At 39.3% G+C, this 69,653-nt stretch overlaps 3 protein-coding genes across 5 annotated transcripts; 1 reads left to right on the top strand and 2 right to left on the bottom strand.

Moving 5' to 3' along the window:
* Positions 1–13,557: 13,557 nt before the first annotated feature.
* TOPORS (TOP1 binding arginine/serine rich protein, E3 ubiquitin ligase) lies at positions 13,558–21,996 on the bottom strand. Its single transcript, XM_065879881.1, has 3 exons — positions 21,984–21,996; positions 21,677–21,903; positions 13,558–16,494 (listed from the first exon to the last, which is right to left on the bottom strand). The coding sequence occupies exons 1-3, from the start codon at positions 21,994–21,996 to the stop codon at positions 13,558–13,560; spliced, it is 3,177 nt and encodes a 1,058-aa protein (XP_065735953.1).
* A 1,352-nt stretch (positions 21,997–23,348) lies between these two features.
* Positions 23,349–23,808, top strand: SMIM27 (small integral membrane protein 27). Its single transcript, XM_065879880.1, has 2 exons — positions 23,349–23,393; positions 23,704–23,808. The coding sequence occupies exons 1-2, from the start codon at positions 23,349–23,351 to the stop codon at positions 23,806–23,808; spliced, it is 150 nt and encodes a 49-aa protein (XP_065735952.1).
* A 555-nt stretch (positions 23,809–24,363) lies between these two features.
* On the bottom strand, positions 24,364–35,247 carry NDUFB6 (NADH:ubiquinone oxidoreductase subunit B6). Of its 3 annotated transcripts, XM_065879233.1 has the most exons (4): positions 34,962–35,247; positions 32,935–33,027; positions 27,958–28,002; positions 24,364–24,542 (listed from the first exon to the last, which is right to left on the bottom strand). In XM_065879233.1, exons 1-4 carry the CDS (start codon positions 35,139–35,141, stop codon positions 24,474–24,476), a joined length of 387 nt encoding a protein of 128 aa, XP_065735305.1. In that variant the 5' UTR covers positions 35,142–35,247; the 3' UTR covers positions 24,364–24,473. The 3 variants fall into 3 exon arrangements, with proteins under 3 accessions (XP_065735305.1, XP_065735306.1, XP_065735307.1); XM_065879234.1 differs by lacking the exon at positions 27,958–28,002 and having other exon boundaries at positions 34,962–35,204; XM_065879235.1 differs by lacking the exon at positions 32,935–33,027 and having other exon boundaries at positions 34,962–35,204.
* Positions 35,248–69,653: the final 34,406 nt, after the last annotated feature.

Here is a 69,653-nt window from a genome sequence, read left to right as displayed (position 1 = left end):
CCTGCATTGGCAGGTGGATTCTTAACCACTGCGCCACCAGGAAAGCACCATTGATTGATTTTTTTTTTTTTTTTTTTTTGGTGGTACGCGGGCCTCTCACTGTTGTGGCCTCTCCCGTTGCGGAGCACAGGCTCCGGACGCACAGGCTCAGCGGCCATGGCTCACGGGCCCAGCCGCTCCGCGGCATGTGGGATCTTCCCGGACCGGGGCACGAACCCATGTCCCCTGCATCGGCAGGCGGACTCTCAACCACTGTGCCACCAGGGAAGCCCTGATTGATTTTTGAATATTAAACCAACCTAGAACTCTTGGGATAAATCCCATCTGGTCATGATGTAGCACCCTTTTTAAAATTATTCTTTTCTCCTACTTCCTTTGGGTTTAATTTGCTCTTCTTTTACTAGCTTGTTAAGGTAGAAGTTTAGATCACTAATTTTATACATCTTTCTTTCCTAATATAAGTATTTAAGGTTATAAATTTCCCTTTTCTCATCTAAGTTCTAACATCCCATCAGTTTTGATACATTGTATTTTCAATGTCATTCCATTTGAAATAGTTTCTAATATCCCTGTGATTTCTTCTTTAACCTATGAGTTAATTAGAAGTGTGCTGTTTATTTTTCAAATATTGGGAATTTCCTAAACAGCTTGACGTTATTGACTTCTGATTTTAAACTGTTGTGATCCAAAAGCATACGTTGTAAGATTTCAGTCTTTTGAAATGTACTGAAACTTGCCTTATGGCCCAGCATATAACGACTATCTTGATATATCAAGTAGCTTCTAGATACACTTAAGAAGAATGTGTATTCTGCAGTTCTTGAGTATAATGTTTGATAAATTTCAATTATGTCAGGTTGGTTTATTAGTGTGGTTCTAGTATTCTATACCCTTACTAATTTTGTCTACTTGTTATATCAAGTAGTGAGAGGGGGTGTTAAAATCTCCAACTATGATTATTGATTTGTCCATGTGTCCCTTTTGTTCTATCAGTTTTTCCTTCATAAATTTTGTAGCTCTGTTATTAGATGCATACACATTTAGGATTGTTGTTTTCCTGATAAATTATGTCTTTATCATTATGAAATGTCTTTTTGATACTTGTTATATCAAAGTCTACATCATGTGTTATTACAAAACTCGTAACAGCTTTCTTAAGCTTACTGTTTGCATGGTATATCTTTTTCCATCCTATTGCTTTCAACCTCTCTGTTAATATTTAAAGTGCACCTCTAGTATATAGCTTATAGTTAGGTGTTCCTTTTTTATCCAGTCTGACAATCTCTGCCTTTTAACTGGAGCATTAAATTATTTCCATTTAATTATTATATGGGTTTAAAACTGCAATTTTGCTGTTACTTGCATCTGATTTTGTTCCTCTGCTTTATTCCTTTGGGTTAGTCAAATATATATTTTACTTTTATCTTTCTTAGCTATAAATTCTTTGTTTTCTTTTAGCTTTCTCTTCCTCCCCCCACCCATATATGTGTACACATAGTAGTTGCTCTGTTGTTTACAACATGCATCTTTAATTTATATCTATTTATTTTTTTTAAAAATAAATTTATTTTATTTTTGCGTTGGGTCTTCGTTGCTGTGCACACGCTTCCTCTAGTTGCGGCGAGCGGGGGCTACTCTTGGTTGCGGTGCGTGGGCTTCTCATTGCGGTGGCTTCTCTTGTTGCGGAGCACAGGCTCTAAGCGTGCGGGTTTCAGTAGTTGTGGCTCGCGGGCTCTAGAATGCAGGCTCAGTAGTTGTGGCACACGGGCTTAGTTGCTCCGTGGCATGTGGGATCTTCCCGGACCAGGGCTTGAACCTGTGTCCCCTGCATTGGCAAGCAGATTCTTAACCCCTGCGGCACCAGGAAAGCCCCTATATCAGTCTACTTATAATCAATATGATAAGATCAAGTAAATATAAAGTAAAAGATCCTTGCAACCATGTCATTCCATCCACCCCAGGCCATCATTTGTGCTATTGTCCTAACTTTTACTCTTCTATATATTATAAACCACATAATACAACATTATAAGCTTTATTGTAAAAAGTCAGTTGTCTTTTAAATAAAATAAGAAAATGAGAGTCTTTTCTATTTTCCTGTGCTTTTTACCATTTCTGATGCTATTCATTCCCACTTGTAGATACTGGTTTCTTTCCCTCTGATGTCACTTCCCTTCTCGCTCCTCCAATACGTTGTTTAGGCTTCCAGTGAATTTTTCATTTCAAGTATTATTCTGAAAAGTTCTAAGAGTTCTACTGGCTTTTTCTACTTTCAATTTCTCAGCTGAGAAACTCTGTGTTCATTATAGCTATCTTCTCTTTAAGTTCATGTATATATTTCTAATAGTGTCTTGAAAGTCTTTGTCTGCTAATTCCATCATGTGGATTATCTCACAGCATGTTTTTGTAACTGTTTTTTCTCTTGCCTATGGATTTCTTCACATGTCTAATAATTTTTTATTTTACACTGGACATTTACAGATATGCTGTAGAATCTCTGGATTCTATTATTTTCTCTGGAGAGTGTTGCTTTTTGTTCTAGCATGCTAACTTACCAGCTATTCATTTTGAAATTACAGAGGCCTTGTTTCACACATTGTGGTGGGTTTCACACATCTGTTAAAGTTTTGCCTTTAATGAAAGGTGACTCCCTTATTCAGGGGTATAGTCTTTTCTGCTAAGGCAGGGTCCTGAGGGGTTTCAAGTGAAAAGCCCTACATGTTTCCACTGCCTTTCCAAGTTGGTGGGACTCAGACTGCAAATTCTGCCTTCCCTTCCCAGCTGAGATATCTGTTGAGCTTTTCCAGCCTTCCAGCTATTGCTTACCTGGGCCCCTTGGATTCTCCCCTGCATGTATACATTGCAAGGACAGCTAAGGATTTAAGTGAAGGTTATATACAAATTCTAGGGGTCCCCCGTGTGTTTCCTTTCTTTCAGAATTTTCCCCTTCAGTATCATCACTTTGGCAGCCCCAGGGTTCATCTTCTAATTCAATGCCTGTGATTTTCTGCTTGTCTGCAAACCTCCATGTGGACTGGGCGGGGGAACCCTTAGAAGAAAAGCCAAATAAATGCAGTTCTCATGCAGTACAGTTCCTGTCTTTCAGTAGTCTAATTCCCTCTAGTTTCTGCCTTTTGATTTTTTTTTCAGTGCCTTCAAGTATTTGTTCTTTATATTTCGTCCATTTTTATCACTTATACAAGCTATTCTGCCACTAGTTGGGTTTAGATTTTTAACTGAGAAAAAGAAATCAGATCCAAAATTCCTTAAAAAAAAAAAAAAAAAGACATGCTTCCTTTTATGCTACCAGTAGGAAACAACAGAGCTTTGAATAAGTGGATTTATTAAACATCAACAATTATAGTGTAGAATCTCAAAGAACTGAAGTCCCAGAGATACAGTCATGTGATAGATCTGTACGTAAAATCTGACCAAGGTCGGGGAAGAAGGGAAGTGTCACAGAATGGTGAGAAGAAAGGATTCAGCAGACTCTCTACCTCACCTGGGCATTACTTCATCCAATACATTTACAGAGTATCTACTGTATGTCAGGTATTGTGAAAAGAACTGGGTATCTGGAGATATGTGAAAAACAGTCTCCCTCAGAAGCTTGGAGTCTGATTGGAGGAGGGAGCAGACAATAAAGATATAAAAGTGTAAACAATTAAGAAATTGCCAAATGTGAAGTAATACAAAGAAAGCAAGCAGAGTCATGAGATGGAAAATAATGGACATTGGAAAAAACTATTTTAATACAATGGTAGGAGAATATTTTTCTGAGTAGGTCACATTTCAGCTGAATCTTTAAGAATGAGAAGGAATCAACTATTCAAAAAAAGCCGGGACGGGGGATTCCATGCAGGAGGACAGAAACAGAAATAGGTCAAAAAGAAAAAGTGAAAGACACTTGTAGCTGGAACTTCAAGAACAAGGGGTAAATGGTAGGCAGTGCTGCTGAAGAGGTAAACGGGGCCTTGTAATACAAGGAATGAAGTGCACTGGAAACACCTTGCAGGGTTTTAAGCAAAAAATAACATAGTCTCATCACATTTTTTGAAAGAACTCTCTGGCTCCTACACAGAACGAGTAGTTCGGTTGGGAGGTGACTCAAGTAGGAGACGATGAGGGCTTAGATAAGGACAGTGGCAGTGGGAGTAGAAGAAGAGATATATTTTAGTGATAGGATTGCGTGAACGGCAGCAGAAAAGAAGAGGGAAAAGAATCAAGGCTACAGTCCAGGTATCTGGTTTGAATGACTGTGAAAATGGTGGCACCATGACTAAAATGGAGAAGTTAAGTTTAGAGCTTATGACATTCTAGTGTGGGAGTCGGATAAGAAAGTATTGGTAGATGCCAGGTAGTAGTAAGGGCAATGAGGAGAAATAAAGCAGAATAAGGGAATAAAGATTAACGGGGGGCTTCCCTGGTGGCGCAGTGGTTGAGAGTCCGCCTGCCGATGCAGGGGACGCGGGTTCGTGCCCCGGTCTGGGAGGATCCCACGTGCCGCGGAGCGGCTGGGCCCGTGAGCCATGGCCGCTGAGCCTGCGCGTCCGGAGACTGTCCTCCGCAATGGGAGAGGCCGCAACAGTGAGAGGCCCGCGTAACGCATTAAAAAAAAAAAAAAAAAAAAAAAAAAAGATTAACGGGGGCTACTTATACTACATGAGTTGATCAGGGAAGACACAAACGAAGTGAGGGCATGCCAACTGGGCGAAGAGCATTCCACTCAAAAAATAGAGAAGGTGCCAAGGTGGGAAGGCAGTAGTGAACTGGGTCCGCAAAGAAAAGGTGTGCAGGGTTGTGGGGTGGAATGGGTTGGGGAGAGGGAAGACAGAGGTGGCCAAGGCCGTTCACGTAAAGCCTGACAGACTTATCAAGATAAGGACAACGGTTTTGATCCTAAATATGCTGGGGTACCACCGCAGGATTTTGAGAGGGAGAACAGAAAACAAACTGCAAGGGGGAAGGGGGAAGCAGTGACCTGGTAAGAAGCTACAGCAGTAGTCCCAGTGCGAGACATGGCATATCGGACTAGGATCAAAGCAGTGGAAGTGGTGAAGTTGCTGGATATATAACCTTAAAATCCCACAAAACTTGCTGTTGAACTGGATGAAGGATATGCGAGAGAGGAGTCAAGGAGAGCTCCCATTTGTTTAACCTGAGGCGCTGCACGAATGGTGGTGCCAACTATTAACAGGGACACTGGAAGAGAGGCAAGCTTGGAGGAGGAAATCAAGAACATGCTCGCTTGCTTGCTGATGAAAACTACCCACAGGCGGTGCTTCTCAAACATTAATGCGCACACGAATGACCCACAGGTCTTGTTAAAGTGCAGATTCTGATCCAGTAGACCTGAGACTCTGCATTCCTACCAAGCTCTCAGGTGATGCTGACGTTGCTGGTCCACAGACCTCACTCTGAGTAGCAAAGTCACTGAAAAACAAGAGATAAAGGAGGAAGGAGGATAACTGAGACATCAAAATTGTGATTAAAGTGACGGTAAGTGAAATCCAGAGCACATAGGGAGGATTAGCCTCCATCAGTGGTTCTCAAACTGGTTTGCAGGGCAGCAGCAACAGAACCACCTGGAAACTTGTTAGAAAAACACATTCTTGGCATCCCATACCTTCTGAATCAGAAACTGTGGGGGTGGCACCCAGCAATCCATGTTTTAACAAACTCTCCAGATGCTTCTGATGTGTGTGAAAGTTTGAGAACAGAGGCCTAGAGCAAGAGGGCTTCATCCACTGAGTGGAGAGATGAACGTCATGGTAGGTCGAGAGCGAAAATTACAAGTCACTTTTCCCAATATTTACACCTTTTACAGTGTAACTCTGCAGTTCCTCTCATCAACAGTGGAGTCTCTTTTCCCTCCCCTTGCATCTGCCTGGAATTATGACTGCCATAGGCAACACAATGAGGGAATGACAGTGTGTTGATACTGAGCCCAGGTTTCAAAAGACTTTGCACACTTCTGCTCTCTCTTGGACCCCTGTGACCACGATAGAAACAAGCTCAGGCTAATGTGCTAGAAGACAAATGACCACATGGAAAGAGCCCCATAATCCCAGCTGAGGCCATGCTAGGTCAGCAGGCCCACCAGTTGATTGAACACATGAGAAAGCCAGTCGAGACCAAGTAAGCAGGCAGTGTCCCTAATAATGTGCTAGAGGTACTGTTTTTGATAAACAGGCTGAGTTTGTGTTTGCCTGACCTTGACACTGACCAGAACTGCCCAGCCAATATGGAAAGTTGTGTGGTAGAGAGAAATGGGAGATTTGAGGAGGAAAAGGTGTGAAATATTCATTATGTCAATGGGGAAGAATAATAAACTTGTACAGTAATGTATATCATAGGAAGCTGAGGCTGGTGATTGTGTTTTCACAGTGACACCAATCTATACAGTTACTGATTCCTTCAGGAACACTTCGCAGGACGCATGTAGGGACAAGAGCTGGGTTCATCCAGATTGAGGTCTTGCTAGGTAATGGGTTAGCAAACTATTGCTTGCGGGGAAATCTAGTATGTGGCTTGTTTTTTACAGGCTGCAAGCTAAAAAATGCTTTAACATTTTTGAAGTGTTATAGAGAAAGCAGACTATATACAACAGATTGCATATGGCCCATAAAAGTTGAAAATACTTACTATTTGGCCCTTTATAGGAAAAGGTTGACAACCCCTAAACTAGGTGAATGAGGACAGAAAGGCAAGAGAGTTGGAGGGTATTGCAAGGAAGTGATTTAAACCTAATCCAGAAAATCATAGCTGGGCATGAAGGAAAAGTGTTAACGAAAGAGGGTGACTGAGTAAGGTCAAAAGACTGTCATTCCTAGTGCTGTACTCTGTCTAGATCATATTAGATATCCTCGGAGGTGGCCTCACCTGCTCTACCCAGAGCAACGTTTCCTGATACAATGATCACACGAAGCTAACAGTGAGGTACTCTCAAGAACTTGAGTAAGTTCTTGGAAAATCCGCTTACGCCCTACTGTGCGCAGGACACTGCATTTAGCACAGGAGATACAAGACAAAACTGGAGGCCAAAAAAAAAAGTACATGGCATTAGAAGAAACACTTTTCAGTCTCTTTTGAAAGCATCTCTTCATCAGCCTCCTTAAGGTTGTGTTCCCTAGAATTCTCACCTATGTCTGCTTCTCTTCTTGCTCTACCTCCCCTCTCTGGGAGATCTCATCCATTCCCACCGCTTCATTACTACTCTATTCCCAGTGACTCTTAAATCATCTCTCTAACCCCAATTTTTTCTCCAAGATGCACACTCCTATTTCCAGCTACCCACTGGAAATCTTCATCTGCATGGTATGCTCTATTCCATGCTGTACAAAGAATTTTCTGAGGTGATAGAAATGCTTTCTACCTGTACTGGCCAATATGGTAGCCACAAGCTTCATGTGGCTACTAAATGTAAATAAAATTCCCAAGTTCCTCAGTTTCACTAGCCATATTTCAAGTGGTCAATACCCACATGTGGCCAGTGGCTACTATAGTGGACAGCACAGCTCTAGGCAACTCAAACAGTCTCAAACTGAACTTTTTCCTCCCCCAACTGTCCCTATTTCTGTACTTCCTACCTTGAATATTGTCACCATGTGCCTCTCACAGCCCATTCTCATCAAAATGGTGCCCAAATCTCATCTCATCTACCCCAGAAATCTACTCAATCTAGCGTCTCTTCTGGATCCCTATTTTCACTGTTCCACAGGCCCTTTTGATTTCTGGTTTGAACTACTGCAAAGGGCTTCTCAGTTTTTTACTGAGACTTTCCCCACTCCAAACCTTCTACATTATTTCTACTTGTTTCTTAAGAGCAAGACTAATTGTTCCATCCCCACTTTCTTTAAAATTCTTGTTGGTGCCCTCCTATTCATCCTTATAACCCTAGCATTTAGCATAATCTTGGTCCACAGGTACACAGCATCTGATGAATAAATGAATTTTACAGATAGAAAAGCAAAGAGATAGCTTCTTGCCTAGGAGAGAACTGTTCACCTATATGAAGTGCAGATGATCTTTCAGAGAAACAGAAGCCAGCCTACACCAGGCAAATACTAGATGCTTTAATTTTGCCCCATGTCTACAGAAAGCACACCACCTAATGTTCTGGCAAACATCGCAGTTGCGGCTCCTACTGGGATGAATTTAGACTCAGGCCTTGGCCTAAGTTGAATTCTATTTCCCTTACCTCTTGCTTTTCTCATGCACAGATCCAATGGTATTTACCATTCCCCAATATCCTTGCAAAGTAAAGTAGGAAAGAATTTACTTGCTTTTCTCAGGCACAGATCCAAAGGTATTTACCATCCAATATCCTTGCAAGTAAAGTAGGAAATAATTTACTAATTTCCATGACATTGTAACAAGCAACTGGACTTTTTTAAGTGGCCATATAACACTTACTGTTTTCCAATACCTAAGAGATTCAGGTATTGACTGAAAACTCAAAATGAGGAATTAATCATTTACCAAGCTTTGGTTCTCTTCTGTGCATGAGTCAGCTGCTGCTGCAGAGCATGAGTGTACAGGACAAGATATAACACCAGTGACACAACTACCATTTTCTTGTCCATCCTGTATCTCCCACCATCATCCAGAGTGTTCTTCCAAGTAGAGAATACTTGACTGCCTCATAGATCATTAACCTCAATTCCAATCACCTTCACCTCCACCCATTTTTGTTACTTCCAGTCATGGCTAGAATTCGGTGCTCTCTAAAATATTTTTTCAGTCTTGTTACTCCTATCCCCACTATGCCTACTTGAACCTCACTGGAAAATAAATCCCCTGATATCTCACTGTTCTCTAAGTATAATGGTCACCTCATAGCTTCACTTCCTTCCCTACACAGCCCAAACACCAGAATGCACCAATTCAACTACACTCACCAGTATCTCCCTCAACTCCCTTGCCCCTTTTTTGACTACTTACATTCAGCGATACGTCAACCGTACATCCATTTATTCATTCACTGTAGAAATACTGAATGCATACTAGATGTCCAACATTAGTTTCTGCTTCTATTTCCATATTGTTGAATGCTACCAGGGCAAAATCACAAATTTCAGGGTCCCATAAATTTAAACATCCCAGTATCTCAGGTGAGACCTCAAAACTCATCAGCAATTCTTAACTAAGCCTCTCTACACGACCCTCAAGGAACATTTTTCCACTCCTCTCCTCAAGCCCAATCCTACTCGGGATGCATCTTTCTCAGAAGATGGCATTGCTTCCTACTTCATGGAGAAAAGAGAGGCTTTAGAGAATGAACTACCTCACCTTAATCATCTACCCACCAGTGTCTCTCCGCATTTTTACTTCCTTCTGCCACTTTGGAATAAGACTCGCCTCTGCTTCTATAACCATTATTAATTCACATACCTGTTTTCTGGATCCCCTTTGCTACAGCACTTACTGTTCTCCTTTATTTTCAACTTCTCCCCATTCTAGGGCCTCCTTCCCCCAAATCTTCTCTCCCTCCCACCTGAAATTTTAAAAATAAAGCAAACTCTCCTTTCTTTGGTTTTATACCCTCACAAGCTTGCTTCTGAGCATGGAATCAAGAGTAGATTGTCTAGTGACTTCCGTTCTTTCTCATGGAGAAAGTGGCTTTAACAGTCACATGTTTGCCTTTGTGATTTTTTTCTCCCTTTTGCAGGATATACAAGGCTGATAACTCACTGACACATTCTCACATGCAGGCAACCTTGCAGGCCTAAAGAAGCACTTTTGAAACTATTTCAAACTTACATGAAAATTACAAGGAGTACAAAGGATTTCTGTATGTTTTACCCTCGTTCACCAATTTTTAAATTGTACCACAACTTATCATTACTCCTCTCCAACTATATACGCATCTTCTAGAACCATTTGAGAGTAGGTTACATAATGATTATGATTTACATGCCCACGTGGGTTTTCCTAAAAGCACCGATCACCAGACATGTCTATACAATTTCTGGTCTCTACATTATCATAGTAATTTAAAATGTCACCATTTCGATAGTACACAGGTCTAATGAGCTTAATGTTAGAAATGGATCCATGCTCAGGAATTCCCTGGTGGTCCAATGATTAGGGCTCCACGCTTCCACTGTCTTGGCCCGGGTTTGATCCGTGTCGGGGAACTAAGATTCCACATGACACGCAGTGTGGCCAAAAATAAATAAATGAATAAATTAAAAAAAAAAACCAAACAACAGAAATGGATCCATGCTCTGAATCCTGATGAAATCTGGTTTGTGTGGAGGAACCCCTTTCCATTTCTCATCCCCTGCCCCAATCCGTGGGGACAATGGGTGCTGGTGGTTTCCAGTACCCCAAAGCACCTTCTGAAAAAATTTTCCAAGTCCAGAGATGCATTACCGGCTGGCTCAGGTGTCCACAGCCTACGGTAGAGGGGACTGCAATTATTCCCCGTGGTGTAAAAATAATTCCCAGTAAGTACAGGACATCAGCTGACCTTGCATAAATTCTGCTCCTCTGTACACACCACCTATTGTTAGTACAGACTAGATGGGTTAGGGAAGCCCTTGGGTTGCCTCCCCCAAGAGGCAAGGCCAAATTTGACTATTTAGACAAGGAAGTAATACTAACAAGTTTTCCAGCTGTGAATCCGAGGATGAGACTGAGCAAGTGCTTGCCCAATGAATGAGCAAGTGCAAATGCCTAGTTGCATTTCCTTTACAGAAATAAGTCACAAAAACACTGAAAACCTGAGGTAAAATGAAATGTCTCATGGACAACAAATTTGGATGAATAGGCTAAACGAATGCAGAGTTAGGTTGAAAGTTTATAGAAAGTATAGCTCTGTGAAAGCAGAAAGCAGGTCTTAGCCAATTTAAAAAAATCTCTAGCACCTATACATCCACCCAATAAGCGCTTTAAGCATATCCTATGTGAAAGATAATAGAGAAGGGATATAGCAGAACACATACAATTGCCAAAGAACTTTCAGACTGGTGAGAGAGAAGACATTAGTAATCAACTGCAACTGGTGATGCATACCCTAAAGGAGTCCAGGGTTGTTAAGAGGAAGTAATTGAGAGGAAATAATGGAGTGGAGGGGCACACTTTAACATTAACCTAGTTTAGCCAGAGAATTCAGTTCCCAGCAGAAGAAAAATGCTATGCATGAAGGCTCTGAATTAGTAGGGAGCAGCACCTCCACAGACCTGAAGCTGGCTAGTGTGGCCAGAGCACAAATGAAGTGAGAGAGAAGCTAAAGATGGACTACAGTCTAATTAAGCAGAGATCTGTAATCCATATTATGTTGGACTTTTGTTTCCTTTTAATAAATATCCTAAGAATAATAGGAAGCTACTGAAGGATTTTAAGTAGAATGAAAGGGGGAAAAAATGTTTTTAAAGGTCTTTTGAAAGCTACATCAAGAATGGATGGAGGTAAACAGTGGATGCAGGCAGACCCATTATGGTAGTACAGGTGAGAGATCACGGCTGCCTAGACTGGATGATGGTACAGACACATTAGAAATATTAGAAAAATATCTAGTGACCAAGATTTAGTGACTGGATGACAGGGCTGAAGGAGAATGAAGAATCAAAGACTTGGAAATTTTTGGCTTGAACACCTAAGAGGATGATGTGATGGTGCCATGTATTAAGATGGGTATTCACTAAAATATCATGCAAAAGCAGAATGTGGAATACAACAGCATTCTTACATTTTTAATACTTAAGAAAAACTACAGTCATTTCATAATTTCAAAGTATATTCTTTGATCAGCTATATTCATCCCACAATGTCTCAACATCTGGGCTTACTAAGATTGTGTCAACTTTAGATTCTCATTACTTTATAAACCAGTTTCCTACTGCCCTTAGGATAAACACAAACTCTTAGCGGGGCCTACAAAGCTTGGTCCCTCACTCTCTGTCCTTTAGCTAAGCCTGCTTCTTTTAGTCCTTAGAATATGCCAGACTCCCTTTCTGCCTTTGGATCTCTGCACATCCCCTTTGCTGACAACTCTACTCCTAGTTAATATCTACTTGTTCTCTGGATTTCAGTTCAACCACTACTTCCACCTGAGATTAGGCCCCCACTGTATGCTCTTACAGGAAATTATACTTTGTCTCCAGAGAGCTTATAGTTTGTAATGTTTATATATATATATATATATATATATATATATATATATCTCCCATTAGGAAAGGGAGCATACCTGCTTTGTTCTGTCACTGAATCCCTAAAAACCTGCCACACACAGCAGACATTCCAATTTCTGTTGAACAATGAATGAACATGGGAGCAAGGCAAAGTGACGGCTAAATTTAGATCTCATCCAAGTTCTGCTGTTCACTGGCAATCCTACATCAGGCTATAGAGGTACAGCAGTTTTTATCATCTCTAAACCAGAATAAAACATAAACAAACACAGCCACTTTGTGTAAAAGAACTACCAATATAAAAGAAGTCAGGCAAGGGATTTTTTGTTTTTAGCAAGCTACATACTACATAACCGCATTTTGCTGAAGACAGCCAATTAAGATACTCTTCATAATCAGATTAAAGAACTAAAATAATCATTAAAACTGTGAGGTTAAATGTAGTTCACATTAAAACTGTGAAATTCAGTATTTATAACACAAGGATATCCTTAACTATTTACAAGAGTTTAGCTCCACTAAAATAATTTGATTTAAAAAACAATCAATACTGCAAAGGAAAATTTTTGGATTATTTTAAAGTGTTACTGTTTTATTTTTTCTTTTGTTGAATACACATTTGCTTTACTGGCAGTCCAGATAAACAAGTATATAAAGGAAATATTTAAAGTTTTCTTTTGGCAGATGTCAAGATAAACTGTGCAGATAAAATTCCTCAATTTAACCTGAAGAAATGGTTTGAATCATACAAATTTTTAAGAAGAAAAATAAAGACTGTCCAAAGGGATTCTCCTAGCTTATAACACATTTCCAGAATAACTCTCAAAAAAAAATTCAAAAATACTCATTGACTACTTTAAAAATATGTCAATACCATATGGCTTTATGAAATAACTTCTAAAATTTATATTTTTTATTTAAAAAGGATCCCAAGTTTTAAATAAACTGCTAGCAATATCATTTTCTTCACTTAAAAGTGCGTATCTCTGAGGGTGGGACATACATATTTTTTGAACAAATAATGATTTTTACAAATTTTTAACACACACACACACACAAAAAAAAAAAAAAATCACAAAATTTTTTTTTTTTTTTTTTGGCTGTACGTGGACCTCTCACTGTTATGGCCTCTCCCGTTGCAGAGCACAGGCTCCAGACGCACAGGCTCAGCGGCCATGGCTCACAGGCCCAGCCGCTCCGCGGCATGTGGGATCTTCCCAGACCGGGACACGAACCCATGTCCCCTGCGTCGGCAGGCGATCTCTCAACCACTGTGCCACCAGGGAAGCCCTACACAAAATATTTTTAAGGGGGAAAAGAGTTTTCACCAAGTGTCATCTTTAAACAGACTGCAGTAGATGACATTGTTCTTTTTTCCTTTTTATACCACCAGAATTCTCAATGAGACGCTTTGGCAGTTTTAAGACATATCATGGTCTCTACCAAGAGACACTGACATTAATGATATCCGTGGAGATGGCAATCGCCTTGATGACTCAGTTTGATAAGAGACATTACTGGGCTGGCTCTCCAAATCAGAGGCAAAGGTGCTCTCTTCTCTTACATCAAGAGTCTGTTCAATTGAAGCTGCCTGGGGTGAAATATTATCTACAGTTTTGTTGGCATTATTCAAGTTGTTATTAAGTGTGGTAATGTCACACTCCTTGCCCAGGACACCAAATTCATCTTCTATTGTAACTACATCTTTAGTTTCAAATGGTCCCAAGGAAGGAACCAAAAATTCGTTTTGTAGAGGGTCTTGAGGACCACTAAGGTCACATTCTGTATCCTCCTTTACTTCAGAATCCTTATCACTGTCACTGTCAATGGTAATCACAACTGGGGAACGTGAAGCATTATCGCCATGTTGTTTCTTATGCTTCCTCTTATGTTTTTTCTTTTTCTTTTTATGGTGTCTAGTTGTATCGGTAGCTTTCCCTTCATAAACTATCTCTACACTTAGGCTCCGGGTCCTTTTTCTTCTCTTGTGCTTTGTCTCTCTGTCTGATGATCGGCTATCTGAAAAGCTGTCACTCTCATTTTTGTAGCTTCCATCCAATTTTGATGAAGATTTTGAGTAATGACCTTCCTTTACTTTAGAAGCAAATTCCCGAGATGGTTGAGCCACATCGTTAGAACCCTCCAAATGCCGTGTTTTGTATTTTCGTTTCCCACCAGGCTTTTCATTTCTCACCCGGTCAGGCCCTGTAGATGCAGTCTTTGATCTAGTACTAGATAGGCTCCTTGATCTATGCCTTTCATAGTAGTAATATTTCCTTTCACTGTGATTATTTTTTTTTCTAGCATTTGTTCTTTCAGAAAAAGACTGAATTCTAAATTCTGGACTTGAAGATTGTCTGGAATAATGAGCTCTGGACAGAGTCCTCCTCCTGTAAGATGATTCATAGCCATCCCTGTCCTTGTTTCTACTATAGTAAGTATACTCCCACTTGTATCTGCTTCCATAATTATTTCTTAAATAGTAACGATCTCGATTTCTGCTCCGTGACCTTCTTTTACCACGATCACTGCTACGAGATCTTGATCTGCTTGTGCTTTCACTACTTAGAGATAGAGTTTGGCTTCTTCTTGACCAACTGCTATCTCTAGTTCTTGATCTCTTTTTGTCTCTTCTACCTCTAGGTCTGCTACTCTCCCTGCTTCTGGATCGTCTGCTTTTCATTCTTTTCTTCCCATGATGCTTCCTATGATTCTTCTGATCATGCCCATTCCTACTCTGGGAACATGAATCTGAACTTCTGGATCTTCCCCTCCTTCTGTGTCTGCGGGTATATGGGGAATATACTCTGTCTCCTCTGATGGATGAGCTCAGGTCTCTGGGAGAGGACAATGATACAGACTGTTTCTCTTCCTTCTTTGATTTGATTCTTGTACCAGAATCACAATGACCTTTATTTATTTGTTCATCCTTTCCAAGGACAGAGTGTGGAGATGAACATCTACTAACATCACTATCACCAGAACTGTAAGACTGCTCTTGTTCTTGCGCCTTCACGGTCTCCATTTTCTCATAGGAACCTAACTCCTCAGAATCAGAGGACAGTTCAACAAGTTCTGGGGTCCTCTCAGCTAGTGGTTTAACAAACCCAACAATGACACAATTATCTGAAGAAGAATCACTGTCATTATTTATGTCATCATTGGTTTGTACTGCTTGCATCTGAGATGTGGCTCTTCCTGTTACAAGTTCTTCATCTGAACTGTCGGAAGTATTTAAAAGGGAAGACATGGCAGCATGTACCTGCTCTGAGCTTGAATAAGATGGCCCTGGAGTTTCATCATCCCATGGTGCCTGACTAACAGTAGCTACACTAACATCCAGCTCTTGGGTCTCTGCTTCATCGGGAGATATTGTTATGACCGAAGAATCAGAATGGCTACCTTCTTCATATGAAGGAGCAGGACAATCATAATTTGCATGCTGGTCAAAGGCTGCCATGTTAAATGGAGATCGGGCAAAACTGATAAATTCGTGTATAAAATGCTCAGTCCGATTAAGTAAAAATGGCCTTAAATCAGACACAAACGCCTGACTCTCCAAGTCATAGCGAGTAACATTACTCATGATGATATGCTGGACAATATTCACTAATGATCCATGAGCTCCAAAGAGAACTGTGAGTTCACGTTTTAACCAGGGGACTAATCTGTGAAGGCAAGCCGGATTTCTACGGAAAAATTCAGCTGAAATATCCCTATAGCGGCCACCATCTTCAATATTTCTAACTCGAGCACCAGCACGATAGAGAGTTCGCCTAAAATTAATAATATCCTGTTCTTGAATTTTCCGCAAAGATCTTTCATCTGCAGTAGCTGGCCTCCGTATTGCAATCTGTCTCATAAATGGAGGAATTTCACCATCTCTAGGTCTTGCTGAAATGCCTAACCCTTCAAATATTACTCCACTATCTGGTGGAGTTGTTGTTCTTCCATTCATGGTACTATTAGGTGAATAAATAGAAGCACTTCGTTCCCTTGTCATAGTTGTACGATAGCGGAATCGTCGAACATCAGGGGTAGCAAAAGAACCATTGTATGAAGGCCTTAGGACATACTCCTTGAAGTCGTCTTCTGCCCTCACAGAATGGAAAATAGAATCAAAGGGCTGTTTACATAGTGGACATTCAGCTTTGTTTTTTGACCACTCCTGTACACAGCGAAAACAGAACTTATGTAAACAGCGATCTAAGTAAGACACATTATCAAACCTATCCAAGCATATAGGACACTTAGAATCAGGAGATGCATCAGCTGGTACTGTCTGTTGCAATTTGCTAGTGCCAGCTTTAGGTGAAAAGTTGTCCATTTTAAATTCCTTAGCGGCTGATGCCATTATCTGTAAAAGGGAAAAAAATACATCAGTAACCTGATAAAAAAGAAATGACTAAATCTGAAAAAAATGCAAATGACTGTGAAACATACTTTGGTAAAAATAGTTAAGTAGTTATTGTCTTTGTAACATAAAAGGGCAGTGTAGCATAGTAATACAGTACTTAAAGCACAAGCTCTAAAGTCAGATTTCCTGGGTTTGAATCCTGCTGCCACATTACCAGTGTGACTATGGATTAGTTACTAGTTACCGTCCTTATGCTTCAATTTCATCTGTAGCTCACTGATACTAGAATCTGTCTCACAAGATTTGTGAAGATGTTTAAAAAAAAAAAGCCCTTAGAAAAAGTGCCTGGTCCACAGTAAGCTCTCAAATGTTATATAATATCCTATTATTCTTTTTTAAAAAATAATTTGATATATACAAAAAAGTACAAAAGAAAATATACCAAGTACCCATGTATCCTCCACTCAGAGTTAGCAGCTAACATTTTCTCATGGTTTTTCCAGATTTTTTTAAATGTCCGTTTATGTGCTTCCCCGCCGCCCCTGCCATCCTTCTCTAGAAAACAAAAACCAAAAATATCATAATTCTCAGTTGGAGTTATTTCTACACATGGTTTTATATCTTGCATACATATGCCCCAAGCACTACAGACTACTCAATTGTTTTGTTTGTAGTATTATACATGTATCTTTAAAAATAGCTTTAGGGAGAAAATTTGCATACCAGAAAGTTCACCTATTTGAACCAATTCTGTGGTTTTTAGTGGAAGATTCTTTCACACAGAAAAAAGGATCTGTTAGTGAAGATTAAATGAAATAACAAAATATAAAAGCACTCATGGGCAGTGCCTGGCTTATAGCAACTGCTGAGTAAAAATGTTAGTTGCTGTTGTTATTACTACACTACTGTTATACTACACTATTCTTTTCAGTTCATCACGGACTCCTTTCAGCATCCCTAAGAAGCTTTTCTTTGCCTTTTTATTTAATCCAGTCAGTCACTAAGTACCTTGAAATCATGTTTTCAGCCTCCTTCCTTACCTTTTCTCACAAGGATCACTAGACTCTTAAAAATTAGTTCTGTTTGCTTTAAATTTGTCAGTTTTATAGACCCATAACTTACAAAATGAATTTTCCAGAGCTGAAATCTAGTTGCATTACATTTTGGCCTTGTTATCTTAAAAATCCCTCTTTAGATGCTTTCTATACTAATCATTTTATAGATGTTATATATTAGTTTCTTCCTTTATGTTTTCCTGGGCATATTACTGATCTTTCTCCAATATCACAGAAAGTCCCATCATGAGTCAACTGCTATCTAGTCAAATAATAGAATTGCAATTTTCTAAACAAGAAACTCACTGGCCATACCTAGGTCTAACAAAAACAAATAAAGCCCGCGATAAAAACCTATCAATATTATTGTAAAATATAAGTACTTCACCATAGACTTCAAATTAAACTTGCTCATCTAGGGCATCTTAGCTTTCTCAGAGCTATAACTTAATAGGAAACCAATTAATGCTGAACAAGTTTCTTCAGGGGGTTCCAAATACTTCCAGTCCTCTGTTTCTAGAGTGGAAATGTAAAAATTACCATTGTTCTTAAATAGAAGAGAATTATAAATATATTAATACTAATTGCATTTTTGCTAATATATTTAAAGTCTGGAACCTTAGTATTATATAAATTTCTCAGCATTTCCCCCTACTTCTAATATTTTTAAATTCTCCTACTCAGGAGAAAAAAAATCTTTATAATAAAAACCATTAGGATAAGAGACTGTGCATGTGCATTAGGGGAAGGAGTGAAGAGTGAACAGGGCACTGGAGAGATTATCAGATCTGGACTGAAGACCAGGTTTCACCTAAAACTAACTCCATCAACTGGAGAAATCCACATTAACTCTGGACTGTAGTTTGCTCTTCTATATAAAAAAGGGATAATTAGAATTTTAAAAAGACTGGTGAAATTCAAGTTAATACATTTTATCTTAATTTGTTTCTTTGGAATACAGAATTTTAGTGTTTACTAAACATTTCCAGTTCACATAAAAATTACAACCCAGAATGCATTCATTAAAAAAAATTATTTGGTAATAACTTGAAGTTCAAATAAAACAAAATCTCAACTAATTATAATTTTTTAAATGGAATTTTAGTCCTCCCTTCCCTAGTTTTATAAGTCTGTTAACCAAATTGACAGCAGCAGTCTAAAGAATGATGAGTAACATCATCTATAGTAGGTAAAAAAAGAACAAATTATTAGTCCTGTTTTGTATTTCTATACAGGAATATCTTTCGGTACAAAGAATGGTATTCATCGGAAACACCAAATAATGGTAATGAATATAAATCATCATATAAAGGATTTACTCTTTCAAAATCATCACTAAATACTAAAATTAAAATATTTACTAATTCAAATGAAGTAGAATTACCACATGACCCAGCAACTCCACACCTATCCATGCAAGAGAAACAAAAACATGCCCACACAAAAACTTGTAAGTGAAGAGTCATAGCAGTCTTTGTCCTAAGAGCTTAAAAGTGGAAATAACCCAAATGCCCATCAACTGATGAATATGGAATCTCCATACAATGGAATATTTGACAATAAAAAGGAATAAAGTACTGACACATGCTACAACATGGATGAGTTTTTGCATTATGCTAAATGAAAAAATATCAATCACAAAAGATCACATGTTGTATGCTATTTTATAGGAAATTTACAGAATAGGCAAATGGATAGAAAGCAGACTGGTGGTTGCGGGGGGCGGGGGTATGAGGTTTCTTTCTAGGATGATGAAAATGTTCAATTAGAGTTGCACAAATATACTCCATAAATACACTAAACACCACTGTATTTTATATTTTAAAGAAGTGAACTTTATGGATGAAATATAAATTACATCTCAACAAAACTGTTTCAAAAATACAAATTAAGGCATAGAACAGGGATGGCTAGCAGACAGATTTAAGATTTGAGGTCTGCGGGAGAGTTCCGGGTCAGGTAGCAAAAGTGGACCTGATGATAGATTTAGTGCTTCAGGTTCTAGAAGAAGCCTGTGATAAAAGTTTCTCTATCCCGGGCTTCCCTGGTGGCGCAGTGGTTGAGAGTCCGCCTGCCGATGCAGGGGACATGGGTTCGTGCCCCGGTCCAGGAAGATCCCACATGCCGCGGAGCGGCTAGGCCCGTGAGCCATGGCGACTGACCCTGCGCGTCCAGAGCCTGTGCTCCACAACGGGAAAGGCCACAACAGTGAGAAGCCCACGTACCGCAATAAAAAAAAAAAAGTTTCTCTATCCGAGCACTCTAGGAATTAGGACTTCAAATTAATTTCCCCATAGGGGATAAGTTAATCAGTTCTTCTGAACCCCTTTCCTTAACTGCCTCCCAAATTCTAAGTAAAGTCTACCATCTTTAGAATAAATTGATTAAGCAAAACCTTCCCTTCCCCAAATCTTCAAATGTGTTGGCCTTAACAGGGATAAGAACCCTCCATATCACATGTTGGGGGAAATTTCAGATAATCAATGAGCATACATATCTAGGGAAAAGGGATGGGGGTGGGGGTGGACAGGTGGAGGGTGATAAAGAGTCAGGAGGCTAGAATCTAAATTAGACCACAAACCGGACATTTAAAAAACTGCACAGGGATACAAAGTAGGAATGCTCTGCAGAATTAAATATTTAATAAAACCAGACTTCCTATAAAAGTCATCTTCTACGGCATTCCTTAAATTATCACCGTATATACAATTTAATCACTGGCTGATTACACTGACGGAGTGATGTTAATTCTAATGTAGAGCCAGGGCTGAGAATCAAAACCACTTACTAATGGCGTGATCTTGAGGAAGTTATTTTATTTCACAAAATCTTACATTTTCTCAATTCTAAAACAGGCTGAGTAACAGTACCCACCTGAAAAGGTGCCTGTGTGAAGGGATATATTCCACATAAACCCGTAGCAAAGTGCTTGGTGGGCAGTAAGAACTTAATACTGTTTTCCTATGTTATGTGAAAATAAAGTTAATTTTGATCATTTCCATCATCCATAACTGATTATAAAATGCCCAGAAAGATGACAGTCTATAACAACTAAATAATTTTCATATTAATATCAATATTGTACTTAATATATCCAAGCAAAGTGGCTAAAAAGGGTTCACAAGTGGATGAACTAGAAATATACCAAATATTAAAAACAGTTTGGGCCCAATCTTTTGTGACCTTATAGAAATCATGTACGTCTCTGAACTGCAATCTAATCACCAATTCCAAGAAATCCAACAAGTTATAGGATCTACTAACCAGACCCTACGATTTTAATTCCAGTTTCAGCAACAAAAAGAATTGCTTGGGAACCATTCCCCTCTAAAGCCACTCATTCCAGATAAGCATGACTGCTTTGGCTGACTCTGTAGCTTTCAAAGTCATTGACTAAAAACAAGCTAAAAAGCCCAACCCTCACCACTATTAACTTAAATCTTCGGTAACTCTTTCTGAATTTATCTTAAACAATCTTTAAAATTACCTATAAAAAATTCTATTCACTTTTCCTCTCAAATCACTATTTGCCTCATCTCTGTACTGCCCCCTTCCAGTCTACCAATCAGCAGCCCGTGAGGAAAGCGGCGCTGACTTGATGGATGAAGTCACAGGCTCACGGGGTGTAAACAGCGCACAAACTCCAACAGTCACGGCGACAGTCACTTCCTTTGGTTGAGAACTGCCACCTGCCAGGATCTAAGATAAGCACCGGGTGCCTTACATAATCACAACGAACTAAAATACCGTTACTCCCGTTTTACAGACATACTCAGAGAGGTTAGGGGCCCGCCCAAGGTCACATCTCTGACAGCGGCGATGCCACGACTCAGACTCTAACGTTTTGTGTTTTGTGTCGGCTTTTTCCCCCGGAGACCAATCTCCTTCCAGTACACGGCTGGGCTGGCGCCCTCGGGAGTGCTTCTCGGAAAGCAGCCCTCCCCCGCCCACCCGCACGGATCCACAGGTGCGCGGCGGGAGCCGCCGGGACGCCGGCCTGCCGGGCAACCACTGCGCCTCAGGCCCGGACCGCAGCTCCCTCGACCCTGGGCCTAGCTGCAGGCGGGGAGCTCCAGATCGCCCAGCCCTTCCGACCCCGGCGCCCCATTGTTCCCGATCTCACTCACCTCGGAGGATACCGGCGCAGGCCCGGCTGGGGAGCTCGTGGCAAGCTCCCGACGGCCCAGAAAGCTGGGTCGGTGACGGCAGGAGCCGCGAAGGCGAACCCGGCGACTTCTCCGCCGGCCCTCAGGAGCGGGAGTAGGCAGGGGCGCTTCACCCTCCTCGCGAGAGAGCGGAGACCCCGGCGGCTGCTGCGACCCCTGCGACGTAAAGAGCTCATCACCAATGGTTGCTTGGGGGTGGTGGCAGAAAGCGGTGGCAGAAAGCGAAACCCACTCCGCGACCCCCAGCAAGTCAAAACACAGCACCCGCCTGCGTAACGCATGCGCGGTAGAGGACGCCGGCACCGAAGGCGGGGCTTAGCGCGCTCGGCCCGAGGCCGGCCCTTCCCCCAACCCCCTCCGCTCCTAGAATGAGAGAGGCCTGACCCACCGAGGCAGAAATCGCTATTTTACCGTCACTCTGGTTGCTACTAATCTCTGGGGATTACAGGGGCACTAGTTTAAAGTTCGCTTCTAATTTACCCGGAAGACACGATAACTAGCTCACCAAACTCTGTGAGAAGTTTCTAAAGCTGTATCTGGTGTATAGATAAAGGAACCGAGTTACCCGGAGGTTAAGGGACTACCTCCGGCTGCAGAGTTAGGAAACAACACCGGGATTCGAATGGAATACCCAAATCAGAGGCCTACAGTTTTCAGAGACAGATCAACTCCAGTACAGGGGTAAACAGGGATTCAACCTAAGAGAATAGGGCCTTGAAATCTTCCCAAAACAGATAACGTCTTTACCCTTCCCCACTCTCCGAAATCTGCATTAAAACTCTGCTTAGGCGACAGCTGAGATTATAGAGACATAACGTCTGGCGCTTAAAGCGGCCCTCTGCCCCATTCTTCGCCTCAAATGTGAGTATCCCAAACATTCCAGGGCTGAACTTGGCTCCGCGTGCCAAACTCTGTCCTTCGGTTTAATATTTGATCGTGCTACCGTCCTAAGCATACAAACGTTCAATAAATACTTGTTGATTGGCAGCTACATTCTGCCGAGTAATTCATGCCACGTTATTTCTTCTTCAGAGTATCACTGACATCAACAAGCCATTGCATTCTCAAAGACTTGTTTCTTGAAGAAAAGCTCAATTAACAGGGATTCCCACAACGATTCGTCAGTTATATAAAAGCGGGTGGTATTCTTGTTTACATCAAAGATGAATACACGAACTACCTACATTGTGGGAACAGATCCGGGAGGAAACATTAATTCTTTGAGCACGAGGCGTCGGCGTAGCATTTAAAACGTGGATTATTTTTCCAAATAAACTTTTAAATGCACACGACGGTACCTTATCTCGTATTAATACTGCTCTGGAACTGAAGGAAGACCGGCTGACGCGTCAAGCCTATCCTTCTAAGTGGCAAAAAACACTTCCAACATACTTTCTCGTTTCTCTCACCTCCTTCCCGAAAGGCGGGCTTGGCCCAGGGTCACGTGACACCGCCCACAGCTCCGGGCGGAAGAGGCCGGCCCAGCCGAGGGGAAACGCACCGGAAGGCGAGTGGGCGGGCACTCGCGCCCGGCTGAAAGATGGCCGCCACCGCCCGGCAGCCACCGCCCCGGAGGTTACTCTAGGGCCTGCGGCTTCCGCCCGTGCCCGCGGACCACCGCCGTCTCCTTACCATGAAGCCAGTGAGTCGCCGCACCCTGGACCGGATTTATTCAGCGGTAGGTCCCGGGCCTGGAGGGGCTCCACGGAGTCGACTCCTGGGGCCCGCGGGTGAAAGCCCGCTATTTTTTCAGCGCCCAGAAACTCCAAAATCCATTGCTGAATTAAGCCTTTCACTCCCTCACCTCGACTCCGCCTCTTCCGGGAGGACACGCTCTTCCGCTTCTTACGTAAGAGCGGCTTGGTGTACTCGCTTCCGGAAGCACATTTATACGAGTTTGTCACTAAAATTCCCACCAACTTGATGGAGGGGAGGAGGAAGTGCCACTCACATGTTTTTGCTTTTACTCCTCCTCTTGCATTTCTTAGTTGCTCCTCGCGGTCGTATTGCTCTCCTGGGGATACGTCATCTATGCATCAACTGTAGCTGCACGACGACAGCTAAGGAAGAAATACCCAAAATCGTCGGGATGAATGAAAATTTGTAATTCCTCTGGATTTGATTCCATGCATATACAATTCTTTACCTCATGCTTATCTGACACGTGTCTCGATTTAAAGTAAAATCTTTAATAAAATGCTTCGAAATTCATTTTTGTATACTGTCCTTTATAATAACCACTAATATGCTATTTTTTCATATACTTAGAGATTTGTCTTTTATGTTCCCACATAACAAAGCAACCTACATCTAGGCCTTTTAATCTAAAGTTTCTAAAATACTTCTTTTCAAATGCTTCAGAAAGCCTTTAAAAGTGTGTGGAACTTCTGTTCTTTTGTTTATTGCAACATTTCATTACATTGTATACCTTCACATCACAGTAGATTAAGTACTGTTTAAGAAAAAACTATCATGTGACTAAATAATTTTCTACATGCTGTTTTCCAAATTAAAAATGGCCAGAAAAAGTAGGTGATTGCCCATACCATTTTTTTAGCATGTCCAGTTTTTACTTATTGTTAGATAAGTCATAGAGTCTCAAATTGTACAGAGGGAATCATACAGTTTGGGAAGAAACAGACAACACATATCTGAGTAAACTTTATTAAAGTTACTTTTCCAGAAAATATATTCAGTAAGTGTGGTAATGTAGCAACAAACTTGGGCTCAAACATCTTTGAAATTTTAAAAGTAATCTTCAGTGATGTTGATCAGGAAATTCTTTCATTGGTGGGATTACTTCTCCAGTTTCCAGAATTGTATCACCCTAGAAAAACAAAGATGCATTAGTGAAAAATCTTGTCTGCAGAGGTGATAGTTCCATTTGGTCAGTTCCATTTGGTCATCTGGAAAATCTAGTTCACTTCTGGCATTCACACTTTAAAGGGACAGAGGCAAAATAGAAGCTGTCTAAAGATGAGCAACCAGTATTCAAAATCTTAAGGTATAAGGGAGAGAATAGGGGAAGTTTCACTCAAAAATGACTAGAAAGGACATGAAAGTTGTCTTTACAAAGTGATAAAAGGATAATCTTTATTTGCTTGGCCCCAAGAAATAGAAGCCCTAGAAAGCTGCAGGTAAACATCTTCAATATAAGGCGGTAATGTATTCCCAGCAACTGAATGTGTTAGGTAGTCACCAGTTTACCATTTGGCTCAGAATGGATATTAGAAACAGAATGCAAACTTTCCTTGGGCAGCTGGTTCAGGTGTCTTTCCAAACCTAGATGCAGTGTGTATGGCAGAATGGGCATGGACTTTAAAGCCAGAACCAAGTAGTGTGAATCCTGAAACCCTCCACTGACAAGCTGTATAATCTTAGGCAAAGTACTTAGCTTTAATTTCAGCTCTCTGTTTAAGACAGCAGGTTCCATCAGCCTGATAGTCCATGAGTTGACTTAGTAGAGTAGAATTATCCCCATCACCACCTACCATTCCTTGACCTGGTATGGCTCAGGACTGTATAAATTTGTATTATGTTTAAGCCATTATATACTTGGGGGAAAACTTGTTACCACAGCTAGCATTACCCTAACACAGAAATTAATAACTTGAAGTGGTACTAATGCTGCTGTAATAAAAACTGAACCACATGGCACTGGCTTAGCAGTGGGGCTACAAGGACACTGGCATTGGAGGCTAAAAGATGGAAACAAAAGGCACTAATAACTTAGAAGCAGACTGTCTAATGAACTTGAGGTTCTAGGAGAAGTACCTGAAAAAACGTTATAGTATGTGTTTAACTACTAGTGGCTGCCTTAGTAATGTATTTTAAGAAACATAAGCTCAAGTAAGAAGTGGCTGATTTGAGAGGAGAAATAAGAATCTAAAAATTCGGGACATTGCAATATTAGAAAATCAGATTGATTGTTTCTGAATCTCTAAACAGTAACAACACTGAAAAGATTCTGAGAAACAGAAGCCCAATAAAACTCAGTAAACAGAGGGACCCAGCACCGTGGCAAAGATCAGACTGAAACAAAGGTAGCCCTTGAACTAGAGTGTGTTTCTGGTGGCTTCCACATAGCTGCCTCTCAACTGAGTTGAGAGAGGCAGTAGAATAAGGACAAAGAAATGAGACAACTTGATAACTATGTATAGAAACCACAGATACTGGCATGTGGGACTGACTAGAAGCAAAAAGATTAGACTCCTACCAAGTACTTTTCTTTCCATGCCTGCCAAATGTGAGAACTAGATGGTCAAAGAAACCAAACATACAATAAAAGCCTGTGACTGTTTCTGATTAAAACAACCTGTGGCCCTCAACCTTCTGTGAGCAGAAGGTAGATTTTAAAGGCTGTACAACCCTAAGGAGGGCATACTTCCCAGTACTCATTTTAGATGTGGTCTAGGTTGATAATGGAAAAGAAAGAATCCCCCTAGACTGAGCCAGGGGCCAGGAAGAACAATGAACAAAGGTGTTCCTTCCAGAAGCAAAATCAGTTCCTGTTCAAGTAACTTCCCACACACAGGGGTTAGGAGGCTTTACAGTGTTTGACCACTGGGGTTTCAGAGCCAAGTGACTGCTATGCTGCCCAAATTCCATCGTTGAATAATGGTCGTGGTTGGGAGGCAAGGGATACAGTTTACTTGCCATTGATCCTCAAATCTCCAAGAGAAGAATCTCCAAGAATAACCCTGACGGATATTACTATACATCATCTGAAGATCTTAGGTTGCAGTGATGTAATGGGACCTTGGGGTTTCTCTCTAGGAAAGGGAATTGTGTTACATGTGTGGGAAGAAGGAAGCAAAGAGCTATTTGTTGACTAGAAGGATACACTGTGGCAGAGACTCCAGGTATGGGAGGCTGAGAAACATAAAAAAGCACAAAGACATGTGGGATCATGAGAATGAGTTCTGGCCGACAGGACATGAAGAGAAGTGATGTAAGCTACTTCCAAGCTTAGACCTTAAAATCATCCCCTGAGACATCCAGCCCTCTCTTTCCCTGTGATCTTGGAGCCTCATAGTCCCAATGGCCTCACTATAATTGTCTGACCTATGCTAGTCTGTGATGTCAATAGAAAATAAACTTTTGTTAAACCACTGAGATTTGGGGGTTTGTTTGTTACTGTCTATCCTATTCTAAGGTATGTACAGATGAGCATTCTTCAGGTCTTCAAAGGGGCAGCTTCTCAATGGTACAGAAACAGGAAAGAACCACAGTGGCAAAAAATACGGAAGTAGGAGAGATGCTATGGAATCACTATATGGTCTTCTAAAGAGAGTCCTCCTTCTTTTCCTTTGAACAGTAATGGCAAAATAAACAAATGTATAAATGGAAGAATAAATAAATTACCTAACTTGTTGAAACCAACAAGATAATTGAGCCTACCTAGGCCCTGACACACATCAATTATACACAATGAAATACAGAAGAAATCCCCTACTATTTCCTAAAGCAGAATTCCAATTGGAAGAGTTAGCCAATTTTGGTAGTTCTCCCTAAAATTCCCTTCTGTTGCAGTCGTCAATGGATTACTGTGACCATGTCATTTGATAGAAGCAAGAATCTACATCAAGTTTTGTTTTCTAAAATTATATAACTTAGAGCTTGATGGTAGTTCATTATCTGTGACTAGAAATGGAACAAGAACATAACATGTATTTGACTCTGCTAAACAATAACCTCACAAACAGCTAGTAAGATACCAACGGACTAATAAGTAATCTTTTAATGATGAAGACTTATTTTAAATTAGGATAATAGCCTACATATTCATAACATAAAATTTAAAGCACACATTGACAGATTATAAATTTACAGATGGAGACGTTACGGTCAAACTGCCATAGGAAATGATAGTTTGGAAATAATAACAGATGAATATAGTTGCTGTTACAATGCTCAGGTGTCTGCTCAGGCTAGTGCCCTAAGTCTTTAACCCTACGTGAAATGGAACCAGTGAAAAACTGTTCGTACCTTCAATTCACTTTAGGACTACAAAGGTCGCACAAGCTTTACAGCCAGGGTGAAAAGAAATGTGCCCACATCCCAGGTTCAACTGTAATTGCTACCTCACATTATTTCCTCCTCTTTTTTTTTTTTAAGAATATACAAAACAGGCATTTAAACTTTCAGTGAGAAGAAAGGAAAATTTTAGTCTAATGATCAGTTGGGAAAGGAAAGAGAAATATAATAAACAGAAGAAAAACCAGAGATGTTTTAAGACTTACTGGGAATATTCTGGGCTTCCTTTCAACGATGGCATATGGTTTTGTCTGCAATAAAAGTAATGCTCTGTTAATTATAGTTTTAGAGTTTCTTCTAAAATAAAATAGATCATATCCCGATTTTTTTTTCAGTAGAAACGCTGGCACCAATTTTTTTTCCTTTTTTTTTCTCATATCCCAAATTTTTAACTTAAGCCCCAAACTTTCACTAAGCTCCAGACTCATACATCCTATTATTTACTCAAGATTTCTACTTGATCAAACAGGCATTGCAAACTTAATCAGGTCCAACACTTAATGTCCCTCAGTGCCAAACTGTTCCCTATCTCTGTAAATGGCATTTTCACTCTCCTACTTACGAAGGCCCAAAACCCTGACTCCTCAGCAGGAGGAGATTTTATCCTGAATCTAATTGCTTCTCACCACCTCTAGTACTACTACCCTTGTCCAAGCCTTTATCATTTTTTCACCTACTAGTCTCCCAGCTTCCGCTCATGCCCTCCCTAAAGTCTATTCTCCACACTGCAGGCAGAGTAGAGTGATTCTTTTAAGATGCATCACTCCTGTTCCTCCTCTCCACAAAGTTTCATAATGATTCCAAAAAAAAAGCCAAAGTCCTTGCTGTGATCTCTAAGAAACGATCTGGCCCTTGCCTACCTCTCTGATCCTCTCTCTCTCTCTCTCTCTCTCTCTGAACTGTAGCTGCAGTGGCTTCTTTGTATTAATACAATCAGTTAGGCCTGCTTGTGCCTCAGAGCCCTTATGCTTAATGATTCCTCTACGTGAAATGCTCTTCTCCTAAATACTTGTTTGGTCCAGATCCTCATTTCATTTGTGTTTTTCAAATAGCACTTCCTCAAAGAAGCTTAATAAAAATAGCAGTTCCTGTCACTCTCTAGTCTTTTACCCTTAGCTTTTCTTCTATAGACTTATCACCTCCTATAACATTATATACCTCTCTGCTTATCTGCTTATTGCCAGTCTCCCTAAACATTTCATGAAGACAGGAACTCAATCTGCCTTGTTCAGTGCTATATCCCTGTTCTGTGTTAAGAACAGTGCCTTGCACACAGGAGGTGCTAAATGTACTTATTAAGCATACACATCTGTACAAGATACCACACCAAAAAATTTAAAAGATTATTGGCATGATTTAAGACTCAGGCAAATTGGAGCCAAAAGCAGGAGAGAAACTCAGAATACAATGTGAGGACATTCAAATGTCTCTAAAAACTGTGGCCAGAGGCAAGAAGATACTGAAATGTCTTCAGAGAGAATGTTAAGTTCAATTAAGCATAAAGGTATTAGCTGAAGTAAACTGGGTACAACAGTAGAGGATGCAGGCCTAACCAAACCAAGACAAAGAATAAGGTAAAAGAGAGGCTTTGGGACATCTACTGACATAAAACCTTTAACTACATCATCTGTGGCTCAGGAAAAATCACCTAGAAGTATGAATCCCTCAGGTAAGCAGCCATATTAATGTCTAGAATTGTCAACCCAGTAACTTCAGCTTGTTAAATTTTCTTCTCTTAGGAGATAAGTGTTTTTTTAATCCTAGAAATATTTAGTTAAATACAGATATGACAAGGTAAATTAACCCAGGGTATAAACAGATGAATGTCAAATTTAATAAGTTCTGAAAACACTGGGACAATCCATATATTCTGATATAGAGTATCTGTAATGTTTAAGATAATCAGGCTATTAGAGATTCTAAAAGATTAGTTTTAGGATTCTAGTTAAAATGCATAATTGATTTAGATGTATGATTTTTAAGTTTAAAAAGATTTTCCTTTTTAGGGTCATTAATATGTCCTATAAATACTTAAAAATAAAACTTAACTTAATTTGAGTTATTTCTTCCTGAAAAAGTATCTTCTGGCTTCACTTTACTTTTTCATTCCTGTTATCTCTGCCCTAACCAGATTCTCATCAACTAATATCTACTAAACTGCAACAGCCTCCAGCTGATTTGCCTGATGTCAATACTTTCCTCCCTCCAATTCACCCTACATATCAATGTTTTTTATGTTTAAATATATTTTATGTTTAAATATATTTTATGTTTAAATATAAGTGATATATTTATATATATATCACTTTATCAACTCACTCCCCTATTTAAAAATGGAAAGCTTCCCACTGCCTACCATGCAAAGTTCAACCTCCTCTGCCTAGCTTTCAGGACCTTCCATTTATTGGTTCCACCCTACTAAGCCAAGAGACTCGCAGTTCCAGGCAATCCTATCTTCGGTAAACAAGACCATGCTAACTACTAACTCCTTGTTTTTCTAACTGGAACAGATTTTCTCCTCCATACTTTTACCCAAATCATACCTATCTTCCAACTTTATTATAAACTCCTTGAAGTCAGGAATTTCGTCTTATATATTCTTTCCACAGCAATAAAGGAAGACATACTAGGCATTCCACAGTTGATGATCAACAGAGGTAATCTTAGTGAAGAAAACAAAGGTGTTGTCAGCAATCAGAAATTTAAAGAACCCACACAGTCAACAGAGAACAAGTGACATAAGAGTGAATTTTCTGAGAACCCCACTTATTTGTTTCACTCTCCTTTCATCAGGCTACAGGAAAGCAAACCTCAACTGGATTAGCTACAATTTGTTAGGTAGTCCCAAACTTTTTTTTTACTGAATCACTTCATAGTGAATTGCTGACTGGTTTATTACTTTAGTGTGTACTTCCTACAAATAAGGACAATATTCTTAAAATAATCACAATACAGCCATCAGGATCAGAAAATTAACATTGATATATTAATACCTTCTATCTAGTCTGAAGAACCCATTCAAATTTTATCACTTGTCTCCATAACTGTTTGGAGTTATCAAAAAATCCCCCCCTTATAAAAAAAAATCCCCCCTTATATAACCAGTTCTCCATCCATCGTGTAGGCTGTTTAAAGTTCTGACTGCCAATGCCATCTCTTTTTTTTTTTTTTTGACGAAGCAGATTGTGCCCATGAATCAAGTTCACATTTAGTTGACAAGTCCCTTTAGTCTTCTTCAATCTGGAACAAATCTTCCACGGTTCTTTAACTTTCATGATCTTGACATTTTTGAAGGTAACAAGCCAATTATTATGCAGAAGAGTCCATCAATTAGATTCAGCTTATACATTTTTGGCAGGAACATCGCAAAACATATTGTTTTCTTCTTATTGCATCCTATCAAGTAGTACACAATTTCAGTCTGTCCCATTATTGGTAATGTAATTTAGATTTCTTGATTAAGATGATGTCTGCCAGGTTTCCTCCATTACAAAGTTACTCTTTTTCCCTTTGTAACAAATAAGTATGTTGAAGGTAGGAATTTGGGGATTAATGTTAGCAACTTTTGATGTTCCCTGGCTAAATAAAATATTACTATGATGATTCCCAAATGGTGACTTTTCTTGTCCATTTCTTATTTACTCTACTGTACAAAAAAAAAGCTTTCTCTTCTATTTATTAATTAATTAATTTATATGAGCATGGACTCATGGATTTGCATTTTATTTATCCAGCTGGCTCTCATCTATTACTATCATTTATTTTGCTGCTCAAATTTGTTCCAGTGGGAGTCTTTTCAAGCTGACTCTGTCCTTTTGATTCATCTCCATCATTCTTTGAACACAGTTCTTTACTTTCTGGCACAAGCTCATCTTTTACTTTCCCTGCCCCAGCCCTGGAATCAGCCATTTCTCCAAGGAGCTCTGGATCCTTTCAGTGGAAAACTATATTTAGAAAGTAAGCCCAGCTGCTAGATGTGCTAGTAATTGATACCATGGGGTAGCAATGCTCACAGGCCCTATCAATGGACAGAGCTAGGTAAATCTGCATTTACAGCTATATTTATTTCTATATTTATCAATACATACTAAAAATCATGAGTCACACCAATACTTCCAATTCCATTCCAGTACCACAAGGTTTTCTCCCTGTATTCCATATGCATAACTCCCTTTTCTGACAATGAGAATTCAGGGTTCCAGTATCATCAACATATGTTCTCATTTGATCGACCTTCCTGTATATAACCAATCTCCTGTCATCTCCACCACCACACTCCAGTATAAATAACCTCCTCACCTCATTCAGTTTCTGATACTTTACTTTGGGTTGCCAACTCCATCATTGCCCCAAACCACACTCCTTCCTGATGTCTTCCTCCCCTCACTCAGGTTCCAATATCTTACACCAGGTTGCTGACACTGCTGCCCTCCAAACAAGTACACTCACCAATTCCCTGCCCCCTTACCCACTCAGCAACCCACTCAGGATTTAAGCCTCCTCACTGGGTACAAGAATGCCCTCCTCACTCTTTGGGTTACAAAACTCCATGCTGGGCAACTACCACCACTCTCCCTTCTATGCCACTCCCCAAAATGCACTCCTTCCTCACCCTGCCTGGGATTTAACACCCTACACCAGGGTATCCCTAGCCTTTAAAATATGGCAACAGACTCAATTCAATGCAAGATCTTTCAGTGAAAAAAATTCAAGCTTTTGGACATGCTGAATTCTAAAGAAAGTAAGTTGTGAAAAACCAGACAGAGCAAAGGAAAAGGAAATGATGACAAAGATAACCTTTATCTATTGTGAATTTTATCTTATACCAGATCTGTGCTCAAAAAAAAGGAGCAGAAATTATTTTCTCCCTTCCAACTCAGGACGCCGAGTTTGCACCAGTATTATTAGGTCAACTACATTTCTGATCATTTAAACATTGTTTCATGAGGAAATGCAATTCAAGTTGTAAACAACTAATATAAAGATCAACTTTTTGAAAAACCATACATTACCTAAATTTCATTAAACCTTTTACCTAAAAGGATTCAAAGTAATTCAAAATCAGTTATAAGTGGCAGATTAGTTCCACTAAATAGAGCCGGGTAAGGCATTGCCACATAGGAAATAATTTTGTACAATATTAAAAATAAATTCTGAAAAATACATACTTAAAGCACACTTACATTCACATGATATTTCAGATAATAATGAATAATCCAGATAGGGATCAGTACATGAGTAAAAGCAAAGATACTGTGTCGGTACGTCTTATAGATCTGGGGGAAAAAAAACATACACAAAATAGATATCTTATTTTTTATACATTTGTGGCAGAAAAAAAAAGCATCAGTGATATAAAAAATCACGATTATTGTAAAATCTCTAAATGCTACGTATTTCCATATAGTCTGTAGCTAACCTCATACACCGAATATTTTTACTAAACATAGTGCCTGCTAGGTGACACCTACAGAGTTCAAAGCAAAGGAGGCTTAAGAGAAGCAGCATTTTGCAAAACTATAGTACTGTATTTATAAATATGTTTTTTAAAAGACTTCTAAAAATATCCTTATTATAAGTTTGTTTAAGATAAAACATGGCATAAATAATGAAATAATTCTAATCAATTTAACCAGAGTAATCAGAACTACAGAATTTTCAGGTAAAGTCATTTCCCTAATTTATCAATTTCAGATATCCATAATAAACACCACTTGTATCATTCTACCTGTAGGGCAGACAACCTTGAGTGCACTAATGCTGGAAAAAGAATGTTTTACATACTGGGATAAGGGTGTTCCAAGCTCACTTTGAGATGCCTTCAGACACAGTATTTTTAAAAAGAAAGGCAAAAGACATCTAAAAATGGGACTTTTCCATGGCAGCCAATTTGACTGAAACAGACCTATCCTGTCAGGGAAAAGACAATCTAGATTCTAAGTGTTGTAACAGATATGATTATGAAAGAAAAAGTTAACTCAAAGTAAGTTAAGACAGATTTCAACAAATGATTATTTACTTCCTTACATCACTGGCTGACGGGTGGGATGTCAACTTTCAACCAGTGGCTGCCAAATCAGTTAAGTAATGCCAGAGATACAAAGGGTGAGAAGAGAGGAGAGTTCAATTAGAGTTTAATTTTACCATCATAAATAAGTATCTAATACCACTTTCTTAGAAAAATTTGCACCAGACTTTGTAGCACAATAAAATACACATGGATTTCAAAGTGAACTTCTTCAATTCCTAGCCCTGGGACCACAGGTAAATCACTGAATTCCTGCAGGTCTCGGTTTCCACATAATTAAAACGAGGATTAGGAATGGTTTCTACCTTATGGAAGTAAAAAAATAAATAAAGTAACACGTGTAAAACCCTCAGCAAAGTGCCAGGCACAAAGTAAGCACCGAAGTGTTCCTTATATTATTACCATTATTATTAGCCAAAGTTGCAAGGAATTCTGAGATACAGCATTCATCATTCATAATTGATGTGATTTAATTAACGACCTCAAGAAAATGTCAGGAGACCCTGAAAATAAAGATAGCACTTGAGTGAGTGACTTTCTGCAAAGTCCAGGAAGGGCATTCTTAAATGAAAGCGTGTGTTCAACGTACGTAGTAGCGGTTAAGAAAGGGGGCTCTTGAATATGACTCACTCAGCATACCAATAGGACCCCTTCTTTAATGGTCATTACATAGAGCTGTATAACCAGTTAGAGGCTCATTGTGCCTTCTGGTAGTCGAGTGCAGTGTTAGTTGGTCTCTATAATCTCAACCTCAAAAATCAGACAAGTGTCTTCAAATACTAAAATCATTGAATTTTAACTCTGGTGAATCCTTGGCCATCATTCTGAGGGAAGGTCTCCACAGTCAAAAGAGAAACAAGTCTGCAGTGTCCTGTAAAACCCAAGCGAAGATTCGCCTCCTTCTCATCACATTTGACAGCCAAAGGACAAGACCATCCCGAAGCCATAGAAGCTCCGGACTCTGACTCCTGACTCCCGACACCCAGCCTATGATTCCTGGGACCAGTGAGCGTCCCAGCTAAACCTAAGTCTCGGTAGAATCTGATTCTCCCTCGGGAATCTTTCGGGGGTAGAGCGAGTCAGTCCCTAATGTGGCTACAGTGAGCAGGCGTCCCAGCAGCCAGGCCGGGGTCCGCGACGGGGCGGGAGTCAGGGTGGGAGTGGGGGAGGGCTGTCACTCACCACGTTCTTCCAGGAGGCCCCGTCCTGCAAAAACTTATTCCAGAATTGCTCCATAGGCCACACCCTCCGCGGGGGCAGCACCGGTTCCCGGGGGCTCAGCTCCTGATCCTTCAGCCATCGCCTTCTCAGCTCTCGCAGCTGCTGCATCCGCAGTTTCTCGTCGGACGTATACCCTGACATGTCGCCGCTGATACCAAGGCAGCAGGATACGGCGCGCCCCCGAACCAGGGTCTTGTCACCTACGCGCGCACTTGCACTGCAAAGCGACCTTGCTAGGACGCCACGGAGCGGCGCGCCGTTATGACGTAACTCTGGTCCTGCTTCCGAGTGGCTCCAATCTCGCGTAGTGGCTGGGCATGCGCAAAGCCCTCCACACACCTTCCGGGTTTATTGGCCCAGATTACCAGTGGCGGCAGTGATACCTCAGTTACCGGATGAGGAGGAAAGTGATGAATGAGAGAAAGTATGAGAGCTCAGAGGACTAGAGGTTCTGATAAGGAAGAACTGGTGCGCTGGGAGTTGGAAGCGTGAGAATATGTGATTCAGTGAATGTGACTTCCAAATGCAAAATTCTTCCTTTGCCTCTCCCATCTTGCAAATCCTCTTCCCGTGACCTACAGAGTCTGTGGAGACCCGTTACATCTAAGCTTAAACCCCAGACTTGTCAGTGACTGGTAAGGTGACCTTGAGCAGCTGTGTCAGTCTGTTCCTCCATCTGTACTGCAGAAGTAAAAAGAGTCTCAATATCTAGCAGAATTATACACATTCACACTTTGAGCCAGCAATCCCACTTCTAGAACTCTGTCCTAAAGATATCGTGGTAAAAGTATGTGCAAGACTATTCACTGCAGCACCATATGTAATAAAATACTGGAAATTGCTCCCAAAGTTCCTCAGTAAATGGCTACTTGAATAAATTATGGTAAAATAATGCAATGAAGTGCCCTATATACAACTGGAGTGAGCTCCTGAATACATATACTGTTAATTGAAAAAAGCTGTGGAAAGAAGTGTATATAGTATACTACCTTTCATCCGAAAAGGGGAGGGTGGTAGTAATACTAAATAAGTATATATATATACATATACTATATCTAGTAATACTATATATATATATATTTGCTTAAAGTTTAAAAATAACAGGAAAATTACTGATTTTTTTTAATGTTACTTGAGGAAGAGAGGAAGGCAGTAGGCTACAAGAGACAGAGATAGAACCTAAACTTCTCTGAATTTATAAAAAGCAGCCTTTAAAAATCAAAAGAAAAAATACATGGGTCTAACTGATCTGCTTGTTGGCATAATTTTAAAAAACACACACCATTTCAGGTAACTTTAAACTATCAAATTACTGTACATCCATAGAGAGATATACCTCAAAGAAAAAAGAACTAAAAAAAAAGAAAAGAAAGCAGTCAAACTGTTTTAAGTGATCATATTGTTGGTAGTGATGGTAGTGGTGCTATTGTTAATGTGACACTGAAAATAAACATTTATGCCGGGATTTTTTTTTTTTTTTTTTTTTGCGGTACGCGGGCCTCTCCCTGTTGTGGCCTCTCTCACTGCAGAGCACAGACTCCGGATGCGCAGGCTCAGCGGCCATGGCTCACGGGCCTAGCCACTCCGCGGCATGTGGGATCTTCCCGGACCGGGGCACGAACCCGTGTCCCCTGCATCGGCAGGCGGACTCTCAACCACTGCGCCCCCAGGGAAGCCCTATGCCGGGATTTTTGTTGTGGGAGAAAGGAGATACAAATGTAAATTGTATGAGTTTAAGTAAAAACTCTGTAGTCCTAAATTTGGACAGGAATAAACAGTATTAACTCATGATGTATTTTATCTTTAAATAAATATATAATTTTATCTTAACTCTGCCTATGAAATGGCCTAAAAACTATGGCCAACCCAGTAACCATGAACATCTTTAGCTCCTAGATTGTGATCTCTAAATACCATTTTCCATTAAAAGGAACCAAGACTCCTTGGAGCAGCAGTTCTCAAAACATTTTGCTCCCCAAATCTCTTTAAATTCTTAAAATTGTTGAGGGCCCAAAGACTTTTTATTTATGTGGGCTATATCTATTGATGTTGACTGAATTAGAAATCAAAACATTTCAAAATAACAAAGTATCTATTAACAAAAATTAGTGAGAAGAGTACAATTGTTTTACATTTTTGTAAATCTATTTAATGTCTGGCTTAATAAATGACAGCAGAATTCTTAGAACTGCTTTTGCATTCAATCATAATATCGCACATCATGTAACCTTTGGGAAACTCTGTATATATTTGTGAGAGAATGAAAGTTTAAAAGGGCAAATAGCCCTTAGTATTAATATGAAAATAATTTTGACCTCACAAACCCCATGAAAGGATCTCACACTGTGAGAACCATAACCTTGGAGAAATAGCTAATTTCAGGTTCGAGTTAAGAAATATAAAATAAGCCTGGAACAGCTTGTCTTAGAGGAAAGCAGGGAAGTTTTTAAAGACTAGTAGCGTCATGTCAAAAAGATTCAGGAGAGAACTTCAATAGACTTACGTTGGTCAATAAGTATAGTGACTTCAGTGGAATGAAAAATATCAAATACATTCACATACATAATTTCATGATTTTTAAAAAACTTATTGATCACTTCTTGATAGTATTAGGGAACCAACTCATTATTTTGAAAACTGATAAGTACAGGAAAAATCAAGCATTTTTCTGTCCTCTTTATATCTTAAAGTAACATCTTAAAGTAACAAAATAGTTGATGAGGGGAAATTTATTTAAAGGAACATAAAAACCTAATAAAAGAAGAATGGATGCAGTTAGAATATCACTGTTTTGCAACCGTTGGTTTATTAATCAATCAATGCCCCTGATTATCTGGAGGTTGACATCCCAAAAAGAGAGCAACTGCACCCCCTGGTGGAAGACTGCCTCACTGCCTTGTGAAGTAGCCTTGCCAAACAAAAAATTGAACTTGAATCTGATCAAGTTTCTCAATCTAACCACTCATTTAAAGGAAATATAGGGGAGAGAGAAACTCCTTATATGACACCAAAATGATACATTCAGACAAATCTATATTGTAGAAACTTTAGACACGCAGCTTAGTTTCTTAAACAAAAATATATGGAGAGGAAAGAAAGAGAGAGAACCTATAGATTAAGAGAAACAACTTAATAAGAAAACAAACAACCCAATTTAAAAATTGGCCAAAGACCTTAACAGACACCTCACCAAAGGAGATATACAGATGGCAAGTAGGCATATGAAAAGATGCTCCACGTCATATGTCATCAGGGAAATGCAAATTAAAACAATGAAATACCACTACACACCTATTAGAATGGCCAAAATTTGGAACACTGACAACATCAAATGCTGTGGGAGAGGGATGTGAAGGAACAGGAACTCTCATTCACTGCTGGTGGGAATGCAAAATGGCACAGCTACTTTGGAAGACTATTTGGAGGCTTCTTACAAAATGAAACATTCCCTTATCATAAAAGCCAACAATGTTGTGCTTTGGTATTTACCCAAAGGAGTTGAAAACTTACGTCAACACAAAAACCTGCACACAAATATTTACAGTAACTTTGTTCATAATTGCCAAACTTGAAAGCAACGAAGATGTCCTCCAGTAGGTGAATGGTTAAATAAACTGTGGTACATCCAGACAATGGCATATTATTTAGTGACAAAAAGAACTGAGCTCTCAAGCCTTGAAAATACACGGAGGACTCTTAATTTCATATAGCTAAGTGAAAGAAGCAAAGCTGAGAAGGCTACATACTGTATGATTCCAACTCTATGACATTCTCTAAAAAACAAAACTATGGAGACAATAAAACATTAGCGGTTGCCAAGGGGGTGGTGGGGACATCAACAAGCAGAGCACAGAGGATTTTTAGGGCAGTGAAAATATTCTGTATGATACTATTATAACAACGGATATGTTATTATACATTTGTCCAAACCCATGAATTCACAACACCAAGAGTGAACACTATGGACTTTGGGTGATTATGATGTGTCAACGTAGGTTCATCCTTGTTTAAAAAAAAAGTACTATTCTGGTGAGTGGTGTTGGTAATGGGGGAGGCTACACATGTGTGAGAACAGGGGATATGTGGGAAATCTCTATACATTTCTCTCAATTTTATTGTAAACCTAAAACTGCTCTAAAAAATTATTTTTTAAAAAAAGGAGACAATGAGAGAAATTTGAACACTACCTCAATCTTTTATGATATTAAGAAATTTCTGTTCATTTTTATGGGTGGTGATATTGTGGTTATATTTTTAAAGGGAAGTTCTTATCTGTTAGAGATACCTTCTAAAATACTTATGAATGAGAGGACATGATGCCTGCGATTTCTTCTAAATAATGGAAGAGGGAGGAAAGAAGTATGGCGAAAATAAAATTAGTAATGAGTGGTAATTCTTGAAGCTGACTGATAGGTAAGTAGGGGTTGATTATTCTCCTCTCATGTACTATTTTGTATATGTCTGAAATTCTTCCAAATAAAAGAATTTTAAAGATTTATGCAGCTGACTTAGGTTAGGCTCTCAACTCTGTCATGATGAGATCCCTACTGAATACACTGTAATGGCCTATATGGGAAAAGAATCTAAAAAGAGTGGATATATGTACATGTATAACAGATCCACTTTGCTGTACACCTGAAACTAACACAACATTGTAAATCAACTGTACCCCAATAAAAAAAATTTTTTAAAAAGAATTAAAGCCACAAACAACAACAGCAAAAAACAAGTGTAAGTCCCTGAGTGCTAATTATCTCCAGAAGGGCTGTGTTTAGGTCCGCAGTGAGGCATTTGAGAGCCCAAATAAGCGTTTCCTTTGTGAGTAGAGTTAAAAGACCCCTAGCAGTTTCTTGAATCTGGGGCCTTCATGCTGACTTGCTCTGGAGTCCTACCACACTTTCCCCTACTTTCCACCATCACCACATTTAAAAAGGAAAACAAAGAAATGAAATCAACATTGTTTTGGAAAATATATTCCTATACCACTGGCTACTGCCTAACATATTTCCACCCCTTCCCATTTACCTATGGCTGTGAAATCCATCAAGATGAGTTTAAGAAAAATAAAGCACAATTGGGGAGCATGTCCAGCTCAACACACCTAGGATATGGACTCACAAAATCAGACGGTTGGCAGCACCTGGATTAACTACTTGATATTCCCACAAGAGGGCACTCTAACTTTCTGAAAAATCATAAAATCAATTAAATTAGGTTTTATATAAGGTCTAATTAACCAGCGCATAAAACTTGGAAAGAGCTAAAGCATGGTGGACAGGGAAAAGAAGGGGCCAGGGGATAAAGCGAGAAGTTGTCTTCTGTCAGTAAACTTACCTCTTCAACATTGGATCTGTCTAATAAGGGTCTATACTTCCAGCTATGTTTTTATAAGCCAGTTCAGTTTGACCCCTGCAAGAGTGCACTAGGGGAAGACATGAGATTGAGGCCATGGATTTCAGGTGATGTGGGACAGAAGGCTGAACTGTGTGCAGGACCTCCCCTCCCTCCCAACACGTGCGCGCACGCGCACACACACACACACACACACACACACACGAGTCTGAGTCTGCCAGCAGGAATTGAGATGAGCGTTCCACATCAAAGTTCCCTTTCCTTCCTTCAGTCAAAATTTAAAAACCCTTGTGCTGTCTTCACTTTAAGTACTGCTTAAGGCTACTATTGAAAAAATATTTAATTTCCCTACAAATTCCTTTATCTCCCAGTAAGATTCTTTCATCTTGTACTTCTGCTTTAAAGAAAAACACTGTATCATCCTACCATACAAGGCATCATTATTTCCAAAACGGCAAAGGGGAAAAGGATGCTTGCTTATGTTGGTCAGAAAAATCTGTGAAGGTGCTTAAGAGGGGGCATTCTCCTACAAATCCCTATTCTGAAGCTTTTTTTTTTTAAACCAATGTTTCAGGGGTGTACAGAAACTAATATGATGAGCAACTTCATGGTGAAGTTCATTACTAACAGAGGCAGAATATCACACACCCTGTGCCACAGATAAAGCTTTGAGCTGAAACCTTAGTTTAACATTATAGTTTCCATCTATGGAGCATGGTTGGCATGACTACAGTGTCTTAATTTCCTTCTGAGACTGGTAGAGCAGACTAAGTTGTTTGATATCTTAAGCATTTAGTAGTCCACAACAATGTCCATTGCTCAAGTTTGTACTTCTATTTGGATGCCTGCACTTTCAGTGGCAAGTGATGCCAATCAGAAATCACCCTAGCGTTTCCCTGGTGGCACACTGGTTGAGAGTCCGCCTGCCGATGCAGGGGACACGGGTTCATGCCCTGGTCCGGGAAGATCCCACATGCCACGGAGCGGCTGGGCCCGTGAGCCATGGCCGCTGAGCCTGCGCGTCCGGAGCCTGTGCTCCGCAGCGAGAGAGGCCACAACAGTGAGAGGCCTGCGTACTGCAAGGAGAAAAAGGAAAAAAAAAATAGACTTTAAAATAAAGACTATTACAAGAGACAAAGAAGGACACTACATAATGATCAAGGGATCGATCCAAGAAGAAGATATAACAATTGTAAATATTTATGCACCCAACATAGGAGCACCTCAATACATAAGGCAAATGCTAACAGCCATAAAAGGGGAAATTGACAGTAACACGTTCATAGTAGGGGACTTTAACACCGCACTTTCACCAATGGACAGATCATCCAAAATGAAAATAAACAAGGAAACACAAGCTTTAAATGACACATTAGAAAAGATGGACTTAATTGATATTTATAGGACATTCCATCCAAAAACAACAGAATACAAATTTTTCTCAAGTGCTCATGGAACATTCTCCAGGATAGATCATATCTTGGGTCATAAATCAAGCCTTGGTAAATTTAAGAAAATTGAAATCGTATCAAGTATCTTTTCCGACCACAGCGCTATGCAACTAGATATCAATTACAGGAAAAGATCTGTAAAAAATACAAACACATGGAGGCTAAACAATACACTACTTAATAACCAAGAGATCACTGAAGAAATCAAAGAGGAAATAAAAAAATACCTAGAAACAAATGAAAATGAAAACACGACCCAAAACCTATGGGATGCAGCAAAAGCATTTCTAAGAGGGAAGTTTATAGCAATACAATCCTACCTTAAGAAACAGGAAACATCTCAAATAAACAACCTAACCTTACATCTAAAGCAATTAGAGAAAGAAGAACAAAAAAACCCCAAAGTTAGCATAAGGAAAGAAATCATAAACATCAGATCAGAAATAAATGAAAACAAAATGAAGGAAACAATAGCAAAGATCAATAAAACTAAAAGCTGGTTCTTTAAGAAGATAAACAAAATTGATAAACCATTAGCCAGACTCATCAAGAAAAAAAGGAAGAAGACTCAAATCAACAGAATTAAAAATGAAAAAGGAGAAGTAACAACCGACACTGCAGAAATACAAAAGATCATGAGAAATTACTGCAAGCAACTATATGGCAATAAAATGGACAACCTGGAAGAAATGGACAAATTCTTAGAAAAGCACAACCTTCTGAGACTGAACCAGGCAGAAATAGAAAATATGAACAGACCAATCACAAGCATTGAAATTGAAACTGTGATTTTAAATCTTCCAACAAACAAAAGCCCAGAACCAGATAGCTTCACCGGCAAACTCTATCAAACATTTAGAGAAGAGCTAACACCTATCCTTCTCAAACTCTTCCAAAATATAGCAGAGGGAGGAACACTCCCAAACTCATTCTATAAGGCCACCATCACTGTGATACCAAAATCAGACAAAGATGTCACACAAAAAAAGAAAACTACAGGCCAATATCACTGAGGAACATGGATGCAAAAATCCTCAACAAAATACTAGCAAACAGAATCCAACAGCACATTAAAAGGATCATACACCATGATCAAGTGGGGTTTATCCCGGAAATGAAGGATCCTTCAATATACGGAAATCAATCAATATGATGCACCATATTAACAAGTTGAAGGATAAAAACCATATGATCATCTCAATAGATGCAGAGAAAGCTTTTGACAAAATTCAACACCCATTTATGATAAAAACTCTCCAGAAAGTGGGCATAGAGGGAACCTACCTCAACATAATAAAGGCCATGTATGACAAATCCACAGCCAACATCATTCTCAATGGTGAAAAACTGAAACCATTTCCTCTAAGATCAGGAACAAGACAAGGTGTTCACTCTCATCACAATTATTCAACATAGTTTTGGAAGTTTTAGCCACAATAATCAGAGAAGAAAAAGAAATAAAAGGAATCCAAATCAGAAAAGGAGAAGTAAAACTGTCACTGTTTGTAGATGAGATGATACTATACATAGAGAATCCTAAAGATGCTACCAGAAAACTACTAGAGCTAATCAATGAATTTGGTAAAGTAGTAGGATACAAAATTAATGCACAGAAGTCTCTTGTATTCCTATTCACTAACAACAAACAATCTAAAAGTGAAATTAAGGAAACGCTCCCATTTAACATTGCCTCAAAAGGAATAAAATACCTAGGAATAAACCAACCTAAGGAGACAAAAGACCTGTATGCAGAAAACTATAAGACACTGATGAAAGAAATTAAAGATGATACAAACAGATGGAGAGATATACCATGTTCTTGGATCAGAAGAATCAACATTGTGAAAATGACTGTACTACTCAAAGCAATGTACAGATTCAATGCAATCCCTGTCAAACTACCAATGGCAATTTTTACAAAACTAGAACAAAAAATTTTACATTTTGTATGGAAACACAAAAGACGCCGAATTGCCAAAGCAATCTTGAGAAGGAAAAATGGAGCTGGAGGAATCAGGCTCCCTGACTTTAGACTATACTACAAAGCTACAATAATCAAGACAGTATGGTACTGGCACAAAAACAGAAATATAGATCAACGGAACAGGATAGAAAGCCCAGAGATAAACCCACACACATATGGTCACCTTATCTTTGACAAAGGGGGCAAGAATATACGATGGATAAAAACAGCCTCTTCAATAAGTGGTGCTGGGAAAAGTGGACAGCTACATGTAAAAGAATGAAATTAGAACACTTCCTAAAACCTAAACTTAAAGTGGATTAAAGACCTAAATGTAAGGCCAGACACTATAAAAATATTATAGGAAAACACAGGCAGAACACTCTATGACATAAATCACAGGAAGATCATTTTTGACCCACCTCCTAGAGAAATGGAAATGAAAACAAAAATAAATGAATGGGACCTAATGAAACTTAAAAGCTTTTTCACAGCAAAGGAAACGATAAACAAGAGGAAAGGACAAACCTGAGAATATGAGAAAATATTTGCAAATGAAGCAAATGACAAAGGATTAATCTCCAAACTATACAAGCAGCTCATGCAGCTCAATATCAAAAAAACAAACAACCCAATCCAAAAATGGGTGGAAGAACTAAATAGACATTTCTCCAAAGAAGACACACAGATTGCCAACAAACACATGAAAAGATGCTCAACATCACTAATTATTAGAGAAATATAAATCAAAGCTACAATGAGGTATCACCTCACACAAGTCAGAATGGCCATCATCAAAAAATCTACAAACAATAAATGCTGGAGAGGGTGTGGAGAAAAGGGAACACTCTTGCACTGTTGGTGGGAATGTAAATTAATATAGCCACTATGGAGAACAGTATGGAGGTTGCTTATAAAACTAAAAACAGAACTACCATATGACCCAGCAATACCACTACTGGGCAAATACCCTGAGAAAACCATAATTCAAAAATAGACATGCACCCCAATGTTCATTGCAGCACTATTTACAGTAGCCAGGACATGGAAGCAACCTAAGTGTCCATCGACAGATGAATGGATAAAGAAGATGTGGCACATATATATAATGGAATATTACTCAGCCATAAAAAGAAATGAAATTGAGTTATTTGTAGTGAGGTGGATGGACCTAGAGTCTGTCATACAGAGTGAAGTAAGTCAGAAAGAGAAAAACAAATACCGTATGCTAACAGATATATATGGAATCTAAAAAAAAAAAAAAAAGGTTCTGAAGAACCTAGTGGCAGGACAGGAATAAAGACCAGATGTAGAGAATGGACTTGAGGATACAGGAACAGGGAAGGATAAGCTGGAACGAAGTGAGAGAGTGGCATGGACATACATACACTACCAAATGTAAAATATATAGCTAGTGGGAAGCAGCTGCATAGCACAGGGAGATCAGCTCGGTGCTTTGTGTACACCTAGGGGGTGGGGTATGGAGGGTGGGAGGTAGACGCAAGAGGGATGAGATATGGGGATATATGTATATGTATAGTTGATTCACTTTGTTATACAGCAATTATACTCCAATAAAGATGTTAAAAATAAATAAAGGACTCCTTGTGTGTTAAACGTGTGCCAAGTACTGCTTCCACTAGTGGCTCAGGTGAAGGGTTTTCCTATATCCCACTCTGCCCAGCCTGAATATACCTGGAACACCAATTACTATATGGAGTCAGGCATGTAACCACATCTTGTAGGACATCTTGGAAAAGAGTTAACTGAGAATTTTAATTAGCCTGAAACAACACGTGATAACATAAGTAAATGCCTCATGGCTAAAGCTGACAAGCCCTGTTCCATTTCTCATACTGTAAACACTTCACACTGCAGTCACCATGTCTCAAGCTGTGGGGAGCATCTCTGTCCAAGCTTCATCATCTCTATCCACAGCCCGCCTTTCTGACCCCATCACCTCAAACCCTATCTGGAAGCACTCTGTGTTTCTCCTTCCAGCTGTTCTGCTAGATGTTTTCAGAACTCCTCAACCATGTGCTTACTCTGAAACCTGGAGAAGAGTCAGAATGCTCCCCAGTGTCTCTGAAGGAAATTTGGACCTTATTGCCCTTCTCTCACATTATCTTCTTTCTTTCCTCCATTGTTTCTTCTCTCCTGTATTTATCAGGGTAATCAACAAAAAATCCTCAAGTGTAATTGGCTTAAAATGATAAAAGCATATTTCATGTACATGTCACAGTTGTTATAGGTTGATCAGAGGGCAGGGGTAGGCTCCACACAGACATTGAAGTACTCAAGTTGATAAAGGTTCCTGTTGTCCACGGGGGCAATGACACCCACCAGATGGCGATTGATAGGGAGACTAAAGAAACATGGAGGTTGGTGCAGGGTATCTTAAGAGTCAGGACTGGAAGGGCTGTATATCTTATCCATCCACGTTCCATTTGCCAGAACTCAATCACAGGACCCCACTGAATTGCAGGGGATGCTGCGAAATGTAATTTAGCCAAGTTTCCAGGAACAGAACAAAATGTGTTTGGTGAACAAACCCTCCATCCCATTTGGTTAGGGAGAAATTTGTATATACCTCTCCTTAGGGGCCTGTTCTTTCCAGTCAGTCCAAGGAAACACCCTTTGACACCTCATACAATTCCAACAATGTGTTTGATCGTTCATCTGCAGTTACATTTGTAACAAACGTCTTTATCCTACGTCATACACTGTCTTGTATAATTCTCAGACTGTCTCACATTTACATTCCTTAATTCTTCAATGAGATTTCCTGGTGGAAGGGGTGGAGGAGGTGGAGGGGTGGGGAGGCATGAGAGGAGGCTGGCTAGAAGGGGCTGTTTTTCATAGGAAGAGAAAAAAGTAAACAATTTAGAACTTTTAGAAACAATTGAATGTGTACCCAAAGATTATGATATCAAATTAATCAACACAGGAATTTGAGTGGAAAGATATTTATTTCTGAGCAGACTATTTATATAAGGAACAGTTAATTTGGATTTAGAGGCATTACAAAGAATTTTTAAATTTTTATTTTGAGATTAAAAAATTTTTACTTTATTTAAAAAATTTGAATGTAAGATCTTAGAGGATGCATCCATTTTTTCATAGTTAGAGAATTCCACTAGATGGCCCTGTTTCAAAATATTACAAAGCTGGAGATGAACGGCTTCCTGATGAATTGTAACTCTCATACCTTTTCAAGTATTTAGGGCACTTCATTATCAATTGTAGCTGGTTTTCCTAAAATACTATTGATGTGGCAAATCTCATCTTTTAGTATGACATGGAAACTATTTTGGTAAAAGAATTTAGCCCAAAGTTTTCTTAACAGAGCGTATTTTGTTCTGAACAGATCATTTAAAATGAACAACCTGGCAACACTGAAATGACAACCTGTTCCCCAAAGTGCAGAATCAGCAGTGATGTCGGGAGAGTCCACAAAGCAGCCCAAGCTGTAAATTTCCTCTGCTCCAAGTGGATTTTAAAACCAACACAGATTCTACTCCTTTTTATTCCAGCTCTATTTTGAGACACACATTTCAAAATCCTTAAGGTTATTCTGCTATGTTATATGGATTCTGACAACTCCAAATAAGTCAAAACCATCCAATTAGAATATGCTCTGAAACTAAAATGGGATGATTATACTAAAAAGCTGCAAACCCAGTATTTAGCAACCAGAGCCTGGTAGTTGCCATTATAAGGCATCTCCAGAATTGCTGACGAGAGAGAACTAGTATCTCTTTTTTCTATCTGAGCATCCATTAAAGCTGGTGTCCTTTGTATCAGGAGCTAGCTCTCAGTGCAAGAAATGAGTTCATCTGATTAAAAATAAAGAAAGTCAAGGAAATGGATAGTGGTCTTTGACTCTCTCCCTCCTGCCCTTCTCCAACCTTCAGTCTTGCTCAAAGGGACCAATGGTGGGGTCTCCTACCACTTCAGCTCTCATAATCCCTCTAACAAATCTTATAATAGCAACACTGGTTTGTTCCCAGAAACAAAGGAAGCCAAGACCAGAGCCTTCTTCCTCCCCTCCTACCATCCTTCAAAATGCTTCCTATACGTAAATGGTGCTGTCACACTACACTCAACATTACTAAACCATTCTAATATATATCCACAATTGTAGACAAGAAATCAGAGCAGTACATTCAGGTTAGAATAATTTCCCACCAGTACTGCAGTCATCTGAGTTATTTTAGACATTATATTGAAAACATTTCCTATCCTGGTTCTTCCAAACTTATGGCAGTCATATATATCCTTAACCATTAAATTCTAGACCACAAAAATTCCACATTTGTGTGTCCAGAGAGTTGAAGGATTAAGTTTGGCCAAGCTAATGTGTATGTAATTCCACCTCTGGCCACAATGAAGTAACAGGTACTGGATTTACCTTTCTGCCTTAAACAGAAAATCAGACAACAAAAGTAATGGTTTTCAGACATTGGACACTAGGCAACATAGGACTATAATCCCCAAGAGAAGGGAAATGAATGAGGCGAGCACTATAATTCCTCCAGTTTTCTGCCTGGAAGAAGTTTCTACGTTGTACAACACAAAATGATAATCTAGAGCGCAGCAGTCTCACTGAGTTGAGGAGATAGAGATTGAAGTCTGTGGAGGCCAAGGCAGCTAGATTTTCCTTCCAAGAGGAGGGGGCTAGTGGAGAGAGAGCTCTGAAGTCTTCAGCTGGGTAATGATCTATGCATGTGTGAGGGAAAACCACCTGAGTCCAGAGAAAGAAACCCAAGGAAGCCATACGCCAAACAGCGCCTGCAGCTCACACAGTTCATGTTCCCTACCAGCAATAGTGAAAACATCTCAGAATACAAGAGACATCAGGTAATGACCTGAAGAGCGTATTGCTTTCTTGGTAGTAGGGCTACTCTGGATTCATCCTAACAAAGCTTTAAAGCAAGCCTTGAAACAATCCAACTAATTCCAAGTAACATAATTATATATCAGGAAAAAAGTCCAACACTACGTAAGGCACACAACAAAATGCATCATCCAACAAAGTAAACAACATGATGTACAGAACTCAATTTTTAAAAAAAATCACCAGGCATGCAAAGGAGCAGAAAAACTAAGATCTATAATGGGGGGAAAAATAAGTTTCATCACCAGAGCCAAAAATGACAAAAATAGTGGAATTAGCAGAGAAGGATGTTTTAAAAAGCTATTGTAAAAATGCTCCATATATTAAAGAAGAGAGAAGAAAGTTAAGAATGAACAGGAGACTGAAAGATATAAATGAAGAACCATAGAATTTCTAGAAAATCAGACAACAATCAGTGAAATGAAAAATACAACATTAGCAACAGCTTAAACATTGTAGAATAAAAGATCAGTGAACTTGAAACACAGTAATAGAAACTGTCTTAAATGAATAACACAGAGAGAAAAATACTGAAAGAAATAAACAGAGCATCAGTGTCCTGGGAGACAATATCAATATGTGAAACTGGAGTCCCACATAAACTGTAACAGTATAAACACAAAGACACAGATAGATTAAAAGTAAAAGGATAGAAAAGATAAACCATGAAGACACCAGTATTTTCAGACAAAGTATATTTCAGAACAAGGAATAATATCTGGAACAAAAAGAGACATTTGATAATGACAAATGTGTATGTACCTAATAACAGAGCTTCAAATACATCAAGAAAATATTCATAGAAGTGGAAGAGGGACTTCCCTGGTGGTCCAGTGGTAAAGGATCCGCCTTCCAATGCAGGGGACGCGGGTTCAATCCCTGGTCAGGGAACTAAGATCCCACATGCTGCAGGGCAACTAAGCCCATGTGCCACAACTACTGAGCTCACGCGTCTCAACTAGAGCCTGCATGCTGGAAACTACAGAGCCCACACACTCTGGAACCTGTGCACCACAACTACAAAGCCCACATGCCCTGGAGTCTGCGTGCCACAACTAGAGAAGAGAAGACCCGCACACCACAACTAGAGAGAAGCCTGCACACCACAATGAAGTGCCCGTGCGCCGCAACGAAAGATCCTGCATTGCCTCATTGAAGATCCCGTGTGCTGCAAACCAAAAAAAACCAAATGCAGCCAAAAAAAAAAAAAAAGAAATGGAAGAAAAAACAGATAAATATATAATTATAGCTGGAGACTTCAGCACTCCTTTGTCAGTAGTTTATAGAACAAATATCAAGATAATCAGTGAGTACACAGTGAGTGATCAAGTACCAAACAACTTGATCTAATTGATATTTATAAGACATACCATGCAACAGTAGCAGAAGACACATTCTTTTCAAATGCATGTGGAATATTTACGAAGATAAACCATATTCAGGGTGACAAAGTAAGTCTCAAATTTAAGAGAATCAAAATCATACAAAATATATTCTGTAACTGCAGTGGAGTTAAATTAGATATCAATAACAGAAAAAAATACTGGAAAATACCCAACTAGTTAGATACTAAGCAGCACATTTCTAAATATTCCATGGATCAAGAAAGAAATCACAATAAAAATCAGAAATTTTTTTTGAAAAATTAAAAAATTAGGAACACTTTTCACTGAAAGTAAAAAACAAAACACATCGACCCAGCAATCCCACTACTGGGTATATACCCTGAGAAAACCATAATTCAAAAAGAGTCATGTACCACAATGTTCACTGCAGCTCTATTTACAATAGCCAGGACATAGAAGCAACCTAAGTGTCCATCGACAGATGAATGGATAAAGATGTGGCACATACATACAATGGAATATTACTCAGCCATAAAAAGAAATGAAATTGAGTTATTTGTAGTGAGGTGGATGGACCTAGAGTCTGTCATACAGAGTGAAGTAAGTCAGAAAGAGAAAAACAAATACCGTATGCTAACAGATATATATGGACTCTAAAAAAAAAAAAAGGTTCTGAAGAACCTAGTGGCAGGACAGGAATAAAGACCAGATGTAGAGAATGGACTTGAGGATACGGGAACAGGGAAGGATAAGCTGGAACGAAGTGAGAGAGTGGCATGGACATACATACACTACCAAATGTAAAATAGACAGCTAGTGGGAAGCAGCCACATAGCACAGGGAGATCAGCTTGGTGCTTTGTGACCACCTAGAGGGGTGGGATAGGGAGGATGGGAGGGAGACGCAAGAGGGAGGAGATATGGGGATATATGTATATGCATAGCTGATTCACTTTGTTATAAAGCAGAAACTAACACACCATTGTAAACAATTATACTCCAATAAAGATGTTAAAAAAAACACATCAAAATTTGTGGGATACAGTTAAAGCAGTGCTCCGAGGGAAAGTTATAACATTAAACAATAATATTTAAGAAGAAAGGCCTTAAATCAATTATCTAATTTTCCACTTTAAGAAATTTTTTTAAAAGTGCAAATTAACGTAAGCAAAAGGTGAAAAAAGAGCAGAAATTAATGAAAGAGGCAACAGAAAGATAGTAGAGAAAAATAAATGAAACTAACATTTTGTTCTTTGAGAAGATAAAAAGCAAATTATAAATTTCTAGCCAGACTGATGAGAAAAACTATAGAGAGGTTACAATTCACCAACATCAGAAATGAAAGTGATGATGTCACTACAGATCCTGCATACATGAAAATGAAGATAACAGAGTGTAATGAACAATGCCATGCCAATAAATTCAACAACTTGGATGAAATAGACAAATACTTTGCAAGACACATGCTCCCAAAACTCACACAGTAACAAAGAAATAACATGAGTAACCCTATATCTATTAAGATAATTGAATTTGTAGTTTAAAAACTGCCCACAAAGAAAATTTCAGCTTAATATGGCTTCACTGGTGAATTCTATAAAACATTTAAGGAAGAAGTAACATCAGTTTTATGCAAACTCTTTGAGAAAATAGAAGAGGAGGGAACACTTCCCAAGTCATTCTATGAGGGATAACAAAACCAAAGACATTAAGAAAAAACACCATTATAGACCACCATCCCTTATAATATAGATACAAAAATTTTGAAGAAAATTTTAGCAAATCACCTCCTCTAGTATATATTGGATTGGCCCAAAAGTTCGTTCGGGGTTTTGTACCATCTTATGGACAAACCCGAACAAACTTTTTGGTCAACCCAATAAAATGATAAAAACATCATGACCATATAGGGCTTATCTCAAGAATACAATTTTGGTTTATTCTCTAAAAATTGGTCAGTGGAATTCATCATATTAACAGACTAAAAGAGAAAATCCAGGGACTTCCCTGGTGGCGCAGTGGTTAAGAATCTGCCTGTCAATGCAGGGGACCCGGGTTCGATCCCTGGTCCGGGAAGATCCCACATGCCACGAAGCAGCTAAGCCCGTGTGCCACAACTACTGAGCCTGTGCTCTAGAGCCCAAGAGCTGCAACTACTGAAGCCTGCGTGCCTAGAGCCGACGCTCCACAACAAGAGAGGCCACTGCAATGAGAAGCCCGTGCACTGCAACAAAGAGTAGCCCCCGCTTACTGCAACTAGAGAAAGCCCGCACGCAGCAACGAAGACCTAACGCAGCCAAAAATAAAATAAAATAAATTTATATAAAAAAAGAGAAAATCCATAATCACTTCACTAGACGAGGAAGAAACATTTGACAAGATTTAATACCCATTCATGACTTAAAACACAAATACACACACACACATAAACACACACACACTCTCTGGAAACTAGAAGAAGGGAACTTCCTAAACCATATAAACAGCATCTATGAAAAATCTATGATTAACATCATACTTCATGGAGAAGGACTTAATGGTTTCCCTTAAGATTGGGAATAAGGCAAAGATACCCACTCATACCATTTCTATTCAATATTGTACTATATTGCACTAAAGGCCCTAGCCAGTGCCATGGCTAAGAAAAGAGATAAAAGATAAACAAATCAGAAAAGAAGAACTAAAACCATCTTTATCTGCAGTCTAATAAAGCTACTGGAAATGATAATTTAGCAAGATTGCAGGATACAAGGTCCTATCACTTGTTTTTCTATATACCAGAATGAACAATTAGAAATTTAAATTAAAAGCATGATTTATAAGAACACCAAAATCTTAAATACTTAGGCATACATCTAATGAAATAATTGCAAGAGCTACACACTGAGAAACTACAAAACTTTACTGAGAGAAATTAAAGACCTATATAAATGCAAAGATACAGCATGTTTATGGATCAGAAAACTAAATATTGCTAAGATGACAATTCTCTGCAACTTGATCTATAGAGCCAATACAACCCCAATCCAAATACCAGCAGATTTTTAATAGGCATGGCAACTTTTACAACTCAATAATAAGAACACAAAAAATCTGATTTTTAAAATGGGTATAAGATCTGAAACAGACACTTCACCAAAGAAGAGTTATAAATAATAAAATGTTCAACATCATCAGGCATTAGAGAAATGAAAACAACAACAAGAGCAAAAAACCCACAACACAATGCAATTTAAAAAGAATGATAATGCCAAATGTTACAAGGATGTGGAGCAATCACAACCTCATATGTTGGAGGTGGGAATGCCTAATGGCATAGCCACTTTGGAAAACAGTTTGGCAGTTTTTTAGAAAGTTAAACAAACATTTACTTTATGAACTGGCAATCCCACTCCTAGATTTACCCAAAAGAAATTAAAACATGTGTCCATACAAATATGTATAGCAGCTATATTCATAACAGTCAAACCTTGGAAACAACCCTAATGAATCAGCTGGTAAATGGATAAACAAATGGTGCCATGTCCAGGTAACAGAATACCACTCAGCAATAAAAGGAACTACCTAGTGATACAAGCAGCAACCTGGACAAATCTCAGAAGCATTATGCAGAGTGAAAGAAACCAGACACAAAGACTACATATTGTATAAGTCCACTTATCTGAAATTTTAGAAGAGGTGTAATTATAGGGATAGAAAGCAAATCAATGATTGTCAGGGGCTAAGGGCTGGGAGGTGAGGACTGACTGCAAAGGGACACAGGGAACGTCTTGGCGTGATGAAATGTTCTGTATTGTGATTGTGGTAGCGACTGCATAACAGTATGTATCTGTTAGTACTCAGTAAAGTATATACTTTAAATTGCTGGATTTTATTGTGTATAAATTATACCTCAATGAAGTGTTTTATTTTTGATTTTTTTTTTAAATATAGAGAGGTGAAAAATCCACAAAGTCCACTGCATAAGGATGGTGACAAAAATATACATACATTCTTTGGAATTCCAATGCTGAGTTCCCTAGACAATTGGAATCTTTAATCTGACCTATGCTGGTAGGAAAGGAAAGTGTAGAGTGAACTAACTAAGGTACAAAGGGTATCCCGGTATGCGACCTACTTCAGATGCTTGAGATGGGGTGGGCTGGGGAAGAAAGAGACGTGGATTTGGAATGCAATGCTAAGATAAGCATCTCCCAGCCAGCTCTACAAAGCAAGTTAATTTGTGGTTCCCATTTAATCAACATATACACCTAGAGCACCTACTGTGAGTCGGGCAGTGTCAGTCTCTTGGCAAAACATAAAGATGAATAAGACAAGGCATGTGTCTTTAAAGGCAAAACCAGGATTACAATACAAAGTCATCAGCGCAAAGTGCTGCTGAAATATCGAGAAGGATCTATCTACTCATCTAAAAAACATGTATTGGGTCCTAATTATATTCCAGGCACTGTATGAAGGGCTTTGAACACAATGATGGGCAAAATAGCCACAGAACTCCCTCTCCCACAGATGAGTCGGCCATTAATAAAGGAATCACACTGCACTACTCATTGGGATTCTTGATTATAAACATGACACTGACTCTGGTTAAGTTAAGCAGAAAAATGACCTCCTGCAAGAGTATCAGATGACTCACAGAATTGACAGAAATGTTAAAGAGCCAGACTAAGGCAGGAACCAAGAGAGGCTAGGCATAGTCAAGACTCTGCTACAGGAACTAGCATCTGCCCCTAATGACTGTCACCCATGGATACTTGCCACCACGACACTGAACTCTCCCTCTGCCCAGCCTCTAATCAGCCCTGTGCTTTTTGCAACTTTCCCTCAAGATTTATTTGCTTGTCCAGGCTTAGATCATGTGCCTGCCTGGATGTGGGCAGAAGAAATGGTCTTCTCCCCCTTTGGTTTTTTGTACTAGGGGGCAGAGTCTTTGTTAATAGAAAAGAGTGCGTCAACAAAAAAAGAGCACAACCTAAAAGTTGAGAATTATGTTTTATTTGGCAGACTTTCAGAGGACTTCAGGCCCAAGAGGCAGCCTCTCAGATTGCCTTGAGGGACTGCCCTGAAGAGGTGAGGGAGGAGCCAGGATTTATAGGAGTTTTGCAACAAAGACCAGGTAGTGGGAACATCGAAAGATTACTGTTAATTAAAGAAAACCAGACATCTCAAGTTAATGAAGTTAGTGCTTTTCTATGTATGGGAACATGCAAGAGACTGGGCTCATTGAAATAATTCCTTTGATATGCACCTTAGCTATCTAGGGCCAGTATCCTTTTCTTTCCCATCCTGAGTCCCTTCAGGATGCACCGTTGGGGGTGGCTGTAGTAGCTGAGGGCTTGATGGTGGGCATCCTCTTTGTTTCCACCCTGAGTTCCCTCAGGTTCACCATTGGGGGCGGTGGTAGTGGCTTATGGCTGCAACATTCTTTGTTTACCGAAATGACAGGCAACATTTTGCATTCACCAGTGTTCCAAGAAGAGGAAACTTCATGTTCTGAGGTCCCACGGTAGGAGGGAGCATGATGCATATCAGGCACTGAAAGTAGGGTGGACCATTCAGCACCTTGAGGGCCATGTTTGAAGGTTTTGACTTTTCCAAGTGCAATGAGAAGCCATTGTGGGATGTTAAGCAAGGAATGAGATAATTGAATTTGTGTGTCTAAAAGATTACTTGCACTCTGGAGAAAAAAATGGAAGGAACAAGAAAAGGAAGTAGAGTGATCAGTTACTTGGCTACTCCAATGATCCAGGCTAGAGGTTGACTCAAGTGGTGGCAGTAGAAGTGGAGAGACAAGGATAGTCAAGAGTTCTGTAGAAGGTATATAGGACAGGCTGTGATGGTAGCCAGATGTGGGAAGTGAGAGAGAAGTGGATCTAGGATGACTCCTAGGTTTCTGACTGGCATAACTGGACTAATGGTGGTACCAACCATTGGGAAAGGGAACACAGCGAGAGGACCTGTTTGGCAGAGAAAATAATTTGTTTTAGTATTCAACCTGTTTACCATGAAATGGCTTCAGACACCCAAAAGGCAATATCAAGTAAATGAGAGAATCTCAGCCCAAACGAGTTAAAAAAAAAAAAAAGGATAATGAAGGGTTAGTAATGCACAAATTGCAAGGTAGAAAGAAATCATGGAGGTAGGTCATCAGACACAACTGGAGTCAGAGTTGAAATAATATTAAGGTGATTCATTTTCTCTCCTCATTGCTCAGAAAAAGTAATATTAATCCATTCAAATGAAAAATATTTCTTAAAAAAAACACTAGGACCTCAAAAAGGTCCCAGAATCAAGTAAGATAGAAAGATGGATGGGCTGAATGACCTTCAAAATGCCATCCAGCCCTAAGGTTCTATTATATTGTCTAAGTTTTGAATTGTCTAGAGTGTTGATTTATTCCTATTCAAACAAATTGTTTCCATTTTTTAACAGTAGTAGCTTTATTATTACTATTATAATTATTATTATTTCAAGCAAGCTACCTCCATTTCCCTGATGTAAATTTTCAGAGGCAATAACAATATGTTAGATAAAAGCATAAAGTTTGAGGGCAGAGGGAATTCCCTGGCAGTCCAGTGGTTAGGGCTCCACACTTCCACTGCAGGGAGCATGGGTTCCATCCCTAGTCAGGGAACTAAGATCCCGCATGCCATGCAGCACGGCCAAAAAAAGAAAACAGTTTGAGGGCAGAGAGTTCTGGGTTCCAATTCCATCAAACATTAATCAGTTATGCAAACCTACACAATATATTTCACTTTTCTGAGCCTCAGTTTTCTAGTTTGCAAAAGGAGAATAATAATAGTGCTTATGTCATAATTTTTATGAAGATTAAAAGTGTTCTTGAATATAAAAAAGGCAATGTCAGGTAGGTGGTTGTATATATAAGCCTGGAACTCAGAGAAAAAGTCTGTGTGAGAGATATAAATTTGTGGATCATATGTATGCCAATAATTGAAGCCTTGTTATGAATGACATCACTCAGGAAAAGAGTAGAGATAATGGGCAAGGCCCAGGACTGTGCATTGTGGAACTCCTGAATTAGACTTCCTGGGCATTATCAGAGTAGAAAACTTCTTAATGAGGTTTGAAATTATGAGCAATTATCTAGGTGAAGAAGAAAGGAAAGGGTATTTTGACAAAGTGTGAACAGGAGGACAGAGGCCTAAAGCTACATGGAGTATTCTGGAAAAGGAGAGATGTTCAGTGAGGCTGAAAGGTACATGAGAGAGTGATGGGTGCTGAGGCTGATATGGTAGACACTGAGTAATTGTGCATACCAGGAGTTTAGACTTTCCTGTAAGCCATCCATGAAGTTTTATGATCAGAGTAATAGGGTTTGTTTGTAAAAACAAAATGTACCCAACAATGCAGAGGCCAGCCAAGAGAAAGAAGAGCTTGGAAGCAAAAAGAACCAGTCAGGAGGCAAATACAACAATCCACCCACAAGGAGGTTAAGTGTTCCTCTAAGGTAAGGAGACATAAGTGTGACATATGTGTGAGATGTTTCGGAAGTAGCACCCACAAGACTTACTAATGGACCGTGTGTGAAGGAGAGAGGGGCATTAAGAGGGGCATCCAGGCCCCTAGAAAGTTAGGCTAAAAGAAATGCACACATCCAACAATAAGTATCATTTGTTAACAGGCTGCCAGGAGAATCATAGCAGAACCATCAACTCTAATTAGGTGAGGTCATCCTATGAAGTTAGGCTATTGGTAGGTCACAATCTGTGGTGCTGTGAGATCCATTTTACCTGAAGTTCTTGGATGATACAACACAGGTGGTGAAAGCAACAATGTTGGATTATAGCCTGTATGATCAGGTGGATGGTGGAGCCATTAACTGAAACAAGGAATATGACTGCTAGCAACTCAAAGAGCTGGTGACCACTGCACAAGAACTTTGCCAATAAAGGAGACATGGGGAGTAATTAAGATTTCAGGAGCAACCAGAGGAGGAAACATACACATGGATGTTTAGGAAAATAGAACAGTGCCTGTCTTGAGAGAATTGAGCCAGAATACTGGTAGGCAGGGGAATCAAAGAGTGGATTCCAATACTTTTTGTTGGAGATGTTGAACCAATGAGCAAAACAAATTTGGCAATGTCTAAATGTTGAGGGGGGTTGGGAGCAGGATGACAGAGCAGGGTTACATTAATCTATATTTATATTTAAAGTAGGTTTCTTTTCATGACAAAACTATAGCTAACATCATACTCAATGGTTAAAAACTGAAAGCATTTCCTCTATGATCAGGAACAAGACAAGGATGGCTGCTCTTGCCACTTTTATTCAAGTCCTAGCCACAGCAATCAGGCAAGAAAAAGAAATAAAAGGAATCCAGATTGGAAAGGAAGAAGTAAAACTGTCACTGTTTGCAGATGACATGATAATATACATGAAAAATCCTAAATATGCCACCAGAAAACTACTAGAGCTCATCAATGAACTGAGTAAACTTGCAGGATATAAAATTAATACACAGAAATTGGTTGCATTTCTGAACACTTACAACAAACTATCAGAAAGAGAGATTAAGGAAACAATCCCATTTACCATAGCATCAAAAAGAATAAAATACCTAGGAATAAACCTACCTAAACCGGTAAAAGACCTGTTTCCTGTACTAGGAAAACTATAAGACTCTGGTGAAAGAAACTGAAGATGGCACAAACAGATGGAAAGATATACCGTGTTCTTGGATTGGAAGAATTAATATTGTTAAAATGACCATACAGGGCTTCCCTGGTAGCGCAGTGGTTGAGAGTCTGCCTGCTAATGCAGGGGACACAGGTTCGGGCCCTGGTCTGGGAGGATTCCGCATGCTGCGGAGCGGCTGAGCCCGTGAGCCACAGCTGCTGGGCCTGCGCATCTGGAGCCTGTGCTCCACAGTGGGGGGGGCCACGATAGTGAGGGGCCCGCATGCCGCGATGAGGGGTGACCCCCACTTACCGCAGCTGGAGGGGGCCCTCATGCAGAAACAAAGACCCAACGCAGCAAAAATAAATTAATTAATAAACTCCGACCCCCAACATCTTCTTTAAAAAAAAAAAATGACCATACTACCCGAGGCAATCTATAGGTACAATGCAATCCCTGTCAAAATATCAATGGCATTTTTCACAAAACTAGGGCAAATAATTTAAAAATTTGTACAGAAACACAAAAGACCACAGATAGTCAAAACAATCTTGAGAAAGAAGAACAGAGCTGGAGGAATCACACTCCCTGACGTCAGACTATAATACAAAGCTACAGTCATCAAAGAGTATGGTAATGGCACAAAAACAGCCACACACAGATCAATGGAACAGAATGGAGAGTCCAGAAACAGACCAATGCACTTATAGTCAATTAATCTATGACAAAGGAGGCAAGAATATACAATGGAGAAAAGACAGTCTCTTCGATAGGTGGTGCTGGGAACACTGGACAGCTATATGTAAAGGAATGAAATTAGAACATTACCTAACACCATATACAAAAATCAACTCAAAATGGATTAAAGACCTAAATGTAAGACTGAAAACCATAAAACTCCTAGAAGAAAACATAGGCAGAACACTCTTTGACCTAAATCGTAGCAATATTTTTTGGAAACATCTCCCAAAGCAAAAGAAATAAAAGCAAAAATAAACAAATGGGACCTAATTAAACTTAAAAGCTTTTGCACAGCAAAGGAAACCATCAACAAAATGAAAAGACAGTTTACTTAATGGGAGAAAATATTTGCAAATGATATGACTGATAAGGAATTAATATCCAAAATATATAAACAGCTCATACAACTCAACATCAAAAAAACAAACAACTTGATTAAAAAATGGGCAGAAAACCAGAATAGACATTTTTCCAAAGAGGACATGCAGATGGCCAACAAGCACATGAAAAGACACCCAACATAGCTAATCATCAGGGAAATGCAAATCAAAACCACAGTGAGATATCACCTCACGCTTGTCAGAATGGCTATCATCAAAAAGGACACAAATAACAAATGTTGGCAACAATGTGGAGAAAAGGGTACCCTCATACACTGTTGGTGGGAATGTCAATTGATGCAGCCACTGTGGAAAACAGTATGGAGTTTTCTCAGAAAACTAAAAATAGAACTACCATACGTCCCAGCAATTCCACTCCTGGGTATATATCCAGAAAAGAAATGAAAACACTAATTCAAAATGATACATGCACCCCAGCGTTTGTAGCAGCATATTTACAATTGCCGAGATATGGAAACAACCTAAGTGTCCATCAACAGATAAATGGATAAAGAAGATGTGGTATATATACATATATACATTTGTGTGTGTATACACACACACACACACACACACACACACACACACATACACATACATACAAAGAATACTACTCAGCCATAAAAAAAGAATGAAGTTTTGCCATTTGCAACAACATGGATGGACTTGGAGGGTATTATGCTAAGTGAAATAAATCAGAGAAAGATGAATACTGTATGATACCACTTATACGTGGAATCTAAAAAAATACAACAAACTAGTGCATATAACTAAAAAGGAACAGATATAGAGAATGAACTAGTGGTTACCAGTGGGGAGAGGGAAGGGGGAGGGGTAATATAAGGGTAGGGGATTATAAGGTATAAACTATAATGTATAAAATAAGCTATAAGAATATATTATACAACACAGGGACTATAGCCAACATTTTATAACAACTATAAATGGAGTATAACCTTTAAAAATTGTGAATCACTATATTTGTACACCTATAATTTATATAATATTGTACATCTACTATACTTCAATAAAAAAATAAATAATAAAAATCCAGGTGGTCAAAAAAATAATAAAGTAGGTTTCTTTTCAACAACATATAGTTGGGTATTTTTTTTTTGATCCACTCTACCAATCTTTACCTTTTAACAGGTATACTTAGACCACTGACATTTTAAAGTGATTATTGATATAGTTGGATTAATATCTGACATATTTGTTACTATTTTCTATTTACTGACCTTATTATTAGTTCTTATTTTTGTCTTCCACTCTTTTTCTGTCTTTTGTGGGTTTTTTTAATAAATTTATTTATTTTTATTTTTGGCTGCATTTGTTCTTTGTGGGATTTCTCTAGTTGCAGTGAGCAGGGGCTATACTCTTCGTTTTGGTGCTCGGGATTCTCATTGCGGTGGCTTCTCATTGTGGAGCATGGGCTCTAGGCTCACGGGCTTCAGTAGTTGTGGCACGTGGGCTCAGTGGTTGTGGTTCGTGGGCTCTAGAGCGCAGGCTCAGTAGTTGTGGCACACAGGCTTAGTTGCTCCATGGCATGTGGGATATTCCTGGACCAGGGATTGAACCTATGTCCCTTGCACTGGCAGGCAGATTCTTAACCACTGTGCCACCAGGGAAGTCCCTCTTTTGTGGTTTTATTTCAGCATTTTATATTATTCAATTTTATCTCCTGTCTTAATAATTATATCAATTATAATTGATATCAATTTTACTTCTTTTTTTTTTTTTTTTTTTTTTTTGCGGTACACAGGCCTCTCACTGTTGTGGCCTCTCCCGTTGTGGAGCACAGGCTCTGGACGCGCAGGCTCAGTGGCCATGGCTCACGGGCCCAGCTGCTCCACAGCATGTGGGATCTTCCCTGACCGGCGCACGAACCCGTGTCCCCTGCATCGGCAGGGGGACTCTCAACCACTGCGCCACCAGGGAAGCCCCAATTTTACTTCTTTATTATTGTTTTTTTTTTTTAGTAGTTGGCCTAGAGTTTGTAATATACATTGACAACTAATCCAAGTGTACTTTCAAATAGCACCATATCTCTTCACGGGTAGTGCAAGTACCTTATAATAGCACAATATTCCCAAATCCTCCCTCCCATCTCTTGTATCATTGCTGTTATTCATTTCACTTATGCATAAACTATAATCATCAAATACACTGCTATTATTTTCTCAAACAAACTGTTATCTGTTAGATAAATTAAGAATACAAAATTAAAGTTTTTATTTTACCTTCACTTATTCCTTCTTTAATGCTCTTTCTTTATGTAGATCTCAGTTTCTGATCTATATCATTTTGCTTCTCTCTGAAGAGCTTTTTCTATTTCTTGCAAGGCAAGTCTACTTGCAACAAATTCCCTCAATTTTTATTCATCTAAGAAAGGATGTCTCCATTTTTAAAGGATAATTTCACAGGATACAGATTTCTAGGTTGCTGTTTGTTTTTTTGTTTTTTTCTCTCTCTCTCACAACACTAAATATTTCGCTCCTCTCTTTTTGATTGCCTGGTTTCTGAGGAGAAGTTGGATGTAGTTCTTATCTTTGCTCCTCTACAGGTAAGGTGTTTCTTCCCTCTATGTTGGTTTGCTGCAGTTTGAATAAGATATGCTTAGGTGGTTTATAGGCAGACAGGGGAGGTTATCCTATATGATGTTTTCTGAGTTTCCTGGATCTGTGTGGTCTTCTGTCTGACATTAATTTGGGGAAATTGTCAGTCATTATTGTTTCAAATATTGCTTCTGTTCCTTTTTTTTCTTCTCCTTCAGATTTTCTCATTATGTGTATGAGAGAGGCAACCCAGGACTGAAACGTAGTTCTAATGCCACGTGATTTTCGCCATGCTGCTTTATGAAGAGTTTGTTAGAAAATACTTAGTGTTAAGCCATAAATTACTCAACCTGGAAAACTACAGTGGCATAATATAAAGTAAGCCTGAGTGAACAAACAAAACAAAGCAAACACCTGTGTTTAGGGCTCTGAGAAAGGGATGGGGGTAGAAAAGAGATTACAATTACTGAGCAGTTAGAATGTATGAGGTTCTGTGGTCTGGTCTTTACAAACTTTTTCTCTTTTACTCCCCCCAACAGCCCTATGAAGCAGAGATTATTATTTTCATGTTACCAATGAGGCTATGAAGCACAGGGAGGGTTAACCCTTGGCAAAACTGTCAACTTAAAGATTGGCTCTTATGCTTTTGTTCCTTTTTACCTATTTCCCACTCCCTTATCCCCAACATTTTGATCCTCCTCCTTCTTGATGCCCTGAAGTAGGTGAGGTTTCCTTTGAAATTTGAAAATATCATCCTTGACAATCTCAGAAAAAAAAAGTTGATAGAAAAATTAGGTGCTTTAACCTTATCTCTTGATTGGCTTGATTTTATTGTCAAAGAAGTGTGTGTGTGTGCACGTGTGTTTAGGGCTCTATTTTCCTTGTTTCCTTCTTTCCTTCCTTCCGTTTTCTTCACACACACCCCTCTTTATTTTCTTTTGTGTTTAGAAATGTCTGCCTTTTGCCTTGCAACTCGAAAGACAATTTGGCTTGGTATAATATCATTGGGTCTTACATTCTTTCTGGCAGAAACTGTAGGTACTGCTCACCTGTCTTTTGTGGAAAAGTAGGGGGACAGCCTGACCTTTCCCCATTGTAGGTAGATAGCCTTTTCTGCTTGAATGCCTCAGGAAACCTTTCTTTATCCCTAAAGTTAAATATCTTATTCAATGTCTATTGTTTTACATCAAATAATCTCTGGGTATATGGTGTACCACCATTTCAATAGGAGATTTCATTCTTTCATTTCAGGGGAATTTTCCTTCATTGTATTTCTGAATAATTTTTATCTTCTATTGTTGAGTATGCTATTTCAGGGACAATAATTATCTGTATTTTGTATCATCTAGATCTGAACATCTTATTTTGTCTCTAATTGTTTTAATTTCTTTGTAGTTTTCTGCTGTGTTCATTGTGATTATTTTAAGTCATTCTTCAATGCCAGTAACTCTTCAGTTGTGTCTAGACTGTTCTTTGGTTTCTAATTTATTTGTTAGATCTGTAATAGTATTATTTTGGTTCTGATGGGTTTCCTCAGCCTTGCAAGTCTCTTTCATCTCTTTCTGTTGTATCAGCATTTTGTCTTTGAGTTCTTATTTATTGATAGCATATTTTAAAGTTTTTCTTTAGCACAAGACAATCTGGGGGAGTTTTCTTCTGTTTTGGGGGTTTTGTTTTCTTCCAGGCTGTTTCCTTTGTGTCTGGTTCTGTCTCTCTCTCTGGCACATTTACAAGGTTGACATGCCTTTTTTTTGGGACATGCCATTTATTTTCATTTTGCTCAAGCTACAGTTGGGCAGTTCTGTATACTCTCCAGTCTCTCTGACCTACTGTACTTCTCCTTGACCTTCTTTGTACCTTCCCCGGAAACTATCAGCCCAGTGGATAGCAACTTGGGGGCTGGATGTCATTTTCTATTTACTTTCCTGCAGCAGGAGACTTGAGAGGGGAAGGAGAAGAGCTCCTCTGGACCTGCCTGCAGCCCTTGCTGGGATCCTCGACTGCATTCTCTCTTCTGAGTCCCAGCGAATGTCCTTTACCAGGGCCAGTCTTCCCAGTGAGGGCCAGGAATCTCCTAATCCATGGACTCTGGTTGGCTCCTCCAACTCAGCAATGACCTTGGAGAACTGGCAGGCCCTGTCAACCCCTCTTTCCTCAGCCAGGATTTGCGATGGTGCAGAGTGGCTCCTATGCTCAGAGTTTCCACAGTAACTCACCCTTCTGGCCAATTCTCTTCAAATCAAGGTGAATTCAGAGTATCAGAATTTTGTTGACTCACCTCTCTCAGTTCTCTTTCTGAGGAGCGGGCGTGGTAAGCAAGGTTAAGAGCTACTTTTCAAACTTTATTACATGAAGTTTTATCCTTTTTCAATTTTGATTGCTGCTGCTGAATTTTTGGCCTTTTGAAAAATATTTTTGTTCGTTTCATTAGGTATTGAGGGAGAAATGTTCTCTGATCTTATTTCCTTTACCCCAAAGTTTCAGAACAACTTTGCAGCAAGCACTACTGGTGATTCCAAGTGGATGGTTCATGAACCAAACTTAGAAAAAAAACAAAGCATGAAATTCAGAGTCAAGGTAAAAATAAAATTAAGGATGGGGTGGAAAGCAGAGAGCCTTATTTTGTATTGGCTTTAAATAGTGAGAAGGTTCCTAATATCATATTTACTTAAATAATATACTTATTATACTTAAGAGCTAAGAAAAAAGCCAGGACACTTTGCTTTTACCTTTCCCAATGTTAAAAAGCACTGAAGGTGAATAGGGGCAGGTTAAAAGCCTCATATATTAAATACATTTAAAAAAGAAATTCAAAGCATTTTCACAATCACATAAGGTATCAGAGTGGCATTAAAATGTGTCCCAAGTTCACAGTATCCTTTCCCAAGATGTCTCCTTCTAAAAGCAGATGAGCTGAGCACCTCTGACTTTACCATACTTTGCATTTATTTATCTTACAGAGTGAAACTAAGTCTTTTATCACTTTAAGAGATTAATTCTGTGTGCTTACTTCAACAAGACTTGATGTTTTCCATTTGTGCTCAGCCACATTTTAAGCAACACCCTGGGAGATAGTCAGTGCTGTGTACAGGGATTTCACTACACAGTTCACATAGAGATAAGCAAAAGGGTGGATAAATCCTTAGGTGCAGCTTTAATTTTGTTGCCAGAAAAAAAAAACTCAAAAAACCAACCAGTGTTCGGAGTCCATCAGGCTTAGCTTCTCTGATGTGCCTCTGCGAAGTGCATCAGGCAGCAAACAGCACATATTGGGGCTTGACCTCCCTTGAATTACAGCTGCCAGCCAGACCCAGGAGGCTTGGTCCTTGGAGTCCAGCGACCACGCTGCCCAGTGTTGCAGGTCACCGGTTCTTCAGAGCTGCTTATCCTCTTTTCAGCACTTGGCAGATGTGCTTCACCATTAGCTCAAGTCTCCCTGTGTTCCTTAGATGATTCACAATGACTGCTCCACATGTCACCTTAACCTAGTGAGCACATTTGCAAGAGCTGTTTATTCATTTTAAAGTGTACGAATGCCTCCTAGTCACGGTGACTAAAGAGACTGTGTGAGCCAACGGCCAATAAATACCATTGATTTCCTCATATGCTTCACAATGACTAGTTATGTATAGTTATGGGGGCAGGGTGGCAGTGGTTGAGCTCCTGTCTCCACCACTAAGTTTTTTTTTCCTTTTATTTATTTATTTGGCTGCATCGGGTCTTCCTTGTGGCGTGTGGGCTTCTCTAGTTGTGGTGCACGGGCTTAGTAGTTGCAGCACATGGGCTCTCTAGTTGTGGTGCGAGGGCTCTAGAGCACGCGGGCTTAGTTGCCCCGTGGCATGTGGGATCTTAGTTCCCTGACCAGGGATCGAACCCACGTCCCCTCCATTGGAAAGCAGATTCTTAACCACTGGACCACCAGGGAAGTCTCTCCACCACTAACTAACTGCATGACAGAGCTAGGTACTTACCCTCATCAGGTTCCATATCTGTAAAATGGGGATAATAATGGCACCCATTGGGAAGATTAAAAACAAGCTAATCTACAGGGAATTCTTAGCCCTGTGCAAATGACACAGCCACTGAACATGATTATCATCACACTATTTTATTAGAGAAGTCTGGTACCAAAGGTTCAAGATTATACATTTTAAATTTCTATTGAGTTGCTTTAGCAATGAACACGAATATAGTGAAGTACTTCTGAAACCATATGCTCTTTATTTTCAAGTTTTAAAAATTTATTTTTAACTGTATAAAACCACCACCTGGTTTTATGGATGAGGACTCAAAGAAATACAGAGACCTCCCTGGGGTCACAAAGCTGACTAGAAGTAAAGTCAATACTAATAAACCTCTAGTAACCTTATTTTGAGTCCAGTGCTCTTTTTAATACATTACCTTGACTTTCTTTGTGTGATCATATTCATCAGTGGAGGCTCTCATATTGTAGCCATGTTTCTATAGGGACTTTCTAGATGTTAGTAACTTCACATTTTAGCTGTTGTAACAGAGAGCCTCAAAATAGCCCTGGGTTAAACAAGACATTTATCTCTCTTGTTAAAGTTCAGCTAAGCAATCTGGGCTGGTATGGTGGCCCTGCAATCATCAGAGACCCAGGCTTCTATTTTGATGCCCTGCCCACTTCAGCAGATGGTGTCCATCTTTGGTACAAGAGGGCAACTCCAGCCTTTACCATCATTTCCACTTTCCAGGAAAGATGTGGAAAAGGGTAAAAGTCGGCTCACTACTTTTTTCTAAGAACACATAACATTTTGGCTCACAACCCATTCACCTGAACTTAGTTCTGTAGCTACATCTAGCTGCAAAGGAGGATGGGAAATGTACTTTTTGGATGTATCCACCCGATAATTCTATTTCTATGTAAAAAGGGAAAACTGGATATTGGCGTATAATTAACAGTCTCTGATTCACACACACAATGAGCTTTAAGTAGTTTGATGTTTTTACAAATGTACTAAAGTTTCTAGAGTTTAATACAACAGCTGGAAGGTATACATAGGTCCTAAGTGCCTACAAAGGATAATTAATCTATTTCTTAAAATATGGTTCAGGACTGCAGCTTCCACGTAAGGATCTAGGAAGGTGGTATGGGGTTCCACACAGTTTTTACAATATTCACAAAGCCAATAGATGAAAAGATAGATACTAACAAGTGTTGGTGAGAATGTAGAGAAACTGTAACTCTTGACTCTGCTGCTGGGAATGTAAAATGGTGTAGCCACTCTATAAAACATCTGGCAGTTTCTTAAAATGTTAAACATAGAGGTATTGCATGACCCAGCAATTCCAATCCTAGTTATCTGCCCAAGAGAAATGAAACATCATGCCCCACAAAGATTTGTATGTGAATGTTTATAGGAACATTAACATGGACAGGAATATCCAAAAAGTAGAAACAACCCAAATGTCCATGAACTGGCAAATGGATAAACAGAATGTGGTATATCTATGTAGTGCAGTACTATTCCAGCAATAAAAAGTAACCCAGTACTGATAATATGTTCCAACATGGATGAATCTCAAAAACGTTGTGTTAAATGAAAGAGGCCAGAGACAAAACACCACATATTGTATAATTTAATTTATATGAAATACCCAGAAAAGGCAAATCTATAAGGACAGGAAGTAGGTTAGTAGTTGCCTAGGGCTGGGGGTAGGAATGGGAGTAGGGGTAGGGTGGGGTGGGGTGCGAGAATTCTGACTGCAAATAAGCTTGAGGGTGTGTGTGTGTGTGTGTGTGTGTGTGTGTGTGTGGTGATGGAAATGTTCTAAAATTTTGATTGTGGTAATGGTTATACAACTCTGTAAATTTACTAAGAATTATTGAATTGTACAAATTTAAAACGCCAGTGGAAGCAGCATATATATCCTTAACTGGCAGGCACAATAGGCTAAATGAGCAAGGCCAGGCTGGGCCAGGGACAGTGTAGGTACTGGAGGTACCAGAGAAGAAAATACTTGTTCTCAGCTTGCAAAGGGCTCAGATCTTAGGTTCGTGATTTTTTTACTTCTCACGTGTCCAACCTCATAGCACAGCTGCCTTCTAATTTGATAACTTTACCTCAGATGAGGTCTTTTGTTTTCTGATAACCACACTCAGGCCTCTTGAAATATACTCTTAAATAAATCTTGCTCCTACCATCAGCTCAGCAGTTTCCTCCAGCTAGATACAGCCTTCCATGTATCTAAGCGTGTTTTTCACTTGTTGTGTAGCCTGAGAAAATCTAGAATTCGAGGACACACCTGATTCGTGGCTGGGGAAATTAAGCGGTTAAAAACAGCCATAGCCTGTGCCACACTCAGGGATGGGAAAACCGAGAGTCAGTCATGCTGGACTTCTGCCTGGAGAATAAACACGTGACAGCTCCAGGGGATGTGGGGTAGAGTGAGCCAAGCATGCAACAAAAGCATGAGGCAGAGTATATTCCCAAGGTCTCTGATGGCCACTCACGATCCTACAGTTTCCATGAGACCAAACCACGCTGATATTCCTAATCTTTTATTCATTGATTCATCCTTCACATATTCAGCAACTAATATGTTTTTGTCCCCCCTATTGCCAGGAGTAAGGATACTCCTAAGAGCCTTGACTTGGCTTCTTGTTCTGCCTGCCTCTCAAGCTCAGGTCTCATCTCAGTATCTTATAAATTCTCCTTTCATGTTTTTTTTTTAATTTCAAGGAGTCTGTATCCCCTTGAATTTTATGAAAACAATAAGATGAGGGCTAAAATTAGCTTCTTGTACCTGCAATATACCAGAAGGTACTACCTTTCCACATTTCTTGAGCACTTTGTTCCCTTCCTTAATATTACAAAGTACTTTCCAAGTTCACATACAAAGCCACAATGCACAATTTTAGACTTAAAATGAAAAAAACATTAAATGACTGTAACTAACTAAGTTATCCAATCTGCATGCCAATAACAAAATTAAAAAATGATCAGAGAATTCTTTCCAATGAAACCTCCTGGCCCAGATAGCTTCGTGAGTAAGCCTTTCAAATGTTCAGAAATCACATGATTCTCATCCTTTGTAAACTCCTTCAAAGATAAAAATATGGAAAACTACCTAATTAATTATTTTTAAAAAAATTACCTTGGTACCAAATTACCTTGGTACCAAAACTTAAAACAATAACTCTAAACAACAACCAATCTTATATATCAATATGGATGCAAAAACCTTGGGTAAAATACTTACAAATGAAATTAAAGAACATTTTTAGGGACTTTTCACCATGTCCAAGTAAAATTTCCCCAAGAAATGGGAACATACTAATAATAGCATTTGAGACAGACTAAATATG

This window comes from Phocoena phocoena, chromosome 6 (genome assembly GCF_963924675.1).
Source record: "Phocoena phocoena chromosome 6, mPhoPho1.1, whole genome shotgun sequence".
NCBI classification, from domain to species: domain Eukaryota; kingdom Metazoa; phylum Chordata; class Mammalia; order Artiodactyla; family Phocoenidae; genus Phocoena; species Phocoena phocoena.
Note: the sequence above shows the minus strand (reverse complement) of the source record. Positions and strands in the feature narration are given on the sequence as shown.

Coding starts and splice junctions, on each gene's coding strand:
- NDUFB6 (XM_065879233.1), bottom strand. CDS start 35,141: ATGTCAGGGTATACGTCCGACGAGAAACTGCGGATGCAGCAGCTGCGA. Junction 33,028..34,961: donor GGGCCTCCTGGAAGAACGTG/GTGAGTGACAGC, acceptor TTTTTCCCCCAG/ATCTATAAGACGTACCGACA. Junction 28,003..32,934: donor ATCTGAAATATCATGTGAAT/GTAAGTGTGCTT, acceptor CTTTTATTGCAG/ACAAAACCATATGCCATCGT.
- TOPORS (XM_065879881.1), bottom strand. Junction 16,495..21,676: donor CTGCGCCGGTATCCTCCGAG/GTGAGTGAGATC, acceptor TCCCTTTTACAG/ATAATGGCATCAGCCGCTAA.
- SMIM27 (XM_065879880.1), top strand. CDS start 23,349: ATGAAGCCAGTGAGTCGCCGCACCCTGGACCGGATTTATTCAGCG. Junction 23,394..23,703: donor TGGACCGGATTTATTCAGCG/GTAGGTCCCGGG, acceptor TGCATTTCTTAG/TTGCTCCTCGCGGTCGTATT.